Raw genomic sequence first — 58,880 nt, 5'->3', positions numbered from 1 at the left:
CGATTTTTCTTGAGTTATTTTAATCATAAATAAGGCACAATCTTGGATGGGAGTTTTGTCAAGCCTTCTTTATTAAAAAAAGAGATAAAATCGAATTTTAGTAAATAACCCCCTAAAAGTTTAATGACCTTTAGGTCATGTTGATTATTTTCCACCAATAGTTTTGTTTTTGTAAGTACAGGTATGGGACCCGTTATCCGGAAACCCATTACCCAGAAAACTCCGAATTACGGGAAGGCCATCTCTCATAGACTCCATTTTATCCAAATAATCCAATCATTAAAAATGATTTCCTTTTTCTCTGTAGTACAGTGAAACCTCGATTTTAATAACCCTGATTTTAAGTTTCCCGCATTTTACATTTTTTATTTGTGGTTCCACCAATTTATAATGCATTTCCCTAAATTCAAGTAACGTTTTCCCGGATTTTGTCCTGATGTTCCAAAAAACTACTTTTTATCCCTCTATGAATGTAATTATTTGTGAAATAAAGAGGTTTAAAATACTAACCAGATGTATATTTTGCCTTTGTTCATGGTCAATTGCAATGAGTCTGCCCCTTATACAGTCCTGCACCAATCACTTATTGCTTTAGGTTGTGTATGTGACTGACAGAGAGTCTTGCTCATGTCCCCCATAGTGTAACATTAATGCTGCAATGCTTAACCCTTGTTATTAACACACTAAATTGTATCTCAAAGTAAAACAGACTCCTGTGATTTTATCCTTTCAGTACTTGAAGAAAAAGTTACTTTAACACATTTCTCTGATTTCTCTTTTTTCCTGGTCCCCTGAAAAAACATAAAATGGGGGTTCTACTGTAATAAAACAGTACATTGTACTTGATCCCAACAAAGATATAATTAATCCTTATTGGAAGAAAAACCAGCCTATTGAGTTTATTTAATGTTTACATGATTTTCTAGTAGTTAGGGTATGAAGATCCGAATTTCAGAAACATCCGTTATCTGGAAAACCCCAGAATTCTGGATAACAGGTCCCATACCTGTAGTAGCATGGTGGAAAGGATTGGTGGCATAAAGCTGGCCATACAAGGGCTGATAAAAGCTGCCGACAGACCGAGTCGGCAGTTTATTGGCCCGTGTGTAGGGCCCTCTGACAGGGCTTTCCTGATCGATATCTGGCCGAAAGTCAGCCAGATGTTGATCGGATCAGCCAGATATTGCCCACCTCAATGTTGTCATATAGTGATCCGCTAGTTTGGTGACATCACCACCTTTAGTTGGAAATACAAATGGCTGGAAACATGTCATTCAGTACCACGGACAGCAGAGGGCTTTTTTTCACGATGGCCAAGGTTTGGTAAATTGCATCATTATCCGTATCAAAATATACGGATAATGATGTCCACTGGAGCTCCATGACTTGGATCTTGTTAAGCCATCGTTTAAGTGTCGGTGGCACTGCACATGCTCAGTATGCTCTGGTCTGCTGTTGAGAAGCAAAGCTTAGGGGTCATTGGCAGTGGCGTATACAGCAGAACCCATGAAGGGGGAACCAGGGGAGATCAGGGCTGGATGATCATGGGGTCAGCTGTATTGTTCCACCACTGCTGCTCCTTACCACCTCTGTATTGATGGTACATCTCTACTGGGAAACACCACACTCCAGGTTTTTTTGGAAACTATTTCAGTGTTAATTGCAATATGGAACTTTGTAGATCAGTAATGTATAAATGGAATGCAACATGATACATGTACCTTATTAACTATATTAGTTTGATCAATGTTTGTTCTCATTGAATCCAGCCGCCTTACTATCATAGATATTTCTGGAGTCCTGACTTTCTTTGATTTGGAAGCTCGAATCACAGATAATACAGGGCAGCAAATGACTGGAGAGCAGCTTAAATGAAAACTTTACCCCCAAAATGAATACTTGAGCAACAGATAGTTTATATCAAATTAAGTGGCATATTAATGAATCTTATCAAACTGGAATATATATTTAAGTAAATATTGTCCTTTTACATCTCTTGCCTTGAGCCACCATTTCGTGACTCTATCTGTGCTGCCTCAGAGATCACCTGACCAGAAATACTGCAGCTCTAACTGTAACAGGAAGAAGTGTGGAAGCAAAAGACACAACTCTGTCTGTTAATTGGCTCATGTGACCTAACATGTATGGTTTGTTGGTATGTTTGTGTGCACCAAGAATCCTAGGATCCCAGGGTGACGGCCCTTATTTTTTAAAATGGCAATTTTCTATTTAGGATTACCCAATGGCACATACTACTAAAAAAAGTATATTATTATGAAAATGGTTTATTTACATGAAGCAGCGTTGTACATATGAGCTGTTTTATGCAATATCTTTTTATAGAGACCTACATTGTTTGGTGGTATAGTTTTCCTTTAAGCTCGAACGCAAAGATGTTTAGGACATGGAGTGGGACAGTGACAACCCCCGACTTGTTTGCATTGATGGAAAAAACAAGGATGTATGTCTTCCGAAACCTTAATCCTGAGGTTAACCAGAAATGTGTCTCACATCTTTATCAAATGCTTAAATATACAGAGTCTGTGCAATTGTTTATTAATCCCTTTATTCCAGGAGCCTATTCAAACATCGGGGTTTATCTGCAATTTTGAAGATTTAGAAATAAAGTCTGTTCTTTTGGATGAGTTGTTAAAGGTAACTTTATTATATAATACATAACATTGGTCAATGGTCTTCTTTATATTGTATTTAATACAGCACATGTTAAACAATGTCCCTATTTACAGGATCCTGAGCACCCAAACAAAGATTACAGCCTTAACTTTGAAATCCGTTCCCTGAGAGACAGTCGGGCACTGATTGAGAAAGTCGGAATTAAAGATGCTTCCCAGTTTATAGAAGATAACCCGCAGACTTTGGTATGGAAATAACAATGTGAAGTCTTAAAACAATGTTTATTTTGATTGGTCCTACAGGGGTATATGGAAATAATTCAAAGAACGACATTCGTACTTCACCTTTGTATTGTGCGTGAGAGCTACATTACATTTGGGTAGTGACTGCACCTGAACATTTACATTGGATCACGTGAGTGCAGTATGATAGAGTAGAGATATTTAGTATTCAGGTACTTTATCCAAGAAATACGATAAAAATCTTTCTGTTAGAGATTTAGTACATTTTAAAGGGGTGGTTCACCTTTAAAGGAGAAGGAAAGCTACCAAAGCAATTTATTACCAATAGATTAGCGACAATAGTGCAAGCTATAAGACTATATTTATTCTGCAGAATGATTTACCATACCTGAGTAAACAGCTCTAGAAGCTCTCTTGTTTGTTTAGGATAGCAGCTGCCATATTAGCTTGGTGTGACATCACTTCCTGCCTGAGTCTCTCCCTGCTAACTCATAGCTCTGGGCTCAGATTACAGCAGTGAGGGGAGGAGGGAGAGAGGAGCAAACTGAGCATGCTCAAGCCCTAGCCCTGGAGGTTTAAGCTGAAAACAGGAAGTCTGATACAGAAGTCCATGAGTACACAATAGAAGGAAAGAAATGTGGTGTTTCTTTTGACAGAGGACTCAGAGCAGCATTACTTTGAGGGTTTACTAGTGTATTTATATTGACCTTTTTGATAAAGCTTACCCTTCTCCTTTAAATAAGTTAAATTTTAGTATGTTATAGAATGCCCATTTCTAAGCAACTTTTCATTTGTTCTTCATTATTATTTTTTTTATACAGTTTTTTTTTTTACTTATTTGCAGTCTTCTTCTGACTCTTTCCAGCTTTCAGATCTGTAAAAAGCAAATGTGTTGCTATTGCTACTTTTTATCACTCGTCTTTCTATTCAGGCCTCTTCTATTCATAGTCCAGTCTCTTATTCAAATCAACACATGGTTGCTAAGGGTAATTTGGATCCAGATTGCTGAAATTGCCAACTGGAGAGCTGCTGAATAAAAAGCTAAAAAAACTAAAAAACAAAAAATAATAAAAAATGAAAACCGATTGCAAATTGTCTCAGAATATCACTCTCTACATCATACTAAGGGGCCCATTCACGAAGCTCAAGTGAAGGAATAGAGGAAAAAAACTTCGAATTTTGAATGGTTTTTTTGGCTACTTCGACCACAACCTTCGAATCAAATGATTCGAACTAAAAAACGTTTGACTATTTGATAGTTGAAGTACTGTCTCTTTAAAAAAAACTTTGACCCCCTAGTTCGCCACCTAAAACCTACCGAGGAAGGTCCCCATAGGCTTTCCAAGGTTTTTCTGATCAAAGGATAATCCTTCGATCGATGGATTAAAATCCTTCGAATCGTTCAATCGAATTGCGCTAAATCCGATATTCGAAGTCGAAGGATTTCAATTCGGCAGTCGAATATCGGGGGTTAATTAACCCTCGATATTCAACCCTAGGTAAATGTGCCCCTATAAGTTAAGTCAAATGTGAACAATCACTTTAAAGGTGGCCATACATAGGCTACCCCATATGGTGCCCAAAAGATTGTATGAATATCATATGAGTAGCTATACATGTGTATGGTCACTTTTCAGTTGTTCCATTTCTTTAGGCCAGCCACCCAAATGAAGGAAGTGGAGCACTGGAAGACTTCAGTAAGGACCGACAATTCCTGATTCCTCCAGGACTGCAAAACTGTCCCCTGACTTACGATACATTCTTAAATAGTGGGGCACTTTGATATACAGTAGAACCTCCATTTTACAAATCTTAAGTTTTCTCTCATTTCTCATTGTTGTTTTGGGGTCCCTCCTATATATTATACATAATACATTTCCCTGATTTTACATTTTCCTGGATTTTACACTATTTTTCAATAAAATGGGGGTAAAAGAAAACTCCCTGCCTAGGAATGTATGGCCATCTCAAGAAAACACTTGTGTTCTATAAAACACTAGAAGGTATTATATGAATACACTTGGGAGTACATTAGTGGTCAAGCACTGACCTTAAATTTACCATAAAACATGGTTTACAGCTTAAAGGGCAATAAAACCTTTTGCTAGTTTGTTTTTAAAATTGCATGTGCCTGTGACCTTTTCTATAAACAGCAGTTACCTAATGTGTAGCTTCTTTATTTCCCAGTTCACCTGTCTGGCTGCTTCTGTTGTCTTCCCCTTAGAATGAGGCCATGCTTTCATTATGTTGCTCTAATTCTAACTTTCCCTTTTTTGTGACGGTGAATTTAGCTGCGTGCGCTGGCTATTTAAATTTTATTTAAATGCTGGTCTTCTAAAGCTTCACCCCATCATATCTGACTGTATCTGAAAACATTTATATAATAATAATACATTAATTGTATAATTAATATATATATATATATATATATATCTATATATATATATATATATATATATATATATATATATATATATATATATATATATATATATATATATATATATATATATATATATATACATACATATATATATTGGAGAAAATGCCAGGGTGCACACCGCAGAAAAGTTATATAGAATATCACGTAAAGCAAGGCACTCACAGGACTTTAAAATGGGGTGAAAAGAAATAAAGTTTATTTATTATTCCAACGTTTCGGTTTTCTCAAGGAAGACGAAACATTTGAATAATAAATAAACTTGATCTCTTTTCCCCACATTTTAAAATCCCATGAGTGCCTTGCTTTACTTGATATTACATATACATACATATATATACACACACACATAGGTATGGGACCTGTTTTCCAGAATGCTCGGGACCTGGGGGGTTCTGGATAATGGATCTTTCTGTAATTTGGATCTACATATGTCTACCAGAAAATAATGTAAATATTAAATAAACCCAATAGACTCGATTTGATTCCAATAAGGATTAATTATATCTTATTTGGGATCAAGTACAAGCTACTGTTTTATTATAACAGAGAAAAAAGAAATAATTTTTAAAAATTTGGATTATTTGGATAAAATGGAGTCTATGGGAGAGGGCCTTTCTGTAATCCGCAGCTTTCTGGATATTGGGTTTCCGGATAATGGGTCCCATACCTGTATGTATGTGTGTATATATATATATATATATATATATATATATATATATATATATATATATAGTCAGTGTACAGATGTAGCGGTGCCACAAAAGCATGAAGAAGTCATATGGGGTATCCTTTGTTTGCTTTTGCCATACAGCTGTTTTCCCTGGATCTGTGAGGTTTGTCTTGAGTTTATTGAAATGATTTATGGAAGACTGCGGGAGGATTTGTACTGTCTGTGTTATTTCCAGCGGTGCCGTGTGGAATGTCGGATAGTATTTTGGGCTGCAGGAAGTTCTACACTGCAGGTGGAAGACCATGTGAAGCAGGGCTGCAGAACATAAATAATACCTGCCATTACATATATCCCAAAATAAATATTGCAATAGACCACTGTGGTCAGGATAGCTATCTAAATAAGTGTAATAGACATGGTATTATTATGGCCATTGATTCTGTCTGCTGTGAGATAAGAAAACCCCACTTTGTGCTTAGGTACATGGTCCTTTTAAAGGAGAACTAAGCCCTAAAAATGAATATGGTTAAAATGCCATATTTTCTACTGAACTCATTGCAGCCTAAAGTTTCAGCTTGTCAATAGCAATTTTAATGATCCAGGACTTCAAACTTGTCACAGGGGGTCACCATCTTGGAAAGTGTCTGTGACACTCACATGCTCAGTGGGCTCTGAGCAGCTGTTGAGAAGCTAAGCTTAGGGCTCGTCACTAATTATCCAGCAGAAAATGAGCTTCCCCTGTAATATAAACTGATGCTACACGGCTGATTATTAAATTCTGATGCTAATTGCACTGGTTTCTGTGCTGCCATGTAGTAATTATCTGTATTAATTACTAATCAGCCTTATATTGTGACATTTCTATTCTATGTGTACTGTATATTGTGAGTGGCTCCCTAAGCTCAGTAAGTGACAGCAGCACAGAGTATGTGCAGTGAATCAGCAGAAAAGAAGATGGGGAGCTACTGGGGCATCTTTGGAGATACAGATCTTTACTGCTAAAGGGCTGTGGTTGCCTTGGGCTGGTACAGAAGCACAAAACACAATGTACAACATTTCTAGTCTACTTTAGTTAGGCTTTAGTTCTCCTTTAATAAATAGCCTTTCTGTACAGGGGTACAGCCTTATGCATAAAAGATAATATTTATCTATAAATATTTGTCTTGATTTTGTCCACACAGGTGCCTATTAGCTGATGCTGCCCTTGAGAAACTGGACATTCGGACTGCCGAGCAGGCGTTTGTGTGCTGCAAGGATAACCGAGACATTGAGTTTGTGAAACGCCTAGAAAACCTGCAGAGTGAGTCCATAAAACAAGATGAAATCGCTGCTTACTTTGGCAGGTTTGTGGAAGCGGAAAATGTATATTCTTGCTAATAACCTTTAAAGGGCTGATTCACCTTTAAGTTATCTTTTAGTATGTTATAGTATGGCTAATAGTAAGCATCTCTTCAATTGGTCTTCATTTTTTTCTTTTTTTTTTATAGTTTTTTAATTATTTGCCTTCTTCTTCTGACTCTTTCAAGCTCTCAAATGGGGGTCACTGACCCCATCTAAAAACAAATGCTCTGTAAGGCTACAAATTTATTGTTATTGCTACTTTTTATTACTCATCTCTCTATTCAGGCCTCTCCTGTTCATATTCCTGTCTCTTATTAGAATGTGGACCCTAGCAACCAGATGGCTAAATTGCAAACTGGAGAGCTGCTGAATAAAAAGCCAAATAACTCAAAAAGCAAAAATAATAAATAATATCACTTTCTATGTCATACCAAAAGTTAATTCAAAGGTGAACAACCCCATAAAGGAGGCTTGAAAAGAAGAGTAGCTACATCAGAACAGTTGACTTGAAGTCTCATTGCTTCCATTATGGTGCAGAGATTGTCTGGAAAGCATGGAATAAGGTGAGGAAGGGGTTGAAAGAGTCTGCCAGCATGGAGGGAGATTTGGCTTCCAGCAAGTCCAAGGTAGACATCCTGGTTTCAACTGGAGGAATCTGTTTTGTCAGAATCAGTGAGCTCAATAAGATATTTTTCTTTTTAATATATGAAGAGCAAATTAAAAATAAATCTGCTGGTTAGTATTCACACCATTGCTCTCCATTGTATACATGTGTTCCAAGGAAAATTCACATTGTCTACAATGATTGGTTTCTTCCATAGCAGTATTTCTAGGGAAAGGGGTCCTAGGGGAAGGTACAAAAGACGCATAAACTATTTTACATCAAAATAAATCATATCGTTTACAGTTTTCCAAAACAGCTACAGCATTTGCATGTAGAATTTTCTCTGTGCAAAAGCATCAGTCCTTATTGAGATGTTGGGGCAAATTTACTTATGGTCGAATATCGAGGGTTAATTAACCCTTGATATTCGACTGCCGAATGGAAATCTTTCGACTTCTAATATCATATATTCATTCGATCGAACGATTAAATCCTTCAAATTGTTCGATTCGAAGGATTTTAATCCATCGATCGAACGATTTTTCTTTGACCTAAAAAAGCTAGCAGAGCCTATGGGGACCTTCCCCATAGGCTTACATTGACTTCGGTAGGTTTTAGGTGGCGAACTAGGGGGTCGAAGTTTTTTTTTAAAGAGACAGTACTTCGACTATCGATTGGTTGAATAGTCGAACGATTTTTAGTTCGAATCGTTCAAATCGAAGTTGTAGTCGAAGGACGAAGTAGCCCATTCAATGGTCGAAGCCCTAAAAAACATTCAAAATTCAACATTTTTTTTCTTCTATTCCTTCACTCGAGCTAAGTAAATGGGCCCCGTTGTGTTTCTAATTGTTCCAGAGACCTCGCTATTGAACTGTGCAGAAAGCTGGGCGCCTGAGTATTGCAGCTGCTGAAACATGGCTCTGCTGTTTGGGACGATGCTCTGCTGGAACAGCCATATAATGCTATAGGTGACTACTTTGCACATAGACAGAAATGGTATAAATTGTCATTTCCTATGATGCTATTATCATATTATCAGTTCATCAGAATATGGGTCTATATTGAGAGTGTGGGCTTCATTTCGGTTTAAAAATAAATAACAGTGGCAGCAAAATAACCATTTTTAAGCCGCAAAATGGATGGAAAAAAGGATGGTTTGGAATTTCATGGATTTCTTTATGTAACTATAGACAAATACAAGAGGTCCTCTGCATTCTTTATGTAACTCTCATACCTACCTTGTTAGGGTGAACGTTGTGCAGAACTATGTACAAGGCAGAAATCAGGAGCGACTTGCTCAGTGCTAGTGATGGGTGAATTTGGGGCATTTCGCTTTGCCGAAAAATTCCCAAATTTCCAGCGAAACGTCCAAAAATTCACGTAACGGCGTAGGCGTCTTGTTTTTGATGCCGGTGTGGACGCCAGCGTCCGTTTTTTGCGAAATTGCGATGGCGTCCAAAAAAAACGGACGCTGGCTTCCATTTATTTTGACGCTGGTGAAAATTGGCCCATCACTACTCAGTGCTACTACATGCTGGAAGATAATAATGGGCTTGAGGTTTTTTGCCAACTCACTTCCTGAAAAGCATAAATTACTTCCTGTAAGTAAGAAGTTTGCTTGATTATTTTCATCATTGCTGACAGTTCAGCAGTACTGTGCAACAAGAAATCAACTTTCAGAGACAAATGGCATTCCAGTGGGAAGCTCTGTTATCCGGAAACCCGTTATCCAGAAAGCTCAGAATTACAGAAAGGCCGTCTCCCATAGACTCCATTTTATCCAAGTAATGCACATTTTTAAATAGGATTCCCTTTTTCTGTGTAATTATAAAACAGTAGCTTGTAATTGATCCCAACTAAGATATAATTAATCCTTATTGGAAACTAGCGCATTGGGTTTATTTAATGAAAACAGGAACCACAAGGGACTTTTAACTTCACAATACAAGTGTCAGAAACAATCTAAAGATAATATAAGTAATTACACCTCAAAGTAAAAATAAAAAGCGATTTTTATTCACCACCATGCCATATTGATCAAATGGAATTAAAAACATTTAAAAAATAAGCAGCGCTGCATGTGAAGCTGAAGGGATCCCCAATAGCTGATTATATTAATCAGATATGGGATAGTTTGCATGCTATTATATGAAATAAATAGTGGTCCGTTGGTGTAGAAGGACGTAGTGAAAGAGCTTTGAAAGCAATGGATGCAAAGTCACAATTGTGAACACCTTAGGTTAATTATATTCAATTGGGTAAATCCATGTTGGTCCTAATACGAGGAAATTCAAAATTTAAAGGCAAAACAGCATGCATACATTCCCCTAAATCATATGATCTAAGTGGAGAATTGCAAGATAATTGCCTAAATATTTTCTGCCCATAGGCCAATGTTCAATAAGAGAAAATGTCTCCAATATTGGGGATTAATGCTTTCTGTGCGTGCTGGAGTCTGTATAATGCCAGAGGTACGTTGTCTATACCTGTGATACACAGTAGTAACTAGACAATCCAGATGATCAAAATTGGCGATATAAGTATCGCAACATATCCTTCCAAATGTTACAGTCAGTTAGCAGGTGGTATATTCCCAAAGCCGCTTCCTGTGGCGGTCATATGATACTCAATTGAGATAATGGTTTATACCGACCACATATTGACTTGCGCTCGCAGATAGCCAGGCCCGGATTTGCGGCAAGGCCACATAGGCCCGGGCCTAGGGCGGCAAAAAAAATAGGGACGGCATGCCGCCCAGCCGCACTATGGGGACGCGTGCGTCCCCATTCAATTACAGCAGCTGCGCCGGCGAAAAAACGCCGGCGCGCTGGGAAGGGGAGGTGAGGTGGGTGCTAGGACCGCGCAGCCGCCTGGTCGGACCGCGCGGCCTAGGGGCACCGCACATTGAAATCCGGCGCTGCAGATAGCTGAAAGATTGGTTAAATGAACCGCATGCCACAGTCCTCCACTTAGCACGTCAGAATGCTGTCCAGAAGAGGGACTCCTCAATACGACAGACGCAGCGCTGAGCCTCGACCAAGGCCGTCTCCCATAGACTTCATTTTATCCAAGTAATGCACATTTTTAAATAGGATTTCCTTTTTCTCTGTAATTTTAAAACAGTAGCTTATAATTGATCCCAACTTAGATATAATTAATCCTTATTGGAAACTAGCATATTGGTTTTTTTTAATGTTTACATGATTTTCTAGTAGACTTAAGGTATGAAGATCCAAATAATGGAAAGCAGCGCCGATCCTGGGGGAGCAGTCCAGATGCCGCCCTCCCTCTCCCACTCCGCACTTAAAAATCATAGTCGGAGCGGGTCAAAAGGGGGCAGCATCGCTAGTGCATTGAGTGCATTTTAGAGGTGGCTTTTTGCCACCTCTTGTAACTGGCCGCTCACTGCCAACTTAGGCAAGGTTCTCACGATTTTTACGAACTTTGTCAATTTTTCTCGCTCCCAATGCATTAGGCAATGGGAGTTTTTTTCTTATGGTGACTTTTTTTCCACTAATGCATTAAAGTCAATGGGTGTTTTTTTAGGGCGACTTTTTTTGTCCTAATGCATTAAAGTCAATGGGCGTTTTTTTCTTATGTGCGGGTTTTTGCAGTGAATTTTCCTGCAGTGAATTTTTGCGACAAAATTTGCAAATCCCGAAATTCGGAATTTCGATGTGAATCCATGGCTGGTGAATAAATTCACTTATCACTTATGGCAGGCACTTTATTCCCATGTTGGATGGTCACAAGCTTATTTATCAGCTCTACAGGGATGTAGTATATGATGTCACAGGGAGCAGTAAATAAATCTCCTGGGATATAGGGGGAGATATCATAGGACTGTGTCAGTATAGCTATGCCCTTGCCACACTCTAAATGCATTGCAGATATCACAGAACATATTTCTCATTGCAGCTAGGGCAGCATAGTGTCCATACCCATTTTAGATAAAATAAATCAATGCATTCTGAGTCCAGGGTCTGTATATATTAAGGTTAAAGGGATACTGTTATGGGAAAACATTTTTTTTTTCAAAACCCATCAGTTAATAGTGCTGCTCCAGCAGAATTCTGTTCTGAAATCCATTTCTCAAAAGAGCAAACAGATTTTTTTCATACTTAATTTTGAAATCTGACATGGGGCTAGACATATTGTCAGTTTCCCAGCTGCCCTAAGTCATGTGACTTATGCTCTGATAAACTTCAATCACTCTTTACTGCTGTACTGCAAGTTGGAGTGATATCACCCCCTCCCTTTCCCCCCCCCAGCAGCCAAACAAAAGAACAATGGGAAGGTAACCAGATAGCAGCTCCCTAACACAAGATAACAGCTCCCTGGTAGATCTAAGAAAAGCACTTAATAGTAAAATCCAGGTCCCACTGCGACGCATTCAGTTACATTGAGTAGGAGAAACAACAGCCTGTCAGAAAGCAGTTCCATCCTAAAGTGCTGGCTCTTTCTGAAAGCGCATGACCAGGCAAAATGACCTGAGATGCACCTACACACCAATATTACAACTAAAACAAATACACTTGCTGGTTCAGGAATGAAATTTCATATTGGAAAGTGAATTATTTGCACTGTAATCAGTGTAATTTAGAAATAAAAGATTTATCATAAAAATCGTGACAGAATCCATTTAACATGTTTCCTTCGACAACATGGGTTAGAAATATCGAACAAACAAAAAGATTATGCCTACCAAGAAGTAATATAAAAGAATCCTATTGCTGTGCTGTTATGCTAATATTGCTACATGCCGATGAAGAAATGCAGTAACATAGGGGAACAGCGCCATCTGCTGAGCAAACCACATATACCCGAGTAAACGGAAAATATTTCTCATTGATTCTGCAAATTTGGATAACAAAGAGGTCACATTAGAAACATTGTTGATACAGGTATGGGATCCTTTATCTGGAAACCCATTATCCAGAAAGCTGAGAATTACGGGACCTCCGTCTCCCATAGGCTTCATTTTAATCAAATAATTCAAATTTTTAAAAATGATTTGCCTTTTCTCTGTATTAATAAAACAGTAACTTGTACTTGATCCCAACTAAGATCTAATTAATCCTTATTGGAAGCAAAAGAATCACATAGAGTTTAACAAATGTTGAAATGATTTTAGCAGGTTGTGGTATAGTGATCCAAATTACAGAAAGATCCCTTATTCGGAAAACCCCAGGTTCCGAGCATTCTGGATAACAGATACAGATCCCATACCTGTACTTAATATGTTAAGATATTTTGGGCACCATAAACAGTACTTGAGGCAGCAAAATAAACTGTTTCATCCCTGGTTTACTGACACTAACAGATGTTGCTTCCCAAGTTTCTCTCTTTGTTCGTCCTCATCACTTACTGAAGCTTTTATAAAGGGGAAGTTATTTGTACAATTAACCTTTAATAGAATGTAGACAGTGGCATATGAAAGCAATTAGCAATAATTTTTATTTTCTTTTTGTGCCTTGCTTTTTTTTTTTTTTTCCTGCAGCTCTGAGGTTTGTAATTTAAGCTGCTACCTAGTTGGTGAGTTCATGGACCCTATTTACTAGACATCCGTCTTCATGGCAGAATGATGGAAGAAGCAATACAAAGCAAGAATAACAATAATATAATCTCACAATCCATCTGCCCTCAGGCTGCTGCAGTCACTGCATATAGATGGTATGTCAGGTTTCAGATTAAAAAAGGCAGCGAGAGCTGCTGGTTATGGGTGATTTAGTAGTAATGAGTGAATAATAATGAACTGTCCATTTGACTATCATCAGTGCTTCCTATTCCAAGGGATACTGCCATGGGAAAACATTTTATTTTTCAAAACCCATCAGTTAATAGTGCTGCTCCAGCAGAATTCTGCACTGAAATCCATTTCTCAAAAGAGCAAACAGATTTTTTTATATTTAATTTTGAAATCTGACATGGGGCTAGAAATTTTGTCATTTCCCAGCTGCCCTGGGTCATGTGACTTGTGCTCTCATAAACTTCAGTCACTCTTTACTGCTGTACTGCAAGTACAGCAGCCTAAGGGTCAGTCCGCACGAGCATGAAAATCGCCTGCAGCAATGCACATGCAACGTTTCATTTTCCGAAGTCGCCCTAAGTTGCCTCACGAGGAAACTTCGGGCGACTTTGGAAAATCAATTGCTGCAGGCGATTTTAATTTTAGCCGGTGGAGGGCAGTGGGAAAGCAGTTCAGGGAGATTGTCGCCCTGAAGAGGCGATTTGTCGAATCTGCTCGTGTGGACTGACCCTTACAAAAGAACAATGGGAAGGTAACCAGATAGCAGCTCCCTAACACAAGATAACAGCTGCCTGGTAGATATAAGTACAACACTCAATAGTAAAATCCAGGTCCCACTGCGACACATTCAGTTACATTGAGTAGGAGAAACAACAGCCTGCCAGAAAGCAGTTCCATCCTAAAGTTCTGGCTCTTTCTGAAAGCACATGACCAGGCAAAATGACCTGAGATGCACCTACACACCAATATTACAACTAAATAAAAATACACTTGCTGGTTCAGGAATGAAATATCATATTGTAGAGTGAATTATTTGCAGTGTAAACAGTGTAATTTAGAAATACATCATAAAAATCATGACAGAATCCCTTTAATGGGGTTTAATGCAAAACTCGCTGCTGGTAAAAGTGCAGGAGCACCACCAGTAGCCCCAGATCATGTGACTTTTAGAAGCCGTACTGCAGGAATTTATAAAAATTGTTTCTTGTTCTAGCCCCCCAGTCTGACCCTGATGTGGGAGAAGGTGACAAGTGAGGTAGAGAAGCCTACTGTTAAGGCCTACAACACAAATGGTGATCCACAAACAATATACAGTATCTGCATTTTCAGGGTACCAAGCTCATTTCAAGACTTTAATATAGTTGTCACAGTAGACCCATCCATTACCTTACGAGTTTACACTAAGAGGCTTATTTGATAAAGGTCAGATTTTAGTTTTTAGAAACCACAACTAAACTAACTAAAGTCAGAATGAAAAAATGCGCTGAACTGAAAAAAATCAGAATACCACAATTCATAGCAAAAAAAAAAAATCTGAAAAACTGTAACATTCTGATACCTTTAGTCCCTGACCAGGAAATGTTGTTTCATTTACAGGAATATGGCATCAGGCCTGGGCTGGCAAACTGTGGATTCTGGCAAATGCCAGAGGAGCTGCTGCTATAGGCAGTCACTATTTAGTGGGCTGGTGGGGTTCTGTTTGGGCCTCTGTGTCCTTGAAATGCTAAGGCCTATTTTGAATCCCAGTCCAGACCTACCTTGCATACTACCAATTCCAAACTATTAATTATTGGTTACTTCAATTCTCATTTAAATCCATCCAAATTATCATTAAATTTTATCCATCCTCAATACTACTGCCCAAATCTCACCTCCCTCTCCACCTTTTTCCTCCTTTTAACTACTATACATTTATGGTCAGACTGGGCTGCTCCCTGAATCATCTTCCTGCAAAAACAGCATGCACGCAAGAAAAGACGAAAACACGCGCATGCACAGCGGGGAGCAGGAGGTCCGGAGGGGGGCCCTGAGACAGCAGCCCTGGTGGGCGCCAGGCTCCCAGTCCGACCCTGAGCCTATCACTTGTTCTGCTTGCTCAGAGACAGCTCTATGAACGTGTGAGAACATCCATGGAACGTTGCCTTTCATTGTTACTTCGGCTTTGTCTCACACCTACAGTAAATGTCAGGTTTCCTTTTTTCAGCCAATATGTTTGGTTGAAAAGGAATCCTGTATTTGCAGCCTTAAAAATATAATGTTCTCTCCAGGTATTATAGTTTTACACGTACAGTAGAGTCCTGTGCGGGCCCATTTCTTTGAAACCCATACCCGACCTGTACCGGCAACCCAAACCCGCAATTTGACCCACGTTACGGCAACCTGACCTGCACTAGGCCAACTAACCTTCCAACCAGGGGGACACCGGAATTGACATTTGACAAGAAGTCACTCAGGTAGAAAGTATTTGACGAGCACTCCATTCACTCGTAGAATTAAAAGAAGTAAACTTTTATTTTCAACTTAAAAACATTGATTCCCTGACGCGTTTCGTATCTGCCGATACGTAGTCATAGGTATAACATAAACGGGCAGCTAACGGCTTTTTAAACCGGTGCTCCAGACATGACCTCAGCAATTACATTAAAACAATCTGGGCAAATTGTGTGAAAAGTGAGTATTACTTCCATACTTTACATTTAAAAATTAAATAATTACATTGTAGCACCAATTCATTAACTCGAATGCGGTTACATTATGGCAGGAATTCATTGAAGTTACAGTTCAATTAGGTTGCAATCCAAATAAATTACATTTTAGCAAAAGCACATTTACTTAAATGCAGTTAAATTACATTTTAGCAAAGCTTTTTGTGTATGGACTCTTAGTGCCTTAAATAGCGGAGTTCACGTTTGCAAATATATAGTGAACGGAACCAAATTTAGCATATATCCTATTTATAATCAGAACAGAAGTCACCGAATCTTCCCAAAAACATGTAAAAACTGGAAGAACCAAAAAGGAGGGATCAAGCCCACAACGTTACTGGGTGCCCAGCCAGGTTACCCGCGGACTCCCCGTACGGCCAAGGAATTGGGGACTTTTTGCCCTGAAACCCAAACACTTTGCTCGTATTCAGCGGGTACACGACCTGATGCAGGACGTACCATCTACCAGTGTTTGTCTGATTTGAAAATTGCATATCTTAATTCGGAATATAAATTCCATTTCACAAGTCTTCCAATGATTTCATGAAAACATCCTCATCGCCAGATTTTCCCACTTTTCCCAGTGAATAACGTGGCAATTAATCTTCACACAGCTCTTCACCTGAGAGATTACAAAAACATGATCCCTGCTGTGGAAATCGATTGGCCCTTGGCCCTTTGTGCTAACAGAGCATTCGGCACTTGCTCTAAAGCTTTCATCAAACTGAAAATTAACTGCTGAACAGAGGCAACAGTACGAAGACCTGGCCTTGGAAATCTTCACTAAGCACAACCCGAAAGCCTGATTTGGAAAACCTACCTTTGACTGGGTTGTCTAGGGGTTGTTTTTCACAGCTTTCAAATGAGGGTCACTGACCCCATCCAAAAACAAATGCTTTGTAAGACTACACATTTATTGTAATTGCTACTTTTTATTACTCATCTTTCTATTCAGCCCATCTCATATCTATTTTCAGGCTCCAGATTGCTGAAATTGCAAACTGGAGAGCTGCTCTATAAAAAGCTAAATAAACCAAAAACCACAAATAATAATAGATGAAAACCAATTGCAAATTGTCTCAGAAAATCACTCTCTACATCATACTAAAAGTGAACTCAAAGATGAACAACACCTTTCATTTAATGGTTCAAAGGTAATGATTCAGCATAAGGGCCTGGCCACAGATTCGGGGAGATTAGTCGCCCCAGCGACATATCTCCTTTTCTTCGGGGCGACAATCTCCCCGAACCGCCTTCCCCCTGCCCTCCGCCGGCTAAAATGAAAACTGCCTGGGGGAAGGCATACGCGGTGCTTCGTTTTCCGATGTGGCCTCACGAGGAAACTTCGGGCAACTCCTCGAATCTGCTTGTGTGGCCAGACCCTAAGGGTAATTGAACAACTTGGTTTTATGCGTTTATTTCCAACAAACAGCCCTTCATTTTTAGGTGATTCACCAAAATGGAAAGACCTTCAGATTTACAGGTGCCCTTTTCCATTATTATTATTATTATTATTAGGGATGCACCGAATCCAGGATTCAGTTTGGTATTCGGGCAGGGTTCAGCAGGATTCGGCCGAAGCGAATCCGAATCCTTAAAATCATGTGACTTTTCGTAAAAAACAATTTCTCTTTTTCCTCCCCCTCAATGATTTGCATACGCAAACTAGGGTTCATATTCAGATCAGTATTCGGCCAAATCTTTCACAAAGGATTCGGGGTTGGCCATATGATGATCTGCAAGCACAGGAGTCTGAATAGGTCGGGAAGAGATGAGCTAGAGATGACTATAGACACAAAGTTCATACATAAAACGTTTTTATTTATCCCTTCTTTTTGTTCATTCCGACAGTGGGGAAGGCACACTCCCAACATGCATTGCTTCAGGAAGAGTGATCCCAGAATTCCAGTCGTGGATGTGCAACGTGTGTTAACACTGTGATTGAGAGATCACTAATTACAACTCGTCCCCTCTGCCATAACTCAATATCTTGAAGGCGGAAATCCTGTGCCATACTCCATTGTAGTGGAAATCAAAATACAGGTATTGGACCTGTTATCCAGAATGCTCGGGACCTGGGGTTTTCCGGACAACGAATCTTTCTGTAATTTGGATCTTCATGCTTTAAGGGGCAGATTCATCGAGGGTGTTTTCCAGTTCATGGGAGTTATTTAAAACTCCCATGAACTCGACATTCGACCAATCGAAATGTATTAAAAAAATCTAATTTTTCAAAGTTGGGTGAATAGGACTCGAAACGAATTCGATTTAAAAAACTCGATTAGAGTTTTTTCTCGAATGTCAGCAAGGTTACAAACAACATCAAATTGGACGTCTTCCATAGGATAAAAAAACAATTCGGCAGGTTTAAGGTGGCGAATAGTCAAATTCGAGTTCTTAAAGGGCCAGTGTAAGATAAATTTCGAATATCGAATTCAAATTTTTTTTTTTTTTTTAAAAAAAAACAACTCAAATTAAATTTCAATAATTCCCTAATTGAATTTGACAGTTTTGGCCATAAAAAAACTCGAAAATTTAAATTTTTACTTCAACCCTTGATATGTATGCCAATAAGTCTACTAGAAAATCATGTAAACATTAAATAAACCCAATAGGCTGGTTTTGCTTCCAATAAGGATTAATTATATCTTAGTTGGGATCAAGTACAAACTACTGTTTTATTATTACAATTTTTAATTTTTTTTTAATTTGTTTATTTTATTTTAATGGAGTCTATGGGAGACGGCCTTTTTGTAATTCGGAGCTTTCTGGATAAAGGGTTTCTGGATAACGGATCCCATACCTGTATCAAAATTATATTTTTTAATAGCTTTTCAAGTGATTTCCAGTGCAGTTCAAGAGTTCACTAGTTCTCCTATGACCGGGAATGCCACCATCACACTTGAAATTGGCTCTTTACACTTGTTTTTTGTTTAATATGTGCTCATGGCCAATATCATGGCATCATATTTTCTTTTTGCTTCTGGGAGGTCAGTGAGGGAAAAACTCTGTTCCTTGGCTGTGATACAGTTGTTATTAGGGAAATGACAGATACATGATGGAATCACTCACAGACAGTGTGTTGCAAGTTCTCTGCACCAGCTGAGCAAGCACTTGTAGCCCTCACATGGATACTTCTAGCACTCAGGGGTGTAACTACAGAGAAAGCACAGGTATGGGATCTATTATCCGGAAACCCATTATCCAGAAGGTTCCAAATTACGGAAATGCCGCCTCCCAAAGACTCCATTATAATCAAATAACCCGCATCTTTAAAATTGATTTCCTTTTTCTCTGTAATAATAAAACTGTAGCTTGTACTTGATCCCAACTAAGATATAATTAATCCTTATTGGAAGCAAAACCAGCCTATTGGGTTTATTTCATGTTTACATGATTTTCTAGTAGACTTAAGGTATGAAGAGCCAAATTGGAGGCTTCCGGTTTGGCGCCTGAAGGGATGGAGGCGCAGAGATAAGGCTCCTGCAAGTTAGGGTCTAGGATCTGCTATTATTATATGATCCCCCCCCGAAAATCGTCCTTACCGGATAACGGACTGGCTGGCGATCTGGGTGGTTCAAGAGAGGCTGTTTTGCCGGTGTTCGGATGCGCACTGATTGTGCTGCGGCTTTGCGGCTAGCTTACCTCAGAACCCGCCATTATAGTCGCTGTGCCTGCGGGGCAAAATTTTGGCCTAGCCACTCGGGGAACAGTTTATTAAAAAGGTTTGCAGGCTGTAACTTCTAAGACGGCTGTCACGGAATCTGTCCTTACCTGAACTGGGTCGCAAATCTACCAGGTCTCACGTAGACTCAACTGCGGTACTTGAGCCATTTACCTCAGCACCCACCATTTTAACAGCCAAGCCTGTTGGCCCCATTTATTTGTCATAGCTCAAAGAGCAGTTTGGTTATCTGGCTGTTTCACCTTCGCGCGATGGTCCTTTCTCACAGAGACTGTTATATACAGAGTACTGGAACCCCTTCTTGTTGGCTGATTTTACATCAATTATATGTTTGTTACAAGATGGCAGCGCTGAACTAGTTGCTGGAACTCTGAGGCAATTAGTCCTTATTTCTTCAAATCTGTTGTATCTGCTTAGTTTCTTTTACCTTCACCTTGGTGACAAGTGTATTTAACATACAAAAGATAACCCTATTTTCTTTTTTGGTCGGCTCAGACTCAATTTGAAAATTCGACAAAATGGCAGATTTGGGTTAACTGCTGTGACTCTGAGGCATAACCTGTTTTGTTAAATCTGCTCAATATATACTACCATCACTTGAGTGGCAATTGTTTGTCACATTCAATAGCAAACCCAGGGTTTTTCTGCTCATTCAAAGTTAGCTCCTACATTGGCTTAATAACTTTCATCAGTCTCTAAAGTTTGTGAAACATCATTTCAATTTAGAGAAGGCAAGGAGGGAATAGGAAAATAAAAAAAACTATAAGAATCAAAGAACGGAGATACAAAACAAAAAACAAATAAAATTATACAGGTGCATAAATCTGGGCACCCCAAAAGAGATATTACATCAATACTTAGTTGAGCTCCTTTTGCAAATGTAACAGCCTCTGGACGCCTCCTATAGCCTTTGATGAGTGTCTGGATTCTGGATGGTGGTATTTTTGACCATTTGTCCATACAAAATCTCTCCAGTTCAGTTAAATTTGATGGCTGCGGAGCATGGACAGTCTGCTTCAAATCAAGTCAGGGGTCGGCCATTCCAGAAAATTGTATTTGTCCCTCTGAATAAATGTCTTTGTAGATTTGAAGTGTGTTTAGGGTCATTGTCTGGTTGGAATATCCAACCCCTGCGTAACTTCAACGTTGTGACTGATGCTTGAACATTATCCTGAAGAATTTGTTGCTATTGGGTTGAATTCATCCCTCAACTTTAACAAAGCCCCCAGTCCCTGAACTAGCCACAAAGCCCCACAGCATGATGGAACCTCCACCAAATTTGACAGTAGGTAGCAGAAATGTTCCTAGGAAATGAAAGACACGCCACTGTTATCTTTTTTTGTTGAAAGTGGAGTCAATTATTATGTAGGCTGAGAGGGGTTCCCAAACTTTTTCATATGACTGTAATGTTTACATGATTTTCAATAGACTTAAAATGATACAGACACTAAAAAACTACTAAAATATGAATGTACATTAAAAAATACCTTTAGGTCATGCTGTTTTTTGCTGAGAGGTTTGTTTTTCTAAGTAATTGTCACTTGAAGTTCCTAAACCTGTTTTGCCAACCTGACTGTCCCTTCTTAATCTGTCAGTTAGAGTTTCTAATGCTAAAGGACTCCTGCTGCACAAATATGGCAGACCGATCACAGGGAGTCAGATAGATAATAGCATCGGGTAAATACTTTTGTCACGACCGGCACCCAATACCAGAACAAGTGCCAAGCACCCTGGTCTCGGCTCGGCTTCACCAGTAGTGTGACCACCGTTGGGCTTCGGGAGGAGCCCTCAGCTTACTTGGGTGCCACCTGGACTTAACGAGGGGTACAAGGCGAGATGTTCTGGCTGGCAAAGGGGCACGGCTGGTAGCAGAGTCTTTTGGGCCGAAGGTCACAGTACAAGTGGAACAGGCAGAAGGATGGTCAGACAGGCTGGGTCAAGGCAGGCGGATATCAGAATCGTCAGGCAGGCAAAGGTCAAAACCGGGTAGTCAATCAAGGGGTTAAGCAGGAGAGTTGTCGAAGGCAGGCAGGGTCAGGATACAGAATGCAGAATAGTCAGGAACAGGCTGGGTCAAACACGGATAATCAGATCAGAATTTTCAAGACAGACGCACAAGGCTCAGGAAAACCACTAGAACAAGTTCTATCAAGGGCACTGGCTGGGGATCAGAATGAGCCTTAAATACACCCAAAGTTTGCGCCAATGCGCGCTGGCGCAATCACGCCAGAGCGTCTGTACCTTAAAAAGGCGCGCCCTAATAATCAAAATGGCGCTTAGGAAACACGCGACGGGCACCGGACAGGTAATTTTATTACAACTTTATGGCAAAATTATAAGAAGCATGCAAAGTCAATTTTATGGAAGATGTAAAAAAAGGTTCAATTTCTGGTGTCAGTATCTCTTTAATGTAAGAAGATTCATCTCAAGAAAAGATCTATTATCCGGAAAACCCCAGGTTCCGAGCATTCTGGGTAACAGATCCCATAGCTGTAATAATAAAACATTAGCTTGTACTTGATACCAGCTAAGATATAATTAATCCTTATTGGAAGCAAAACCAGACTATTGGGTTTAATTGAATGTTTACATGATTTTCTAGTAGACTTAAGGTATGAAGAACCAAATTCTGGAAAGATCTGTTATCTGTAAAACCTAAGGTCCCGGGCATTCTGGACAACAGGTCCAATACCTGTATATCTTGTTAGCAAAGACTAATTTATCAATATTTTGGGGCCCTAAATCGAATTTGCTGTGGGGCCCAGTAACATTTAGTAATTGTTGTCCTAGTGAATGTTTCAGGGCTGGATTATATAAATGATATAATGCAGAGAGAGAGAGTGAGGTCTGTGGATCCCTAGAGCAGGTATGGGGGGGATATAAAATCCCAAAAAAGGATCCCCTGACTATGTGACAAATACAGTGCTGATAGTTTGCCGGTTTACATTTTCCAACACAACCAGATATTAATTTACACTGCTCATAAATTCCCTTTCCTGCCCATAGAGAAAGCCTAAGTGTTCCTACCAAGCATTTTATTTTTATTACTGTGCGGTTTCCTTTAACATACACAGGATATTGGTTCAATTGCCGTTATTTGTGATATAATAGATGAAATGTATATTTATTTGAGAGGGATCTATTTTCATAACATTTTGTATAAATGTCTAAACAGCTTGCGGGAGAGTAAATGAGAACGTGTTTCTTACGTGTTAATGCACCGACAGTCGTCTCGTTCTCCGCTCTCCAAAATAAACTCTGTTTTTTTCCCCCCTATTATTGTCTTCCTGTTCAGCTCGTGAAGCTGTTTCCAGAACTAACAGTTTGCAGAGCGTTCCTGTTTATGAATCCACTGAGTGTGAGAGATAAAACTGTCAACCGTCTGGCAGGCAGCGCCAGGAACATGTTAGCCGCGGAGTCTAGGTGTCCCAAAAAGTGTCATTGGTGAGCAGGAAACAGCACAGGATTAAAGGTTACTTTGTTTTGCTGACAGCCAATAACAGCACAGCTCCTGCCTGGACATTTCTATATATTATAGATACAAGGGGGCTAATTTATGAACACAAGTACAGGTGTGGGACCTGTTATCCAGAATGCTCGGGGCCTGGTGTTTTCCAGATAATGGATCTTTATGTAAATTGGATCTTCATACCTTAAGTCTACTAGAAAATCATGAAAACATTAAATAAACCCAATAGGCTGGTTTTGCCTCCAATAAGGATTAATTATATCTTAATTGGGATCAAGTACAAGCTACTGTTTCATTGTTAGAGAAAAAGGAAATCATTTCAAAAAATTTAGATAAAATGGAGTCTATGGGAGATGGCCTTTCCGTATTTCTGAGCTTTCTTGATAATGGGTTTCAGGATAACGAATCCAATACCTGTACTAATTTGTAAGCTCCTTGTTTAAACCAATGCCGTATTGTCATCCCCAGGTCCCACAAATACAGCCCAGACTCTTTAAAGAGCACCAGAAGTGGGGTTGCTGCTTGATATTCCCTTCTAGAGGATTTGTGGATTCTAGAAATGCTAGAGGGGCTGCTGAAAGATGCTGTAGACCTCTTATCCAGAATTTTACCAGTCTGTGGTTCAAGGAGGTCAGTGGTGAGGTATGGGCGGATTGGGCTTGGAGTGGGGTGTGGATGGATCGGGCTTGGAGTGGGGTGTGGGCGGATCGGGCTTGGAGTGGGGTGTGGGCGGATTGGGCTTGGAGTGGGGTGTGGGCGGTTTGGAGTGGGGTGTGGGCGGATCGGGGGTGGAGTGAGGTGTGTTTAGATCGGGCTTGGAGTGGGGTGTGGATGGATCGGGCTTGGAGTGGGGTGTGGGCGGATCGGGCTTGGAGTGGGGTGTGGGCGGATCGGGCTTGGAGTGGGGTGTGGGCGGATCGGGCTTGGAGTGGGGTGTGGGCGGATCAGGCTTGGAGTGGGGTGTGGGCAGATCAGGCTTGGAGTGGGGTGTGGGCACATCGGGCTTGGAGTAGGGTGTGGGAGGATTGGGGTTGGAGTGGGGTGTGGGTGGATTGGGCTTGGAGTGTGGTGTGGGCGGATCGGGCTTTGAGTGGGGTGTGGGCGGATCGGGCTTGGAGTGGGGTGTGGGAGGATCTGGGTTGGAATGGGGTGTGGGTGGATCGGGTTGGAGTGGGGTGTGGATGGATCGGGCTTGGAGTGGGCGCATCAGGGATGGGGTGTGGTAGGATCGGGGACGGAGTGGAGTGTGGGCGGATCGGGGGCAGAGTGGAGTGTAGGCGGATCGGGAGTGGAGTGGGGTGTGGGTGGATCGGGGCAGGAGGAGAATCGCTGCATAGGAAGAGCTGATGTGAGTGCTTAAAAGTAAGTGGCACAGGAAGAAATTTTTAAAAAAGAGGAGTTTAGAATTTACCGGCAATTATATTGGCAGTTGATTTGTAATACCAGCACCGGCCCTAGCAGGTGATTCACTATAAAGACTATTAATTGGGCTGGTGGGGGGCTGTTTGGACCCCTGTGTACTTGAAATGCCAGGGCCTACCTTGTATCCAAGTCCAGACCTGCCCCAAATTAACTTAACCCAAGTTAAGCAAAAGGTAACTTAAAGGTGAACCAGCCCTTTAAGGACCCACTGCCCTGTCCCATCAGAAAAGAACCCACCCCTCCAGCACCCCCCCCCCCCGATTACCTCTGCCACTGGTGCAGCTGATTACTGCTCTGATGATTAACGCTGTATTCCCGGGCTCCACTGCCTGCCCATGGATTAGTGTGAACACCTACCTACCCACTTTCAAAAACTGCTTCTAATCCGAATTTGTTAGGGAAAGCTGCTGCTGCAATTTATGTAATTTTATGAGGTTTTTTTTCTCTGCTTTGAATAAACTCAATTTAAAAAAAAAAAAAAAAAAAAACGTTCTTATTAAAAAAATCCAAATATAAAAAAAGATCAAATAAAATCGTGAAAAAAAACTGCAAATATCTCAAATGATTATTTTATTCATTCTTTTTAATGGGTCAACAAGCTCAAAAAAATGTTTTCCAAAAAACTTGAATTTAATGAACGGTGGCCATTTTGCCTAGTAAGGCGCCCGTTGACTTCTGCAGGACCTCGCGAGCTTTCAGATGCTGAACGGTCAGTTCCGCTTAGCATTGAACATTTGTTTTTTTAAGCCATTTTTAAAAATTTTTAGCTAAATAAAAAATATAAACTTTGAGAAAAAAACCCCCAACAGCAGAACATGCTATCTCCTTCTCATCCAATAGGAAATCATCCCACCCCTCTAGCACCATTGGCTGGAATTGAAATGACTCCTGGAGGGCCACATTCTTATATGTACCACTGGATAATTATTATTTTCGCTTTTTATTAGTTCAGAAGTTCGAGTAATAAAATAATTCAGAAGGCGGCGTGACTCCTACAATAGTCGTTTACTCACCATAACACGGAATAGCTCCCTCTGCTGAGACGCATGCGCACTCCCTGCTTTCCCCCTGACAAGCGCACTGAGCGATGTGTATGTCACGTGGCCGTAAGAACGCGGCCATATTGCTATTGGGCAATTTTATGTCTAGTGTCTGTGAAGCCGCCCCGCTGGAAGGTATGAGTTGCTCAGACATGGGAAGGTTTGTGACTGTTTTTGCAACCTTCTGGTAGGGCAGAGACGGGACGTGAATTTGAGTCCTCGGTTTGAGAGAGGGGGAACTAGATATAACCCGCACTTACCTGTTGTGTAACAGCGCTGCTGCCAGTACGAGTGCGGCGGTACCAAGTTTACCAGATCACGTGAGTGACGTTTATGGGAAAAGCAGCGAGACTGGCAGCAGCAGCATTAATTGAAGTGTAAATTGTAATGGCCTCTTAGATTGTACGTTAATTAGATGTTTCTCTGACTCTTCAAGTGACCTGGTGTTGATAAACTCTCATTTCAGATTTTATGGCGCAGATTAGCCAATGAGAGTGACACTTACATTCAACTATAGTAGAAGGCAGCAGGTCTGGACTGAGAGTCAAAATGGGCCCTGGCTTTTCAAATACACAGAGGCCCCATCAGCCCACTAAATACTGACTTTCTATGGGACCTTATAGCAGCTCTAACAAACAAGGGAAAGTTGTGCTCACCACTATTTTTTCAAACCATTAGGTGGGGGTGCAATGAGGCTGTGACCACAAAATACATATAGACAAATACAAGAGTCCTCTGCACTCAACCCATTATCAATATATTTAAATATATCAGGTTGTATCCAAGGACAAACTTTGGTTTCCCCACAGTTCAGCACTTGCAGGTCCTCCTCCACCTGTTTGAGACGATCTCCAAGTACAGAAAATAAAGTGCTAGAATCCTCAAAAATTCATTGAGGAGGGGGATTTAACAGAAAGAATAAAATATAGTATAGTATTTTTTTAAAAAATTTTTTTGTTTTTTTTAAAAAATTGTTAACACCCACCGTGATTATTAACAGTGATAATAGTGTTCTTTTATTTAACTTAGAAGAAGAGAGCCCAAAAAAGTGAAAGTTGTGAATTTTAGATGAAAAATAACAAAAAAAGAATCAAAAATAAAAAATAAAAAATAAAAAAATAAAAATAAAAATAAAATTAAAAAATTAAAAAAAGTGAAAAAGTGAATAATTCAGTGAATTAATAGATACCAACGATTTCTCTCCAAGTGATAGTGAATGCAGTGTTATTTGTTACTTAAAACACATTCAATTGTGCAATAGGTGAATATTAATGTAATTAAGGAATATTTAGTGTGGGTTCAACTTCCCCTTAGATTTTTCCCGTTTAAGATCCACACTCTATGGATTAGAGGAAAGGTAACATAGAATACTTTGCCACAATTCCGGTACAACCGGTTGTGCAGCTCACTCACCAAATGTGAGTTAAGGGAGAGCGTCTGATAGGTCCTGTTCGCGCTGTTTCCACTCTTTTTCTACTATCCAGGTTGTTGTAAGAGGGATAAAAATAGAGAGGGGCATGTGCAGGGATCACTTTAAAACAGTTTAATAGAATAAAAATACACTCACAAACACGATCGGTAAAACTGCAAAAGGATTGGTAAAAGTCCCGCGAAAGTCGCTGTGTCTCCTTGGCGTCCCTCGGAAGATACAGACGTCTCTCTGGATTGGGTACTCCTGCAAAAGGTTAGCGTGGTCCTTTTCGCTTACGCGTTTCGCCTGGCTGGCTTCTTCCTGAGCGATGACGTCCACATACTTTCTTGCCCCTTTATTCTCTGTGCGCTCTCAACCAAACTTACAACAACTTTATTTACAAGTGTTTCAGTGCATTTAGGCACTGTTCTTTATACAGCTAGTGCGTATCATAACTTCAAAAAAATCCTGCCCTATTGTTTCTACACCCAGAAGGGATTTCGTGCACTTATTTATACATATAAAACGATTAAACATATGTATTCAACAATTCTACAGCATTAAAAATCCATAATTTTAAAAAAACTTTTTTTTAAAAAACAATTTAGAAAACAATTTAAAAACAATTTAAACACTTGGACTCCAACATTAGTTTAAGCGATAATTGTCACATTCAGTGTTTGTCACACTCTTGAATATAACTTGTATGGCACCGCTCTGTATTTTTTTAAAATTACAATTCAAAGTATCTATTTCTGTCTTCTGATAAGACCTGAAAAGAGTAGCTATTTCCTTATCTAGAATTTCCTTATCTGAAAAGACCTGATTGAATACATATGTTTAATCGTTTTATATGTATAAATAAGTGCACGAAATCCCTTCTGGGTGTAGAAACAATAGGGCAGGATTTTTTTGAAGTTATGATACGCACTAGCTGTATAAAGAACAGTGCCTAAATGCACTGAAACACTTGTAAATAAAGTTGTTGTAAGTTTGGTTGAGAGCGCACAGAGAATAAAGGGGCAAGAAAGTATGTGGACGTCATCGCTCAGGAAGAAGCCAGCCAGGCGAAACGCGTAAGCGAAAAGGACCACGCTAACCTTTTGCAGGAGTACCCGATCCAGAGAGACGTCTGTATCTTCCGAGGGACGCCAAGGAGACACAGCGACTTTCGCGGGACTTTTACCAATCCTTTTGCAGTTTTACCGATCGTGTTTGTGAGTGTATTTTTATTCTATTAAACTGTTTTAAAGTGATCCCTGCACATGCCCCTCTCTATTTTTATCCCTCTTACAACAACCTGGATAGTAGAAAAAGAGTGGAAACAGCGCGAACAGGACCTATCAGACGCTCTCCCTTAACTCACATTTGGTGAGTGAGCTGCACAACCGGTTGTACCGGAATTGTGGCAAAGTATTCTATGTTACCTTTCCTCTAATCCATAGAGTGTGGATCTTAAACGGGAAAAATCTAAGGGGAAGTTGAACCCACACTAAATATTCCTTAATTACATTAATATTCACCTATTGCACAATTGAATGTGTTTTAAGTAACAAATAACACTGCATTCACTATCACTTGGAGAGAAATCGTTGGTATCTATTAATTCACTGAATTATTCACTTTTTCACTTTTTTTAATTTTTTAATTTTATTTTTTATTTTTGATTCTTTTTTTGTTATTTTTCATCTAAAATTCACAACTTTCACTTTTTTGGGCTCTCTTCTTCTAAGTTAAATAAAAGAACACTATTATCACTGTTAATAATCACGGTGGGTGTTAACAATTTTTTAAAAAAAACAAAAAACAAAAAAATTTTTTAAAAAAATACTATACTATATTTTATTCTTTCTGTTAAATCCCCCTCCTCAATGAATTTTTGAGGATTCTAGCACTTTATTTTCTGTACTTGGAGATCATCAATATATTTAAGACAGAGACATTTTGTGCATACTGCTACTGAAAAATGCCTTACCCTTTAAACAAAACAGGGATTGTTTGTCCATTTATTGCAATATATTTAAGCTGGCCAACTACGTCAAAGTCATCCCATATCTGGCCAGTCCTACGCTTAATTTTCATCTGATTCATTAAGAATTCTATTGCTTAATTATACATTTTACAAAGGGACTAGGTTTTACCCGCAACTTACTTGCTGCTTTCAAAGTAAACCTCCCAAACTTGGCTGCCCTTTTATTAGACACCAGTGGGATCACCTGACTATAGTTGGGAAGGGTGGGAGCTACAACATAGAGCTGGTCACTGCTCCTGTATAAACTATAACAAACAAGGGAAAGTTGTGCTCACCACTAGTTTTTAAAACCATTAGGCGGGGGTGAAATGAGGCTGTGACCACAAAATACATATAGTCAACTACAAGATTCCTCTGCACTCAACCCATTATCAATATATTTAAGACAGCGACATTTTGGACTTAGTCCCTTTGTAAAATGTATAATTAAGCAATTGAATTCTTAATGAATCAGATGAAAATTAAGCGTAGGACTGGCCAGATATGGGATGACTTTGACGTAGTTGGCCAGCTTAAATATATTACAATATATGGACAAACAATCCCTGTTTTGTTTAAAGGGTAAGGCATTTTTTAGTAGCAGTATGCACAAAATGTCGCTGTCTTAAATATATTGATAATGGATTGAGTGCAGAGGACCTCTTGTAGTTGACCTTATAGCAGCTCCTCTGGCATTTGCCTGAACCCACAGATTGCCAGTCTGGGCCTGGAAGGCAGTTAATACAACTTCTCCTGTCCGAATCATGAGGTTCTGTAGAGTCACCTGGTTATAACCCAAACTCAGTGTCGGACTGAGCCGACGGGACACCGGGAAAAAACCCGATGGGCCCCAGGAACTTGTGGGCCCCGCCGGCCCAGATCCGCTACTCAGTGGCGCGACCCCTCGTTGTCAGGGGTTGCGGTAAAATCAAATTTTGTGCGTGCGCATTATCGGTGGACCGTGCGCATGCTAACTAGTGTTGCGCACTGACGCGCATACACACTTACAGGGGAACCGGAGCAGGAGGGGGGCCCAGGGCCAGTAGCCCCGGGGGGCCCCAAGCCCCCCAGTTCGACCCTGCCCAAACCTCACCGACCCTGCCATTTTATCAGAAAGCTCCTTTTGCAGCGGTCCAGGCCAAGCCAGCTCGGCGCCCAAGGCAACCCAGATGGCCACTTCACCTCCCTTGCCGGCACAGCCTCCAGTGCTCGGGCGCATCACGAGGTATGCATGCGCATGCGTCATGGCTTTTCACATGCGCGCGCATCCCGGAGTGCACATGTACGCTCAATATTTAAATTTGTGGAGGGTGAAGACAGCGCTCACAGAAGCACGCTGAAGAGTGCCGATGGGAAATAAATGGTCCGGACCAGGGGTAGGCTGAAAGAAGAGGCACGTGCTTGGCACCCCCACTTCGTTGCGTCCTAGGCACGTGCCTCTTCTGTCTACCCCTAGTTTCGGCCCTGCAGTGGTCCATAGCCCTGAGAGAACTCCTGTCTTATGGCGGCCCTGTTTGCTGTATCCTCAATGCAGTAGCATTTCATTGACAGTAAAAACAGTAAGTTAGGTTGAGAAAAGACACACATCCATCAGGGTTCAACCTTAAGTTTATATATAAGCTGCCTAACTGCCAGTTGATCCAGAGGAAGGCAAAAACCCATTTAAAGTCTTTCCAATTTGCCTCAGAGGGGGAAAAATTCCTTCCTGACTCCAAAATGGCAATGGGACCAGTCCCTGGATCAACTTGTACTATGAGCTATCTCCCATAACTCTGTATTCCCTCACTTGCTAAACACCATCCAACCCCTTCTTAAAGCTATCTAATGTATCAGCCTGTACCACTGATTCAGGGAGAGAATTCCACATCTTCACAGCTCTCACTGTAAAAAACCCCTTCCCAATATTTAGGCGGAACCTCTTTTCTTCTAATCGGAATGGGTGCCCTCGTGTCAGCTGGAAAGACCTACTGGTAAATAAAGCATTAGAGAGATTATTTGAAATTGGAGTTACTGAGAGAAACGGCCAAGAATGCAGTGCTTGCTGCTAATTGTGCTTTATTACCACGACATGTCGTGGCAATAAAGCACAATTAGCAGCAAGCACTGCATTCTTGGCTGTTTCTCTCAGTAACTCCAATTTCAATTGATTTACTCTACACCTGAGGTGGGGGTGTACACTGAGATAGAAGAAGCCTATTAAACCACTCTCCCAGAGCGCAGTCACTTCTATAGTGTGGATTAGAGAGATTATTATATGATCCCCTTATGTATTTATACATAGTTATCATATCACCCCTTAAACGCCTCTTCTCCAGCGTGAACAACCCCAACTTGCCCAGTTCATCATTTACCTACCCAGCTCTGGAACCCCCTGTGAACTGCCAGCTAGCAACACTAAGGGGCATATTTATTAAGGATTGACGTGAGAATTCAAATTTTCAAATATGTTTTGGTCAAAACTCAAATTCGAATTGTGAATTATCCAAACTCAATTCGAGTTTTAATTTGAATTTCGAGATTTATCATACTCTGGACCTTTAAGGACTCAAATCTGACTATTCACCACCTAAAACCTGCCGAATTGCTGTATAAGTCAACGAGAGAGGCCCAGTTATCAATTTGGTGATGTTTGTAGCCTTCCTGAGTTTCTATAATTCAAATCAAACTTGATTTGAGTTTTCGGTCGATTCAATTCGTCCGAGCTGAGAAAAAACGATTTGATTAATAAATTTTGAATTTATGGGAGTTTTAAAAAACTGAACATGAATTTAAAATTCAACCCTTGATAAATGTGCCTCTACGTATAGGGGCCCTCTCCAAAATAGTCAGATAGAGCTGTAGTGATCGAAGCCTTGTGCTGGACATACACATGTAGATATTTGTCTTGGATATCTAATAGTTTCAGCTGATTTTTTAGGACAGTCATCCCCGTGCTACAGATATTGGTTCAGGCAGGTTTGAGCATCTCAGTCAGTTTGGCTCAAATGAGCAATAAGATCTTTTTGTGCAGTATGAATCTAGGGATGCACCAAATTCACTATTTGTCATTCGGCTGAAACCTTCATGAAAGATTCGGCCGAATACCCAGGAATGGAAAAAAAACATTGATGCACCTGACTGGAATCTTTACATGTACACTCACTCTGCCCACAAATTTCATGGGAACCATGATATTTTCATGATAGTGGTCTTCCTGTTAATGAGCCTTTATGCTATATAAATGAGTCCTATGGTGCTTATACCATGCTATCTCTGTGTGTATGGCCTCCTATTGGAGACTGCTTCCTAATGCGTATGGCTGCTAATGTCATGTACAAAAGCAGATTTGCAGGGAAGGAATATTCTGTGCTCGTCTATGGCTTCAATTTTCATTTGTTTAAAAAAAAAAAAGGTTTGTTTTGTGTACCCTAATTAAATTTGAATTCACTTTCTAGAGAGAGAGGTATAATTACCTAGTTATACACTTACTGAGAATGAAAAGGAGTAAAACCCCTCTCTATCTAATCACCCACCAATTATTATTATAATTTTTCTAAGTTCTGGGACCCCACAAGAGACCTACTATCTCTCCTTGTGGGGTCCCAGAACTTAGAAAAATTATAGGCAGTTAGATCTTGGGACTTCTCCACTTCTATCCTTTTCATTTTCATTCTTTTTCTTCAATGCTGGTCTCAAATTGGACAAATTGATATTAATAATTTTTAATTTATTCACTTTCAAACACCCATCAGCTTTGGCTGAGGTGTGTAAACCAATTATAATTTACCGGTACCATTCTATTGGGGCCCCCCCCTTTTTTTTTTTTTTTTTTTTAATCCACTGTCAGCAGTTGGTTGGTAATGAATTTAGTTAATTTTTATTAATTAATTTGTGGTAATCCAGTTTTTACCTAATTTATTACCCTTATTTGTGCAGGCACTTTTATTTTACTTTGGTTATTTAAGTCATGAATTTGGATTAAATATTGGCACTAGCACTTTAATTAATCACTTAATTTAGTATTGTAGAAGTAATTTATAATCATTTATTAACGGCACAAAGTATTCAATAGGGTAATCACCTTTTGGTGTTGACGAATTACGACATATTTTCTTATGGTTATTGAATTTAAAATATTTATTTAAATTATTCTCAATCTTTGGAAGCTGAACAGTTGAACAATACAGATATCGTCAATGTGTTATTAATAATTGGAGGGTGACTAGATAGAGAGGGGTTTTACTCCTTTTCATTCTCAGTAAGTTCAATTTTCATTTGCTCACCGTGCATTTGCATCTGTCTTATCATCACTTCCTCACTTTTTCCACGGGACAGACGAGTGACTGACAGTTTTCCTTTTTCCTTCTCAGGATGGAGCATGATCTGCTTAAGGCCGCTAATGCTGAGCTGGAGAGAAGGCAGTTAGAAGCTGCAGAAGAGCTCTACGGACGAGTGATTGACAATTGTCATCAGGGGAGGTGAGAGTACAGTGGAATCTGCAGGGTCTGTTGTTTTTTTTAAAGGGGTTGTTCACCTTCCAAACACTTTTTTCAGTTGTTTTCAGATTATTCCCCAGAAATAAAGACTTTTTTCAATTACTTTGCATTATTTATTTTTTACTGTAAAATGTTCGTGTCTATAGTGTTTGAGTCTGGCAGCTCAGTAATTCAGGTGCAGACTCTGAACTGTTACAATTTTGCAACATTTAGTTGATCCATTTCTCAGCAGCGTCTCTGGAGTATTAGCAACTATTGTATCAACAGCTGCCTGTAATGAAACCAAGAGATTCTGCTCAGCATGGACAAAAATAAAAAATGTATCAACTAAATGTATCAATTTAGAACAGTTTACAGGGTCGGCGACCCCCCTTCCCAGAGTTGCATCAGAAGGTGAAAAATGACATTTTACAGTTCAATAATGGGAAAACTGTGACACGTAGACAATAGAAAATCATTGGAAATACTGCAGCTCTAACTGTAACAGGAAGAAGTGTGGAAGCAAAAGACTGACTGTTAATATATGTGACCGAACATTTATGGTTTGTATGTGTGCACCGTGAATCCTACGATCCCAGGGGGCGGCCCTTATTTTTTTTAAATGGCAATTTTCTATTATGATTAACCAATGGCACATACTGCTAAAAAAGTATATTATTCTGAAAATGGTTTATTTACAAGAAGCAGGGTTTTACATATGAGCTGTTTTATACAATATCCTTTTATAGAGACCTACATTATTCGGGGGAATAGTATTCCTTTAAATAAGGAAAGACAGTCTTTTTCTGATGCAAAGGCAGAACTAGTTAATTGATAAGGACTACATTTTGCAGCCTGAAACAGCTTCTCTTGAGCTAGGGAACTGAAACCTGACATTCATGAGAAGTCTTTGCTGTTGTAGGACCCTTATCTAGGGCCATTTCTGTGATGTCCAAGGCAGTTATTGAGGCCTGGAACTTGGGGTTGGCATCATTTTCTTCATTCTTCTACCCCTGCATGCTTGGCCCCGGAGGTGAGGTGGGTGTCTGGGTTGCTTAGGGCACCCTGCTGGTTTGGCTCAGCTCTCCGGTTATGTAATTAAAGCAGCAAAGCCTGCTTCAGGTCTAATCACCTATAGCAACCAATCAGCAGGTGGCATTTACTGGTCACCTGTTTAGAACCAAACATTTATTGATATGCTGCACCTGAGCAAACATGGCACCTTTTATTACATTTGAAGGCAAGCCTGCAAGTTTTACACTCTGGCCTAAGTGTCTCTGCATTATTTAATCCTATTTTGGCTGCATAGTACAGCCATTAGTACTTTGCTAGGTTAGTTGGATAGGAGCGCATCTCTTATTAACTAAATACAGCTGTAAATGTGTAAACAAATATATTTAACAGGCTTAATCTTTGTAATTATGCATTCTATAATCCTCAATCTTTCATTATATTTAGCCAATGCAGCCCTGAGGATCTTGCCGTTGCTTTCAATAATAGGGGACAAATCAAATATTTCCGAGTTGACTTCTACGAGGCGATGGATGATTACACAGAGGCCATACAAATCAAGCCAAGCTTCGAGGTGCCATATTACAACAGAGGGTTAATTTTGTATCGCTTAGGTGGGTGCCACTTGAGATATGTCTCTTTTCTGCACAGTATCTAGCAATATTCCTTGTAATAAGTGTATGTGTGTTTTATATATCAGACAGATATCCACTTATAATCTACAGTCTGGTCATTTCCCTATGGGACCAGACTGTAAATTATATCATTATAAACAGCGCGTTCTTGCGTCCGAACGCGGCGTTTATATAACAGAGAAATTTCATGGTGCTGCTCTTGCTCTGCAGCCTTCCCTTCCATTTTTTTCTCCCTCCCGTCTCTGACTGGCAGGCTCACCGCTAGCGCACTCCAGCTGGTGCGCTCCCTCTCAGCCCCTGCTTTCACTTAACTATACAGGTCTTTCTCCATGCTGCTGACAATTTGCTCCGTGCAGCTTCTCCCCTCACATGCTGCCTCTGCAGTCTTCCGGTTCCCTTTCCACGGTCTCTCGCCAGTCTTGCTCCTCCTCTTTTCCGGGCATCCACCTTCTCAAGTTTCACTCCCGCTCCCCATGTCAGCTCTGCCAGGCTTCTTCACTTCATGGTGTTTCTTCAGTCTCCCTCTCTTCCCCCCTCCCACTTTCAATCCCAAGTCTCAGTCCAACTCCCCCTCCACCGATCTCAGCCTGCAACTGTAAACTATGGCAAGCAAGAACACAAGGGGCAGAGAAATTCAAATAAAGGTACTTAAAGGACCAGTAACATAATTTTTAAAAAAAAAAAAAATAAATTGTTTGTCCCTAACGAAAAAAAAAATCATTTTTAAATTCGCGAAGTCTTTATTAAGAAATAACTCACCGATACTCTGCTTCCGCTCCTCTTCAGAAAAGGCGATCCGGCGACAATCCATCATGCTGCGCTCTATTTCTCCTCCCTGCCTTCTATAGGAGATAGGCAGGGAGAAGAAATCAGGCACCGCACGATGGATTGTCGCCGGATCGCCTTTTCTGAAGAGGAGCGGAAGCAGAGTATCTGTGAGTTATTTCTTAATAAAGACTTTGCGAATTTAAACTGAAATGTGTACTGGTGGTTTTTTTTCCGTTAGGGACAAACTAATTTAAAAAAAAAAAAAATTGTTACTGGTCCTTTAACTACAAAAAGAACTACAGGGAAACATAAGGAGAAAACTAGCAAGGGAAGGGGGGCAAAGGCATAGCATACTAGTAAGTGTCATTTAGAAGTATGTAAGTGAAGCCATTCTTTACATTGTAAGGTACATAAAAACTGTAGATTATAATGCATAATGTACTACTTAAATTTATAATGATATTAGTAGTCACCTCGGAGTTATGTGACCTAAGGCCTCGTGCTTTTATATGGTCACATAACTCCTCGGTGACATAATATCTTTATAAATTACACTAGGGGTACATTATCCACTATATATAAATGGTGAGTAGTGATGTCATTTTTGTCACATGACTCACTCACTTGTGTATTTTAACAAATAAAGTACCCTCTATTGTAAATGATAAGGATATTAGAAGTCACCTCGGAGTTCCATGACCTGTATAAAAACACTCGGCCTTCTGCCTCGTGTTTTTATATGGTCATGAAACTCCTCGGTAACTTATACTATCCTTATAATCTACACTATATATATAACTCAATTGGCCATTATAGAACTCAAAATTGGTTGTATACTCAAATGAAACCATGACTTCTGGAGGCACATTTATCAAGGGTCGAATTTCAAATTCATGTGAGTTTTTTTTAAACTCCCTTAAATTCGAATATATTCCAAATTCGACTGGGGGTTATGCAAGAAAAAAATGTAATATCTAAAACTCAGACGAATTTGACTGACCTGAAAACTCGATTAGAATTCGATTAAAGTTTTTTCTCAGAAAAAAAAGGAAGGCTACAAACATCTCCAAATTGGTCACTGGATCTCTCCAATTGACTTATACAGTAATTCGGCAGGTCGCGAATAGTCGAATTTGAATTCTTAAAGGCCCAGAGTTTGATAAATATCTAATTCGATTTTTTATTTTTTATTTTATTATTTTTATTTTTTAGAAAACTCGAATCGAGTTTGGATAATTCCCTAGTCGAATTTAACAATTTTAACCAATTCGACCCTTAATTAATCTGCCCTCTGGTGTTAGATATGAGCATTAAATATTGTTGGAAGGACTTCACGGAAATCTATACACAATCTATTTATGTTCAGTATATAGTCCCTTTTAAAGGGGTGGTTTGCCTTTTAGTCAACTCTTGGTATCTTGCAGAATGTCAAATTGTAAGCAACTTTTAAATTGGTCTTCATTATTTATTTCTTCTGTCTTTTGAATTATTTGCAATCTTCTTCTGACTTATTCCATTTTTCAAATGGCCACTGACCCCATTTAAAAAGAAATGCCCTCTAAGGTATAAAATATAATTGTTATTGCTACTTTTTATTACTCATCTTTCTATTCAGGCCTCTCCTATTCATATTCCAGTCTATTATTCAAATCAGTGCATGGTTGCTAGGGTAATTTGGACCCTAGCAACCTGATTGCTGAAACTGCAAACTGGAGAGCTGCTGAATAAAAAGCTAAATAACGTAAAAGCCACAAATAATAAAAAATGAAAACAAATTGCAAATTGTCTCGGTATATCACTCTCTACATCATACTAAAAGTATGAACAACCCCTTTCAGTTAATAAGGCAGGGGGCTTTTAAAAGTTTTGAAATCCCGTCCTGTATACGGACTGCATGCATTACTCACTGTGTGCCCACAACAGGTTATTTTGACGAAGCCGTTAAGGATTTTCAGAAGGTGCTGGCCTTAAATCCAGAGTTCAAGGATGCTCAGAGAAGTTTGCAGCAAAGTCTTCAGGACAAAGAAGAGAAGATGAGGCGGATGGCCAACCTTTCCGAAGACTGTGCAGTATAATGGATTGTAAGACAAGACAACCAGGGCGATGAAGTTTATAAACTGACTGCGATGCATTCTAATCTTGTTTTAGTCCCAAGATTGCCTGGGATATGGATAAAGTGATTGAGCCTTCTATGGCTGAAAATTATACGGACACAATTAATGACTAATTAATTATGATATACAGTAATCAACAGCACATGCTTTGATGGGTTTTTCTCCCTGAGTAAACCTTGTGTACTCCTTTTATGCAAAAGTTGATTTCTCTAGAGCCTGTCATGGCTGCCCCCACACACGTCTAGGATAATCTGCACCGTTATGTTTTACTGAAAATGTATTTTAGACAGATTATATTACTCCTTTTTACAATTGAATGGACAATTTAAGACCTCTGATACATAGAGTATAAGTTTAATGTTGGGATGCACCGAATCCAGGATTCGGCCAGGATTCGGCCTTTTTAAGCAGGATTCGGATTCGTCCGAATCCTTCTGCCCGGTATATGCAAATTAGGGGCGGGAAGGAAATCAAGGGACTTTTTGTCACAAAACAAGGAAGTAAAGAATGTTTTCTCCTTCCCACCCCTAATTTGCATATGCAAATAAGGATTTGGTTCGGTATTCGGTCGAATCTTTCGTGAAGCGTTCAGCCCAATCCAAAATAGTGGATTCGGTGCATTCCTAGTAAATATCTGTACCTGAGAGATAAATATGGATGCAGTCTACTCTGTTTATTATTATTATTATGATGAAGGACAGAAGTTGCAGAACAACAACTGCAGCTGCTTTCTGAAACACATTTGTGTATAGTAACACTTTTCAACTAATCAGAGGTTTTATTTCTTTTTCACTTCCAGTGAACACTGCACCCTTCATTGTTGATTAGTTCTGTGATTGCTTGCCCACTGTATGATTACATAGTTACATAGTTAAATGTGGCTGAAAAAAAGATCGAAGTCCATCAAGTTCAACCCCTCTAAATAAAACCCAGTGTCCATACACACTGACCCCTCCATACACCCACATAAACTATATATACCCATAACTATAGAGTTTAGTATCGCTATAGCCTTGGATATTATGTCTGTCCAAAAAATCATCCAAGTCCCTCTTAAAGAAGAATCAAACCCTTAATTATAAAAACTTCTACCCCCTACACTGCATAGACCCCCCTCCCCCCAGCCTAGCTGTTACCTTTGGTAAATGCCTCTAACTCTTTACTCACCTCTCTTTGCAGATTCAGCGCAACGGAGCTCACAGGCGCCATCTTCCAGGCTCTTTGGTAATTTTCGGGTTTTCCTCCGGTGCTTCACCAATTTCCGTCGATTTCGGCGCATGCGCAGTTGTCAAAAACCCAAAGACTGCTCTAACTGTACATGCGCAAATACGGCACTTACTTCTTGAAGAAGACCGAAGAGAAGAAGATGGTGACCGTGAGCTCTGCTGCGCTGAATCTGCAAAGATAGGTAAGTAAAGAGTTAGGGGCATTTACCGAAGGTCTAGACTGGGGGGCGGAGCAAGGAGGGGGGTCTGTGTAGGGTAGGGGGGTAGAGGTTTTTATAATTAAGGTTTCTCCTTTAAAGGCATTAACTAAATCAGCCATCACAACATCACCTGGCAGTGCATTCCACAACCTCACTGTCCTGACTGTGAATAACCCCCTACGTTGCTTCAAATGAAAGTTCTTTTCTTCTAGTCTAAAGGGGAGGCCTCTGGTACGGTGATCCACTTTATGGGTAAAAAGGTCCCCTGCTATTTGTCTATAATGTCCTCTAATGTACTTGTAAAGTGTAATCATGTCCCCTCGCAAACGCCTTTTTTCCAGGGAAAACAACCCCAACCTTGACAGTCTCCCCTCATAATTTAAGTCTTCCCTCCCTCTAACCAATTTAGTTGCACTTAGTCGCTGCACTCTCTCCAGCTCATTTATATCCCTCTTAAGGACTGGAGTCCAAAACTGAACTGCATACTCCAGATGAGGCCTTACCAGGGACCTATAAAGAGGCAAAACTAAGAGTTAAACTTAAAAATAGGCTGGGCTGGATTCAGGTCCATCCTGAGATTCAGAATAAGCCCTGGCATTTCCTGTACACAGAGGTCCAAACAGTCTCCCACAGTCTTAATAAATAGTGACTGATTTTCAGTAGCATCTCTGGAATTTGCCAGAATCCAGGGTCTCAGTTAGGGGTTAGCAACAGAAGCACATGCCTGCGTGGGAGCACCCCCTCTGCTGCTTTCTCTAACTCTGGGACTGTGTATTCAGATTGTGTATGATGAGAACGCAAGTGAGTTACATGGGTGGACTTGGTGGCAGAAGCAGAGGGAGTGGTGACAATCATTGAGGACTCCCTCCTCCAGAATCTCCAGATTTCCAGTGCAGGTTTGGCTGATTTAATAGTGATGCTATAAACCAAATGTTCCTAAATTCTGCAGAAGTTGCCAACCTGGACATGACACACAAGATCATGTTTGTAATGCCCTACTATTGTAAATACTCTATTGCCCTGCTTGTACCAGGCAAGGTAACACAGTTGCTTCATAAAAACTTTTACATGCTGTTTTGCTAAGTGCCCACATCAGAAAAGCTGCAAAGATTTTTTGCAATCATTAAGCATGTGAAAGTTTGGGTTTAAATTCAATTCACCCAGATTTGACGATTCAGTCCATGGAATTTATTTTAAACCTTCCTGCATGTTTTGCCTAATGATTCTGCTTACAGCCTCCCATTGGCTCACTCGTTTGCTTCTCGTCTAGCAGCTTGACTGGCTAGAGGATCCCACCGGTGTTTAAGTTTGGGATTGGACAGATGCCACCCAGAAATCGAATTGTATAAAAGCTTACAGTCCTGTATTGTTTTATAGGATTCTGGATATACACTTAGGGGCAGATTAATTAAGGGTCGAATTGAATTCGAATTTTCAATTTTTTTTTATGGTCAAAACTGTCAAATTTGACTAGGGAATTGTCCAAACATTTTGCAGAGTTTCGACGTGGAAATGACGCCCATAGACTCCAATGGTAAAAAAAAAAAAAATACTGCGTGCCAAATATTGTTGTCCGCGCGTCAAAAAAATTTGTCGCCAATGGATTTTCATGGATTTCGGCAAATTTTCAACGGTGGTGAATTTTTGGCAAAGTGAAACAGGTCAAATTCACCCATCCCTATTCGCCACCTAAAACATGCCGAAATACTGTATAAGTCAATGGGAGAGGTCCAGTGACTATTTGAAGATCTTTGTAGTAGGGATGCACAGGATTCGGTTCGGGATTCGGTTCGGGATTCGGCCTTTTTCAGCAGGATTTGTCCGAACCATAATTTTTGTCAGAAAAAAAGGAAGTAAAAATGTTTTCCTCTTCCCACCCCTAATTTGCATATGCAAATTTGCATATGCAAATTAGGGTTCGGTTCGGCCAAATCTTTCACAAAGGATTCGGGGGGTTTGGCCAAATCCAAAATAGTGGATTCGGTGCATCCCTAGTTTGTAGCCTTCCTGACATCATCATCATTTATTTATATAGCGCTGTCAAGATACGTGACATTCAAGTTTTTTTTGGAGACATACTCAAACTGAGTTTGGTCGAATTCGAATTGAACTCGATTCCAGTTCTCGGGTCGGTAAAATTAGTCCCGAGTTTTAGATATTTGATTCATTAAATAACCCTGCAGTCGAATTTCGAATATATTTGAATTTAAGGGAGTTTAAATAAACTCACATGGGTTCGAAATTCGACCTTTGATATATGTGCCTCTTAGTATTAGAGTCATGTGTCACAGGACACATCAGGAAGAATTACTCTTAATTAAATATGTGGCCTGTTGGCTATAGATGTATTAACTTGTGTGGGAGAGATAAGGGAGCTTGGCCGAGGCAGAGAAAACAAAACCACTAAATGTTAAGAAATCAGAATGGTTTCCCTTCAGTGTTGTTCACAACCTGTAAATCACTCAGTGGAACCCATTCCAGTTTACCTTGGAAAGTTATCCTTATTGATTGTACTCAAAACTACTTGTCCTGGTGCCACACACAAAGTGACCTTTTAACAATGACAGCCAAGCTTTGCCATCTGATTTATAGGCTTGCTTGGCACAATAAACTCTAACGACGGGGGAAGTCTTTAATACCCCTTTTTTTTAAAAAGGGCAAAAAAAGAAGGTATTTTGATCCAGGAAAGTTGTGAACCATACATCTTCACATAATTCTGCAGAATGCGGTGTTTCAGCCTGACAGGTTGTCTGCCAGAATGATTTCTGGGTGGAATTGTAATGCTGGCAGATCGACTCGGCTATTAACTGTAATCTACAAGCTGTTCTTGATATGGAAAAGCATTGCTTCATGCACCATGTATCCCTCGCCGGAGCCATTTTGGCATAGCATAAGGACGAGCATAAAGCAGAACCTGTACGGAGCTTTAAGGCTGAAATTAGTGGCAGAATGGATAAAAATTAAATCCGATTACCAACGGAAATCTACAAAAGACTGGTATTTTAATCCTTCCACTTTACTTATATGAGACGGCCCTCCAGAAAGTCAGCGATTTGTGTGTCAGGTGCTACTTGGCTTTGCATAGGCGGCAGATAGATCAATCAGATATAGTCCTACCTGCCGCGTGTGAAGCTTTGTAAGTTTTAGGTATAGCGACTTATAAATATTGTTATTATTTTAATAAAGGCAGGAACAATAGGAAGTGGAGAAGGGCTGAGTTTCCTCTTCAATCCCTGATCAGCTGATTCTCCGTGCACTGGACAACATGGTGCAACGGGCAGAGGTACTTTTCAAATCTGTGCTTTTGAGAACGTGGCGGGATAGCCACGAAACGCGCTAAGCTATGGTTCCTTCATATGTTTTGTCTTTTTTAACGAATGAAACTGGAATAATAAATATGGATTTTTAAAGCAACTTTCAAGTCTACACATTTTTCTCCCTCCATGGTGCACCATTTCTATTTTTAAAGGTTCTGGACTTTTGAGCTGTACCGGGGTAGCTGTTCACGTGTGGCACATGGAGTATGGAGTAGATCGGAGTGCTCCCAGGTAACTAATCCTATACTAGAGGTACTTTTCAAATCTGCCTGATCCCCAAACTGACCGAAATCCATAGTACAGGCATGGCATTCGTTATCCGAAAACCTGTTATCCAGATAGCTCTGAATTATGGGATGGTCATCTCCCATAGACTCCATAAAAATCAAATATTTATTTTTCTCTGTAATAATAAAACAGTACCTTGGACTTGATCCCAACTAAGATATAATTAATCCTTATTGGAAGCAAAACCAGCCTATTGGGTTTATTTAGGGGCAGATTTATTAAGGTTCGAGTTGTGTTTTCCACCAAAATTCAAGTTTTCGAGTTGATTTTTTTGAGCAAAATTCACAAAATTAAATTTTTGAGATTTATCATACCCCAACCCTGGAAATAGCTCAAATCTAAAACCTGTCGAGATCATGTAAAAGTCAGTGGCAGAGGTCCCTTGAACCATTTGTAGATGTTAATAGGCTGCATGATCAAGTTGTTTTGAGGGTTTTGCATAAAAAACTTGATCAATTCAAGCGATTTTCCTGGCCAAAATTCGATCAATACGAGTTTTTGGGTTGTTAACCCCAAACTTTTTGAGCTTTTCCATTAGAGTTTTTTTTAATTAAGACCCCATTTGAGTTGTGAGTTAATTCGAGTTTATTCGAGGTATATATAACTCTAAAGTTTGACCGTTGATAAATAACCCACATAATGTTTAAATGATTTCTTTGCAGACTTGAAGATCCAAATTACCGAAAGATCCCTTATCCAGAAAACCCTAGGTCCCCAGCATTCTGGATAACAGGTCCCATATCTGATGGCTATAGATCACTATTGGCTTACTGCCATACATGTACCAATAATCATAGGAAACTTTTGTTTCATACCATATTATTAGTCCGTGTATGGCCCTGCTTAAAGATAAGAATGACTGGTATGATTGTGTTTTATATCATGAATATATGTGTTATTCCTAGAACCAGGGTGCCCAAACTATTCAAGAGTTGGGGAGCAAAGCAAGCATGAAAAATATCCCTGTGGAAGCCAAATAAGGGTTGTGATTGGCTATTTGGTAGTCCCTATGAGGACTGGTAGACTACATGAGGCTCTGTTTGGCAGTACACCTGTTTTTTATGCAACCAAAACTAGTCTCCGAGCCAGGAATTCAAAAATAAGCTCCTGCTTTGAGGCCATTGGGAGCAACATCCAAGGGATTTAGGAGTAACACGTTACTCAAGAGCCACTGGTTGGGGATCACCTTCCTAAATAAACCTGAAAGCCAGCTTGAAGATCAGTTATGGTGAGATTTGGGGTAAATATGGATTGGATGTCCTAGATAATTCTTGAAACTATGGCTGAATGACCGATACACCAATATATTCCTATATCTGTACTCGTTTCATGAACCAAGACAGGCCCTAGCCAAAGGCTGGATCTTGGCTAAAGGTTCAACTTTCAAGTGGAGCTTGAACAGAAGTCGTCTGAAGATGACTAGACTCAGTTAATGGCTTAGGCGGTTATTATAGACTAACTGCCCTGAGTCTGTCAGACATGTAAAGTCTTTCTATCTATTTGTCCAGACTTATTTCTCAGCTGCGCACAGGGATTTGGGACTTAAGGAGGTTCTCTCAAATTACTATGGCGGCAGATGGATCAGGAACAACATTCATCTTAAAGTAGTTACCCTTTAAAATACTAATGTACACTCTGAGATGGTGATAGTCTTCAGGAGGTAGCTACACAGCCTAAAATAGATGTGGTTATAGATTAACATACAGTTTGTTAATATGCATAACCATAAGGCAGTGATCCCCAACCAGTAGCTCGTGAGCAACATGTTGCTCTCCAACCTCTTGGATGTTGCTCCCAGTGGCCTCAAAGTAGGAGCTTATTTTTGAATTCCAGGCTTGGAAGCAAGTTTTGGTTGTATAAAAACCAGGTGCACTGCCAAACAGAGACTCACTGTAGGTCGACAATCCACATAGGGGCTACAAAATGGCCAATCACGCACTTATTTGGCACCCCAGGAACATTTTTCATGCTAGTGTTGCTCCCCAACTCCTTTTACTTCTGAATGTTGCTCACGGGCTCAAAAGGTTGGGGATCCCTGCCATAAGGTATACTATTAAACTGAGATGTCGGTGCCAAAGAACGCATACACATATGGGATCCATTATCTGGAAACCCGTTATCCAGAAAGCTCAGAATTACAGGAAGTTTGTCTCCCAAATATCCAAATAAATCAAATGTTGTAAAATATCTTTTATCTGTAATAATAAAACATTACCTTGTACTTGATCCCAACTAAGATATAATTAATCCTTATTGGAAGCAAAACCAGCCTATGGGGTTAATTTCATATTTCTATGATTTTCTAGTAGACTTAAGGTATGAAGATCCACATTACGAAAGTATCCATTATCTGGAAAACCCCAGGTCCCTAGCATTTTGGATAACAGGTCCCATACCTGTATAATCATTTCACTCTTATTAACTATGTTTGTATTCAATCCACTCTAGAGCGAATCTCAGATGGACATTGGATGGCAGTAGAGCACAGCTTGTGAAACCAGACAGCAAAAGGAAATAAAAATCAGCTAAGTGTATTCATTTTATTTGTAGCCTTAATATGGGTATGATCCTGATTCATAATACAGTTATCATTCCCTTGTTGTAATAGAACTGTAATGCAGTGCCCACATTAACCACATCATTGTTAGAATTCGTTCAAACCACAACGGTCTGATCTAATCTATGGGAATGGGTCCCTTAAATCCATTCTGAAAGCCAACCCATGTCATGGACACAGGTCTCAAATAAACGCAGGCCAGGGATTTCTCTCGTTGTCCCGCTGGACCAATCCGACCCTGAATGCAGGGTCGGATTAAATTAAATAAATGTATTCATTTGTTTATTCAATGTCTTTGCACTCTGTATCGCAAACATTATAGATTGGCAAACAATGTCTTTAGTTTCTGAATCAGAAGCAAAACGCCAATGCAGGAATGGGATCCGTTATCCAGAAAGCTCTGAATACAGGAAGGCCAACTCCCTCAGACTCCATTTTATCCAATTAATCCAAATTTTTGAAAATGATTTCCTTTTTCTCTGTGATAATAAAACAATACCTTATACTTGATCCTAACTAAGATATAATTAATCATTATTAATTAAGTAATATTACAATTAAGGTATTTATGACTACTCCTGCAACAAGTGCAGGGGCATTAAGGGGTGCAGGACCATGCCCATTGTGTTCAGTTACATCCTGATGCATGCACATTACATTGCACCGCATTAGGGAGTGCAGGTCAGCCTGTCCTTGCAACAGAAAGGTTTTGCTGCGGCCTCGGTTAGGAAGTAGAGGGAGGGTGCCTATGTGCCTCTACCCCTCATGAATACAATTCTGGTGACACAGTCAACACTGTTGTAAGAGACATACCTGGTGGTCTAGTGGGGGGACGGCAGGGACGCCTGCCGCCCCCCTCGGCGGGGACGCCCGCCACGTCGTGCGGGTTCGGTTAGGCCGCAGGCGTCGGATCGTGTGGGCGCACGTTAGGCCGCTGGCGCCGAATCTCTAGGGCGCGCCTCTGTGATATTTAAAGGCGCAGGCACACATCACACATCAGCGCGCAAAGGCGCGAAATTCAAATAGTATAAAAGGCCCATTCAGACTGCTGACTGATGCCCGTGATAGAACTTGTTTCTTGTGGTTCCTGAGCCTTGTGCGTTTGATCTGTTCTGAATCTAGTCTGTTTGATTACCCGTGTTTGACCCTGCCTGTTCCTGACTATTCTGTATCCTGACCCTCGCCTGCCTACGACAACTCTTCCTGCTTAACCCCTTGATTGACAACCCGGTTTGACCCTTGCCTGCCTGACGATTCTTGATATCTGCCTGCCTCGACCCAGCCTGTCTGACGATTCTCTTGCCTGCTCCATTTGTACCGTGACCTTCGGCCCAAAAGACTCTGCTAACGGCCGTGCCCCTTCGCCAGCCAGAACATCTCACCTTGTACCCCTCGTTAAGTCCAGGTGGCACCCAAGTAAGCTGAGGGCTCCTCCCGAAGCCCAACGGTGGTCACACTACTGGTGAAGCCAAGCCGAGACCAGGGTACTTGGCATTTGTTCTGGTATCGGGTGCCGGCCGTGACAACTGTATTCACCGGGGTAGCCATGGGATCTCTAAAAACGAATCACAGATCTGCAATTAGGTGTGGTCAATCAAAAGCGGTTGCGTAAAAAAATGTGTATTTCGATAAATTCTCCATCTTCAACATTCAACCCTTCTTCTCCATAGGTCTACAGCCATAGGGATCTAAGATTTCAAAATAAAATTTTCACAAGCAACTTTTTGGCCAATTTTCAACAAATATATAATTAAAAGGAAATATTGTTCTTATGTCACACAAACAGTATCCATCAACCGTTGTCGGTTTCCATTAATAGCCTTTCTAAATGCTGCTCCTGTTTTTCCTTTGCTGTGATAGTCTAGCCATCTGCAGGCAGCTTATTCCTCCGAGGATCCCAAAAAAGTTTCTGCAGGTGTAGCGCGACAATAATGCACTCATTCAGCCGAGGGAGGCAAGCCTGCCAGGTATACTGTAACTAACACACACTCATTTGTCCATTATTCTGGTTTCCCGTTTACTCAACAGCCCCCCAAAAAACCTGAATGCAGTCGACAGGAACAAAGTAGGATTCCCGGGATCATTCCAATCACTTGTTTCAAGGCATGGAACATATATATATAAATATATTTAAAGTGAAGATATCTCACTTTTTCCAGGCTAGTTCCCATGGTAATACTGACATCAGAAACTTCTCACAATATCTAAATACGGCCTATGGCCCTATTCCAGGGTTTAAAGCTTCCAGCGAAACGCTTCCATATTGCAATTCAAGCACAGCTGTGATATTTATGTGGGAATTATTATTTATTGTATAGAACGAGAATCAGAAAGCAGAACAACCCTCCTCAGACAAAATATGTCATGGCCATAAAGCATGTTGCTTTAGTCTTCTCAGCGTTTTCGAGAAGTCCCTGTAGATGCAGGTTTCCAGAAAAAAAAAGACCCTACCTTATTTTGCATTTTCATGCCTGGGAAAGGCGGTAAGGCTTTCTTCACATCTCGTAACGTGATCTCTGTGGTCTTAGTCACTCATGTTTAACAACATCTATTACCTCTGTGGTCACTGAAACACATGGACGGGAACATCTGTTGCCTTTGTGGGCTTGCATGCTCATTTAGAGTGACATACAATGGTTCTGTTAAAAGCATCCCAGATCGTGGTATATATTTACTGTGACAAGCAGCATGGCTACCAGCCAGGAATAGCTTATTGTAGTCTGCTCACCGTTTCTCTCCGAAGGGACATTATATTTAATGCGTCCTGTTTGAGGAGAGCTGATCCACACAGTTTTCGCCAGTGTATTCTTTGCAATGACAATAATACATCAGCAACAGCTCAGAAGTCGTGCAAAGTCCGGCTCACAAGGGAACAATCTTGACGATTACAGCCTTACATAATTGTTGTGGTAAGAAAAGAAGCAGGTGTCTTTGAGAGAGTGATTTTTGCTCAATGACAATTTTATCCTGTTGCTGATACTACACATTCGATGTGAGCTAACAAATCAAAATATAGCCCAGTGGGTTCCAAAGTGCGAATGAAATTCTAGTCTACGGAGGTCAGCCATGGACCTTTTGAAGAGAAAAATGTAGAGTGGATTACAGTTGTGCGAGATGTATCTGTAGTCATAGGGAAATTATTGTACCCCTTGTGCTTGGTTTTTCTGCTTGGTTACTGTCATGGTAGAACATGGATACCTTTGGGAGAGTCTCTTATGAACGAGAAAATGCAGCATATGTACTGTTTGCAAAAAAATATATTTGGACTAGCGTTTAAGCATACATGGAGATCTTCAGGCTTTGATGGGCTTCTTGCTTGCATTATTATCTTCTTCTTTATCCCTTGTCACTGCAGGAGCTGGACCTGATGGGGATCACCAGAAACATCTCAGAACGCTCTACAAGTAATAAATAACTGCACTGCTTACATTTGCTGTATAGAAATAAGTAGACCTTATAAATGAATGCTCCAAGTCACCTTTTTAGTGCAACTGACCTTTGTGGGTACTGCATAAGCCAGGAAATGAAGAATCTGGGGTGGGAAGTAGTTATGTAGTTGAGATAAAGGAAGTAGGGATGCACCAAATATTGTGACTAATCCCAACTGTGATTTTTTTCAACTTGCTTGAATGCTGGAGATACATTTTCCCACTGACAGATTTCAGGTGGCAAAATTAAGACTTTCTTTGCTTCTTTCTTTAATAAATTGAGTTAACCTTAATGAGAGAGATTCAAGCCAAAATAGTGGCCATGATTATTCATAAATATCCCCCTAAGCTTCTGCTGAGATAAATCTCAACTCCTAAAGTCATGTGAATTGTATGCTCTGGACAATGGAAATGAAGACTTTTTTTGTCCAAAAGGTAAAGACTTTTTTTTAAAATTCCCCTCAAGTTTGTTTTCAGTTTGGCTTTTGCTCAATTTTTATGTGGTGGATTAGATATTTGGCCAATCCAAAAATTATTGATTTTGTGCATCCCTAAAAAAGTTTTTGGTTAAGATATTGTTAGACCAAAGGAATAGCTGGAGAAAAAAAGAAAATTGTTAGAAGAGGAATAGATACAGTATACGTGGATGCTCATGATGAACAATGGTTGTATTTTCCCCCTGTAGAAAAAATGTATCTAATTTTAGTGCCTGTGTATTTATTTTATGGGTGTATTTTACACAGTGCAGTTGCATTAGACATGTTGGGTAGATGAACAGTTCTATAGTTATACATGTTGTATGATGCCTCCAAGCCCATAGGTCAGGGATCCCCAAAGTTTTTTTTACCCGTTAGCCACATTCAAATGTATGAAGAGCTGTGGAAAACACAAGCATACAAAAAGTTCCCAGGGGGCAAATATGAGCTATATGGACTGGTAGCCTACAGTAGGTTCTATTTGGCAGTACAGTGCAACCAAAACTTGCACAATGAGGTAAGCGTTTCTGCCAGATATACAACTTCAAAACGATTTTTGACCGTTTTTTGATAATTTTACCCTGTTGATGAAGAACCTACCTTGCCCAGGACTTCACTGGCTAAGACCTGGCAAAATCCATTATTCCATGTGGGAGGTTAAAGAACTTCCTTTGGGCAGAATAAACCAGTTGACTGAAACTGAATTTTCATTACCAAATCAACCCATTCTAATGAACCCTATGATAAATACATAGTTACATAGTTGGGTTGAAAAGACCAAAGTCCATCAAGTTCAAACTTTCCTAATGAAACCCAGTGCACATACCTACACACCCCCACTGAAACTCTATATACTAATATCTATATACTAATATCTATATTAATTGTAGATTTAAGTATAACGATAGCCTCGGATATGCTTGTCCAAGAAATCATCCAAGCTTCTCTTAAAGGTGTTAACAGAATCAGCATCACAACATCACCGGTAGGTCATTCCACAACCACACTGTCCTCTCTGTGAAGAACCACCTACATTGCTTCAAATTAAACTTCTTTTCTTCTAGTCTAAAGGGATGGCCTCTGGTCCGATGATTCGTTTTATGGAAAAATAGATCTCCCTTAATGGTCTATAATGTCCTCTAATGTACTTGTAAAGTGTAATCATGTCCCCTCACAAGCGTCTTTTCTCCAGAGAAAACAACCCCAACCTTGACAATCTTCCATCCCCTTAACCAGTTTAGTTGCATGTCTCTGCACTCTCTACAGCTCATTTGTATCCTTTTTAAGGACCAGAGCCTAAATCTGCACTGCATACTCCAGGTATGGCCTTACCAGGGACCTATCAAGAGACAATACTCTACTTGCTTTAGTAGCCACAGATTGACACTGCCTGGAATTAGACAACTTGTTATCTACAAAACCCCCTAGATCTCAATTAAGGAAACTCCCAACACTGCCATTTAGTGTATACCTTGTATTTATATTATTTCTGCCAAAGTGCATAACCTGCATTTATCAACATTTAACCTAATTTTCCAGTTTGCTGCCCAATTTTCTAATCTAGTCAAGTCACTCTGCACAGTGGCAACATCCTGCATGGAACTTATAGTTCTGCACAATTTTGTATCATCAGCAAATCAAAGTGGCTTCATATGTAGATTACATCCACTGCCATTGCAGAGTCAATGTTCCTGCTCACCTCCTCATAAAAAGCAATTAAAATTGTTTGGCAAGATTGGTTATGCATAAAACCATGTTGTCATGTCTGGCCACAGGTGAGTGACCACTGGGCTGGAGCCTATTTGCAGAGTAATACCCCTGAATGGATGGATAATTAGTAGAAGCCATAGTAAGGCAAAAAGAAAAGATTTAATAACAAAATGAGAAAATAATCAAGCACACAGAAGATGAAAAATACAGGCCTGTAATGAGGCTGGCAATGGAGAGAAGCAAGTTCAGAAACAGGCAAAATGTTCAGGGATGGAGGCAGGCAGGCAAAGTCCAAAAGGCAGGCTGAGGTCAAATGGCAGGCAGCAGACGAGCAAGGTTGAGAAACGGGCCGGAGGTCAGAATCAAGGGAATCCACAGTAGTAGGAGTCGGGTACCAGGTGGGAACAGGAAGCTAGGAGCAAGGAACACAGGAAGGCAAACACGGAGAAAGGCAGGCACACAGGAACCAGGAATCAGTCAGGAATCAGCATAACACAGGTTAGAATGGGCTCAGGAGCTCAGATGATCAAGCAACAGGAAGTTTGATGGCACATGCTTATAAAGGGCCTGACTGACAACACATGTTGTTAATGAGGCAAGATAAGGTAAATGTGCCAGTCTCTCTGCACCATGCCAGACCTCAGCGAATCCTGAAAAATTAATTAAAAAGGTTTGGCAGTCATAGAGCTTAGCCTGTTTAATACACTAGGATGAATACCATCTGGTCCCAGACCTTTATTTTACATGTTCTAGTCTCATTTGAATTTCCCCTCCCTGAACCGTGAATTATTTGTTGAATTAATATAATTGGGACTATTAAGAAGGAACCCTTCATTACTTAGTTCTTCATTGTGTAGACAGCTGAAAAATAACAGTTCCGAATCTCTGCTTTATCTCTGTTCTCATCAACTGATGCCCCACTTACAACAATGGTCCCACCCTATCCTGCTTTATTTTTTTTACTATTTATATATGTAAGAAAATAATTTTGGGTTAATTTTACTCCTTGCTGCAATACCCTTTTCCATTTTGATTTTAGCATGTCTATTTTTATGTCCTTATACCTGACAAACATTTCAGCTGTCCCAGCTAACTTGAAAGTCTTAAAAGCATGTCTTACCAACCGCAACACCAACAATTCTGTCAAATCACAAAGGTTTTGCTTTGCGACAACGTTTCTTGCTTACAAGTGGAATATACTGACATGTATATTTACTAAGCAGCATTTTAAAGACGTCCTATTTTTCTTCAGTGTTTAACCCCGTGAAAAGACATTCCTAGTTAAAATGTTGTAGAAATGCCCTTATACTGACAAAGTTTGCTTGTCTAAAATTTTGTGTTTTAGTTGTTTCTGCCACATAATCTCAAAGGAGACCATGTTATGATAGCTATTCCCTAAATGCTCACCCGTGCAAATGCTAGAGATGAATTCAGTATTATTAGTTATTACCAGGTCAAAAGAGAGTCATTCCTAGTAGGTTCTTGAACTACCTGAAATGCCAAGCTTGTTGTAGTGTTTACTGAATATATAATTACCCGTGCAAAGCTAATGTTAGTTTTTCAGAGACTGGTGCACAGTTATACCCGGACAGGCTGGCAGGGAATGGTTTCCAACTGGGGCTCCTTATACTCTGTATTAGGACCGTGCCATACAGAGAAGGGGCATTTTTTTTAGTGTGGAGCTACACAGAAGACTGAGCTGAATGTCAAAATTGTCAAGTCTTTTGTATTTACATAATTAATGCTACTGTATGATAGAAGACCATGGGGACCCAACCTAAACAGCATGACAACCACATTTTGGGACCCAGCCCAGAGGTTAAACAGCCCTGTTTTGCACTAACTCTATTAAAATAATAGATGTATCTGTAACTCCAACCCAGGCATCACTTTCCTGAGAATTATATCCATCAGTGCCTACACCAGTTGATTTTATCTTCTAACCACCTTACCAATATGTTTGCTAAATGTATATATTTTATATCCCATATGTGTGATGAACCACCCTCCCATTAAAAAGAATGATGGTATCTTCCAGTGATCCAATATAAATTCAAAACACACACTTTCAGATACTGCGTTTCATTTTGAGTTTTCCCCTTCACACCAGCCCAGTCAAGTCCAGCAATTTCAGAATTCCTAACGTTGTACATTTGGTGCAATCACGTTTCCTAATATTAAGTTTATATCTTTCTGGCAGCCGTAATTGTTATTTTGTTTCCCCCCCCCCACTCGGTATGTTGGGTCAGCCGAAGTCAGACAGCTTTGATGTTCCTCAGAGATGACATTGGGGGTGCTCTGAATATGATTCAAAAGCCACAACTTTGGTTTATGAGGTGCTGTCTAAAATTAAGTTCTGCCATGATACATCATGTTTATTACTTACAGAATAGATTGCATACTTTGTTTGGTTTATATCATGATCTCCAGATTTATCCATCTACAACTGTTCTCAGAAGGATAATAATTCTAAAATAAAATTGTCTTTTTTTTAATGAAAGAATATGTGGTAACTTTCACAGACGTAAGCATGTGCATGTTTGCACATGTATAAATATTTCTCTACCTTAATAAAAGTTATATTGTATTGATTTTTTCTCTCCATAGAGTTTGACCTCTCCCCAGAATCTGAAATCTAGTATGTATCTTAGCACACCTTTTTTAGCCCATGCTATTGAATCACTTCCTAAGCTGGCCTTACACGGGTCGATATTGGATATGGAAATGTAACCAAATTAGCAGCCTACTGGACCATTTTCTTAGCTACACTTATGTTCTCTCCTATAATTATTTAATCAGAGTTTGGTCAGATATTGATTGGGGAAGCATAAATATCCTATTGGGTGAGGGCCACAATGAGCCGTGGATGGAAACCTCTCTCAAGTGGTCTAGGTATGTGCCACCTCTATGATTTATCTGTTTACCTTGAACAATGGGATCAGCCCTGTTTTCCCTCACCACTTGACTATCTCACCAACGAAGATGATCGTCCCATTTATGGCCAGCTTTACACTCATCTTGTTTCAGTGGAGACAGTCCCAAAGCAGTAAATGTCAGGCCTAGCCTAAAGGTCAGTTAGAAGTGGTTGCTTAGATTTAGAGAACTTTAGTAGACAGTGTTGAACTGATGTGTCTGGGGCCCATCAGAAAGCTTTAGACCAAAAGCTGGAGGGGCTAGGGACTTCTATTGAATGGACAGAGAATTGTGGCACTGAGATCTGAGTGACAATGAACAATCATTGCACTTTCAGCTTTCTTACCATAGAGCTTTCCAACTGAAGACCAGATGTGGTCCTTTGCAGAATCTTTTTGACTCCTAACCTGTCTGTAAGCTGTCTACATACAGTCCTCCTCATCAAAATGTGATAGTAGAATGTCTGGAAAGCAGTGCCTTCAGGGACATCTGTTTGTATCTAAATCTAGAGAGGCACATTTTGCTACAGTATGTGGCTCTCTGGAAGCAAGTTCATTAAAGCAGACTGTGGGATTCACTAGCCAGTCCATCCCCTTATTGACAGAGCTGCTCGGAAGTGCTTGCTTGTTCTGGTTTGTTATCTGCTGACAAATGCTTGTCTTTATGACGAGTGCACACAAATGATGTTCCACTTGTACACTGTAGACTGTACATAATTTACTAGGTTTATTTATGTGTATTATAATTAGAGACATCTTATGTACTGGTTGCAAAGTCCTAGTAACAGCTGTTAAGGTTTGAGTAAATGGGTGTACTGACCTGATGAAGGGAGATCCAAACGCTCTGAAATGACACAACATGGCATATCAGTTTCAGTGGAAAAAGGTGCAATTATAGTCTGTTTAAATGGAATAGCTATCTGAGTCAAACGTTGGCTTCATATGACGGTTTGGAAAATGGCATTTCCATATTTGGGAGCTTCCTGGATCATGGGATTCTGGATAATAGAATCAGAAGACAAAACTGTATGATTCAAATACTACCTTCTCCCCCTCCTGCAACCTTAAATATTAATATAATACTGATATGCACACATATAGAAAAGGTTTGACCTGGACTAGTGACCCATAGTAACCAATAAGATGCTTGCTTTCATTATTCTTATTGCTTTAGATTAGCTGAGTTTGGTAGCATTACTGGACATGGGTAATCTTTACTCATATTTGTGGAACATACCCAAAGACAGCTAACCATTTTCTTGTAGAATTTAATATCAGAAAGTGGTTTTGTAATAACGTACATTTCGGCCAAGCCTTGATACCCAACTTCGGTTATAATTTTTCTCGCTGGACTGGCAAATGCTAATGTGTAACTATATTTGAACTGAGGTGTAGTGATGGGCGAATTTGCGCCGTTTTTGACACGGGCGTCCGTTTTTTTGGAAAAAAAAATTTTGCCGTGAATTTTTGCGGGCGTTTCGCAAATGTATTCGCTGGCGACGAATCGTGCAAATTCGCTGCGAATTCGCGCCTGCCGAATAAATTCGCCCATCACTACTGAGGTGCTCTTTGCACTTTGGGGTTAAGAAAGTTCCTGCTCCAGTGCACAGACTTGCCCACCTAGAACCTGGGTTTCTGACCTTTGAAGGAGTGCTCTTATTTGTAGTCCACTCGCTCCATGTTTGCAGACTGATGATCCCAACTCTAGGCATTTCCTTATTATGTATAATGCAGTAATGCAAGAGACATGGCCCTCCAACCCGAAAACAATATTTATCGCTGTTTCACTAAGGAGCTTAATATCTAATGTTTCTGCATTTGCGGTTTTGGAACTTTAACAACTTAACATTAGTTTGAATTGGATTATTCTGGGCAAAAGCTCCTTGTCTTGGGCTGTTCTCCAGCGCTGAAACGAAATCCGGTGCAGATGCACAATTGCCCCGAGGCAGGGCATCTGGAAACCCCATGGAAAAGTAAGCAAGAAGCAATGTGCAAAGGCAAGACGTAACGGTACTTTTGGATAGCTAGTTTATAATTCAGAATTTATATTTATGATAAAAGATAATGTGACTTGTGACTTCTCCTACGCTTTGTGCTGGCGAGCTCGATGCTTACCTTGTTTATTATTGCTACGATAAAACACAGGTTGCATTTGTTCCAGTATCACTATGGCACGCACCTTGTGCCAACTCAAACATAACAACAAGAGCTACATCTCTCACTGGCAATCCTAAGCTAAAGCTGCCCCAAACTGTGAGAATTTCTTCTCCTTCTGCAGAAAACATTCATCGTCTTGGGAAAAAATGAGAGACAGCCCTAATCAAAACAGATCATATTGGGATGCTGGGACTTGAGAGACTGTCATTTTCCCAGCGTTTGATAGATACCGTGGATAATTACCCTTTATAGGAAAACAATAACTTTCATTTGTTACTACTTGGAGCGTTGTGTCATTTTTCTAATGATGCCAACTTGCACTTTTCTCATAACTTTGCACTGAAACAAATCCTAAGAGGAGACAGATTCTATGGAGAACATATTCGGAGAAGGAATGTTCTTTGCTCACAATAACTTTGTTTCCTACATTAAAATCAGTTTAAGGCAAAATCCATAAGCTCTATGTATAAATAAGGTTAAGAGTTTTTTTGCATACTGTTAATTCCAAGGTAACCTCTCCCTTTAACTCATCCCAGTGCCTACATGCATATTTGACCGGATAATTTCTTACAGCCCCAGGGGTTTAAACAGAATCCCCTTGAAGCACGGATCTTAAATATGTGGTTTGGAAGACAATGGCGGCATTTTTCCACATAATTTCATCACCTGACAATTTACTGCAAATAATTTCCATTGGCTTAAATAAAATTAAGTTTAGTTCATGTAATAAATAACTTGGATCTTTGCTCCGCATGACATACTACTGAAAAGGGAAGATTGAGTTACTCCCGCCAATGGCCTGCCCTGGAGAACATGTTTCAACCATATTTGGAAGCTGGTAACATCAAAAATAAAGAAATAAATGGAAGGGGCTTTGTGTCCTTTGGTGGGTTTGTTTGCGTGTTACATGGAGCCCTTTCTAAACTTGATTAAGGATATGTATTTAAAGTATTAGACTATGCCAACATTCCATGTTTGCTCTTTCCTTGAAGATAGCTACAAAAGAAAGCCAAAAAAAGAATAAATCATGAAACTACAGCTGTTGCACTTTAAGGTCATTGTTACCATCGGGTAAGGTAGTCGTTAGGGCTGAGCCAGCAAGCTGGCAAGTCTCGTCAAAGCAATCATTAGCCTTATATTGTGGGACCCCACTAGTGAGCTTCAGAAATAAAAGATTCACTCTATCGTGTCCCTGAGGTCCGTTGTCCCCCCTCTCTACAACTATCTGTTTTTGTGTATTACATATAAAGCACACACTAACATCCATGAAATATAGCATTATATATATATATATATATATATATATATATATATATATATATATATATATATATACTGTATATATATATATAGATATAGATATACAGTATCTATATCCATTAACAATGCATAGTGATGTCATAAATGCAAATAGTGAGATCACAGATGTTAAAATGTAAGGATATTAGAAGCTTCCTGGCAGTAACATGACCAATTGCTTTTTCATAGCAATGAAACTCCCTGTGATTTGTACAGATGCTCCAAATCCCAAATTTTGTCCGAATACTAAATCCTCCACAAACAATTAGGCTAAATCCCAAACCAAATCAAAATCCTATTCTATGTATTAAAATTTAAGAAGAATAAAAAAATGTACCAGTTATGGGAAAAAAAAATGGTTGTGTTCTGTGTCATTCAGAGTTTCAATATCAAATGACTACTGATTTTGTTTGGCTAAACGCCTTAAGGCAGATTTCCTAATTTTCATATTTTTTCTAAACTTGATCTTATTATAAAAAAATCTAAAATATTTTTGCAAAATCTCAATTTTTTCTTGATCGCTAGCATATTTAAAAAAAAAAAAAATAACTCAATTGCAATCAAACTTGCATTGTTCTATTCATTTTTTTTAAAAAACTGTTTGAAAAAAGTCAAAAACTAAAATAGCTTGAATGTTGTAGTAACTTTTATAGAAGCTCAATGGGTTTTACTTGGAATTATTATTCATTTGGCAATTTTTTTATTTGAATTTACCAGATTTTGTTAAATTAATTCATCTCAAAAATTCGAGTTTGGACAAACTTGAATTTTAAAAAAAAAATTTGCAGTGATTTTTTTGATTCTCAATAAAAAAAAACATAATCTTAAATTTATACAGGTATATACTGTATCTGCCCATTAGAATACTGGTGAAATTCAAATCCTGTAAAACATGCTAGGATTCAGCCAAATTGTATTTTGGATTCAGTGCATTCCTATATGAAATATTCATATATTTTAAAGTAGGGTTTATATTATTCTCTATATAATTTACTGCAGTCACATCCAGACTTATGATATATAATTGTCATTACATTGGGAAGAAGAGGTAAACTGGTATATTCCAGGTACAGCAGAAGATGATTGAGGGGTAAGTTTGTCCACCCACCCTCATCACCTTC

At 39.8% G+C, this 58,880-nt stretch overlaps 1 protein-coding gene across 5 annotated transcripts; it reads left to right on the top strand.

The window, feature by feature from the left end:
• Window positions 1–25,793: 25,793 nt before the first annotated feature.
• ttc32.L (tetratricopeptide repeat domain 32 L homeolog) lies at window positions 25,794–46,214 on the top strand. 5 transcript variants are annotated; one of them, XM_018264037.2, is made up of 5 exons: window positions 25,794–25,945; window positions 33,557–33,664; window positions 35,120–35,286; window positions 43,085–43,163; window positions 45,669–46,214. In XM_018264037.2, the coding sequence occupies exons 1-5, from the start codon at window positions 25,833–25,835 to the stop codon at window positions 45,736–45,738; spliced, it is 537 nt and encodes a 178-aa protein (XP_018119526.1). In that variant the 5' UTR covers window positions 25,794–25,832; the 3' UTR covers window positions 45,739–46,214. The 5 variants fall into 5 exon arrangements, with proteins under 5 accessions (XP_018119526.1, XP_018119528.1, XP_018119525.1 ...); XM_018264039.2 differs by lacking the exons at window positions 43,085–43,163; window positions 45,669–46,214 and adding an exon at window positions 35,373–36,019; XM_018264036.2 differs by lacking the exons at window positions 43,085–43,163; window positions 45,669–46,214 and adding an exon at window positions 37,999–38,856 and having other exon boundaries at window positions 25,795–25,945.
• The last annotated feature ends 12,666 nt before the right edge of the window (window positions 46,215–58,880 follow it).

Source organism: Xenopus laevis, chromosome 5L, assembly GCF_017654675.1.
Source record: "Xenopus laevis strain J_2021 chromosome 5L, Xenopus_laevis_v10.1, whole genome shotgun sequence".
In the NCBI taxonomy this organism is placed as follows: Eukaryota; Metazoa; Chordata; class Amphibia; order Anura; family Pipidae; genus Xenopus; species Xenopus laevis.
Note: the sequence above shows the minus strand (reverse complement) of the source record. Positions and strands in the feature narration are given on the sequence as shown.

Coding starts and splice junctions, on each gene's coding strand:
- ttc32.L (XM_018264036.2), top strand. CDS start 25,833: ATGTGTATGTCACGTGGCCGTAAGAACGCGGCCATATTGCTATTGGGC. Junction 25,946..33,556: donor AGTTGCTCAGACATGGGAAG/GTTTGTGACTGT, acceptor TTTCCTTCTCAG/GATGGAGCATGATCTGCTTA. Junction 33,665..35,119: donor GACAATTGTCATCAGGGGAG/GTGAGAGTACAG, acceptor CATTATATTTAG/CCAATGCAGCCCTGAGGATC.